The sequence below is a fragment of the Dama dama genome, chromosome 4 (genome assembly GCF_033118175.1).
Source record: "Dama dama isolate Ldn47 chromosome 4, ASM3311817v1, whole genome shotgun sequence".
In the NCBI taxonomy this organism is placed as follows: Eukaryota; Metazoa; Chordata; class Mammalia; order Artiodactyla; family Cervidae; genus Dama; species Dama dama.
This window is the reverse complement of record NC_083684.1, coordinates 65,370,733-65,442,821: the sequence shown is the minus strand read 5'-3', so window position 1 is coordinate 65,442,821 and position 72,089 is coordinate 65,370,733. Positions and strand designations below refer to the sequence as shown.

The following is a 72,089-nucleotide window of genomic DNA, read 5'->3' as shown; positions in this document are numbered from 1 at the left end:
GGTTTCTCACTAGTATGAACCCTCTGATGACCAGCAAGGTATTCATTATGGCTGAAGACTTTGTCACATATATCACATTTAAATAATTTCTTTCCTGTATGAATTTTCTGATGTTTCCTGAGGTGTGAGCGGGCAGTAAAGGCCTTGCCACACTCATCACATTTGTAAGGTTTCTCACCAGTATGAACTATCTGATGACTTACAAGGATTGACTTTACACGAAAGGCCTTGCCACACTCATCACATTTGTAAGGTTTCTCACCAGTATGTATTGTCTGATGCCTTAAAAGGATTGACTTTACACGAAAGGCCTTGCCACACTCATCACATTTGTAAGGTTTCTCTCCAGTATGAACTGTCTGATGACTTAAAAGGATTGACTTTACACGAAAGGCCTTGCCACACTCATCACATTTGTAAGGTTTCTCACCAGTATGAATTGTCTGATGCCCTAAAAGGACTGACTTTACACGAAAGGCCTTGCCACACTCATCACACTTGTAAGGTTTCTCTCCAGTATGAACTGTCTGATGACTTAAAAGGACTGACTTTACACGAAAGGCCTTGCCACACTCATCACATTTGTAAAGTTTCTCTGCAGTATGAAATCTCCTATGACTTATGATCTGTGAAGACTGACAAAAGTGCTTGCCACACTCATCACATTTGTAAGGTTTCTCTCCAGTATGAACCCTCTGATGACCAGCAAGGTGTGCATTTTCACTAAAGACTTTGTCAGACGTACCACCTTTAAATAATTTCTTTCTTGTATGAATTTTCTGATGTCTCTTGAGGTTTGAGCTGTCAGTAAAGGCCTTGCCGCACTCATCACATTTGTAAGGTTTCTCACCAGTATGAACTGTCTGATGCCTTAAAAGGCTTGACTTTACATGAAAGGCCTGGCCACACTCATCACACTTGTAAGGTTTCTCTCCAGTATGAATGGTCTGATGCCTTAAAAGGACTGACTTGAGATGAGAGGACTTGCCACACTCATCACATTTGTAAGGTCTCTCTCCAGTATGAAATCTCTTATGCCTTCTGAACTGTGAAGAGTGACTAAAGTGCTTGCCACACTCATTACATTTGTAAAGTTTCTCTCCAGTATGAACCCTCTGATGAACAGCAAGGTATGCATTTTGGCTGAAGACTTTGTCACATATATCACATTTAAATAATTTCTCTCCTGTATGAATTTTCTGATGTCTCCTGAGCTTTGAGCTGTCAGTAAAGCTTTTGCCACACTCATTACATTGGCAACTTCTCTTTCTTGCAGGGATATTCTGAGGCCTTACCAGGAATGAATTCTGACCAAAGATTTTACCACATACATCACATTTATGTAAGTTTGCTCTTGAGTGGATTATCTGATGTCTAGCAAGGGTGGAGCTATCATTAAAGGTTTTGCCACACTCATTACATTTGTAACATTTCACTTTAGAATGAATTTTCAAATGATGTGCAAGCTGTGAACTTTGATCAAACAATTTGTCACATACTTCACATTTATGTGATTCCTCTCTTACATGGATGGCCTGATGTTTAATGAGGCATGAGCCCTTAAGACAGGCTTTCCCACACTCATCACATTTGTAAGGTTTTACCCTGTGTGCTTTGAGGTCTTGTGTTATTACTGAAGGATTCATAACATCATCCCCATATATATTAGAAACACTGGTATGGAAACAAGGAGGACTTCTTTGAAGTGGTGAAAATGAGAAACTGTTGTTGACAGACCTCTCAACTTCATTATATTCAGAAGTTATCCCGCCAGTTTGAAGTATCTGCAGTTTATCCTGAAAGTTAAACCCAAGCCTGTTTCCAAAGGGCGTCATTCCTGCATCCTTTCTATCATGTGAATCTCTTCCATCAGGCACATTTCCATTAAGGCTTACAGGTGTTCCTTTGTAATTTCTTTTGTCATCTCTCCCCTGACACTCAAAGTCACACATATTTTCTTGACTTTCCCAAAGATGAAAATGTTTGATTTCATGGCTTTCAGGTCTTCGCAGCATCAACGTTTGGAATGGTTCTCGTTTATCACTGTTCACTTTGGGTTGTAAATGCTTGATCACATGTGTAGGAGAGATATCTACAAGATAAAAAGAACCATAGGTATCCTGCTCACCATGATTCAAAAATAAATGTTTCATGTAGAGTATCTATGACAGCAAAATACTTATACCAAGTTATGAAACACGACAATGATGACCTTAAGTCTTTAGAAACACTAAAGGAATAGAATTCTTAACTTAAGAAAGCATGATAACATAAATTCACCATTAAGGTAACCTAGTTTTAAAAACCATATGCCAAACGCACTCACACTGGACAATCTTATGCCCACTCTCAAAAACAGAGTATTTTTCTATGAGGACCTCTAGGAACATATCAATCGACAGTTGTCTCAAATTGAAAAGAAAAATATTACACTACCATTGTATTCTGCATACTTACTGTACATAAATAAATTCTAAACAATATATTATATATTGTAACAGTAAATAATCCAAAACCAAGCTTACCCAATTAATAATTAACTATTCATAATTGGTTGTTTACAATTGAAAAGAAATGAGAAAATGAAGAATATGACTAAAACAATTTTTTGGAAACAACATAGTTTTCTAAATCTGCTATAGATCTACGTACCCAAACAGAAAGGCATTTTACAATGTTAACAAGTAGTATGTGTCAGCTGTAGTGCAGAATACACACTAAAGGACCATCATCTGTAAATGACACATAAACTGAGATGTAAAATATTCACCAGTTTTCTAAGAGTCAAGAGCCAAAGCAATCCCTGCCTATGTTGTTGTTGTTCAGTCACTCAGTTTGTTTGAGTCTTTGCAACCCCAGGAACTGTACCCACTAGACTCCTCTGTCCATGGATTTCCCAGGCAAGAATAATGGAGTAGGTTGCCATTTCCTTCTCCATGGGATCTTCCTGACTCAGGGATCAAACCTGCATCTTCTGCATTAGCAGGTGAATTCTTTACCACTGAGCCACCAAGGAAGGCTAATCTCTAGCTGTGCACTGTTCTTAATTACCTGGTTAAATGGCACAAAAATATAATAAATAAAAAGTGAGTGCTTTGTATATTTATTGACTAGGGTCAGACACAGTATTGCTGAAAAATGTTGCAAGTGAAAAGCATACAAGGTATAATGTAGTTGAGGTTTGATAGAAAACAAAATTCTGTAAAGCAATTATCCTTCAATTAAAAAATAAAAATTTAAAAAGATATAATGTAGATAAAGATGCGACCAGATGACTACTAGACCTCATCAATGAACAGAGTAAACTTGCTGGCTACTAAATATACAGAAAAGTGCTGCATTTCTACACACTAATAATTATATATCAGAAAGTGAAATTAATGAAACAATGCCATTCACCATCTCATAGAAAAGAATAAAATTCTAAGGAATAAACCTACCTAAAAAGTCAAAAGAACTGTACTCATAAAACTGTAAGAAGCTGATGACTGATACCAAAGATGACACAAACAGATGGAAACATATACCATGTTCTTGGATTGAAAGAAGTAACACTGTCAAAATGACCATACTATCCAAGGCAATCTACATATTCAATGCAACCCTTAGCAAATTAATGATGACATATTTCAGAAAACAAAGAAAAACGTAATTTGTACCAAAACACAAAAGACTCTGATATCTAAAACAGTCTTGAAAAGGAAGAACAAAGCTGGAGGAATCATGTTCCTTGAGTTCAGACTATACTACAAACTTACAGTCATCAAAGTGAAAGTGAAGTTGCTCAGTCGTGTCTGACTCTTTGCAACCCCATAGACTGTAGACTACCAGGTTCCTCTGTCCATGGGACTTTCCAGGCAACAGTACTGAAGTGGGTTGCCATTTCCTTCTCTAGGAGATCTTCCTGACCCAGGGATTGAACCTGGGTCTCCTGCACTGTAGGCAGACGCTTTACCGTCTGAGCCACCAGGGAAGTGGTATGACAATGGCACAAAACAGAACACAGACTGCTGGAACAGGATAGAAAACCCAGAAATAAACCAATTTACTTACAGTCAGTTATTCCATAACAAAGGAGGAAAGAATATAGAATGAAGAAGTCTCTTTAATAAGTGATGCTGGGATAAATGGATAGTTACATGAAAAAGAATGAAATTACAACATTCTCTAACACCACATACAAAAATAAACTCAAAATGTATTAAACATCTAAATGCAAGACCAGATACTATTAAATTCATAGTGGAAAACAAATGCAAAACATTGACATAAATGTCAGCAAAGTTTCTTTTGGCTCTCTTAGAGTCATGGTAATAAAAGCAAAATCAAACAAATGAGATCTAATGAAATTTAAAACCTTTTTGCAAAGCAAAGGAAACCAAAAAGAGAACAAAAATACAACTTTTGGACTAGGAGACTATATATGCAAATGATGCTACCTATGAGGGATTTATTTCCAAAATATACAAACAGTTCATACAGCTTAATATCAAAACAAACAAACAAATACTGCAATCAAAAACTGGACAGAAGATCAAAACAGATATTTCTCCAAAGGAGACAAACAGATGGCCAAAAGTCACCTGAAACGATGTTCGACGCCTCTACTTATCAGAGAAATGCGAATCAAAATCAACTCTCACTGGTCAGAATGACCACCATCAAAAAGTCTACAAACAATAAATGGTTGAGAGGGTGTGGAGGAAAGAGAACCCTCCTACACTGTTGGAAGGAACATAAATTGGTACTGCCAATTTGGAGAATAGCATAGAGGTTCCATAAAGAACTAAAAATAGAGCTATCACATGAACCAGCAATTCTAATCCTGGGCATATATCCAGAAAGGATGAAAACTAACTCAAAATGATACATGCACCCCAATGTTTTTAGCAGCACTGTTTATACCAGACAAAACATGGCACCAACCTAAATATTCACTGACAGACAAAGGGATAAAGAATATGTGTTACATATATACAAGGGAATACTGTGAAGTGAAAGTAGCTCAGCCGTGTCCAACTCTTTAAGACCCCATGGCCTGCAGCCCACCAGACTCCCCTGTCCATGAAATTCTCCAGGCAAGAACACTGGAGTGGGTTGCCACCTCCACAGCATAAAACACAATGAACTAACGCCTTTTGCAGCAATATAGACTGAGGGAGTATTCTAAGTGAAATCAGACACAGAAAGACAAATATCATAGGATAGTATATCTTGAACTGAAATAAATGATATGAATGAACTTATTCACAAAATAAACTCACCAGCATAAAAAACAAACTTATGCTTACCAAAGGGGATAGTGCAGGACGGTGGCGGGGGCAGGAAAGAGAGAGATAAATTAGGAATCTGAATATATACAAACTAATATATATACAAAATAGATAAACAACAAGAACCTACGATATAGCTCAGAGAACTATATTAAGTATCTTGTAAATTGCCGTGTAACTGAAAAACAACACTGTAAATTAACTATACCTAAACAGTGGAGAAGGAAAAGGCAACCCACTCCAGTATTCTTGCCTGGAGAATCCCAGGGACAGACGAGCCTGCTGGGCTGCCGTCTATGGGGTCACACAGTCGGACAAGGCTGAAGCGACTTAGCACGCATGCATGCATGTACTGGAGACGGAAATGGAAACCCACTCCAGTGTTCTTGCTTGGAAAATCCCAGGGAGAGAGGAGCCTGGTGGGCTGCCATCTGTGGGGTCGAACAGAGTCACAAATGACTGACGCGACTTAGCAGCAGCAGCAGCAGCAGCATACCTAAAAAGAATGGTTAAAACAAAAACAAAAACACCTCTTGCGGAGATGTTCAAACGATGTTTCACAAGGGTGTAAAAACTACTAAATGGGGGAAGCAGTCTATGAAACAAGACATGTTGACAAAACTGAATACCCACCAGCAAAACAATTTACTTGGAACATTATCTTACACTAAAGACAAAAGTGAACTCAACATGGTTCAAAGACCTAAACTGAAGTCCCAAATGTATAAAACTCCTAGAAGTAAATGTGCAGGAAATGTTTCTGGAAACTGGACCCACAAATGATTTACCAGATATAACACCAAAAGCACAGGCCACAAAATAAAACCAGATATTAATAAAGTGAACTATATCAAAATTATAAACTACTGTCCATTAAAGTGCAGTGAGTTTGAAAACACAATCAACAGTAAAAGAGAAAATATGTGGAAATCATACATCTGATAGTAAATGAGTACAAAGAATACACAAAGAATTTTAAGAGGGACTGATCACCAGTTCCACTGTAGGGACCATTCCCCAATCAACCATCCAACGCATTGCAAATACAAAACAGAAACACTAAGAGTAGCAAAGAAATTTGAACTCAATGATAAAATAAAAAAATACTTACAATGCACAGAACAACAGTGCAGCCAATAGCCTCATAGATATGAGAATGTGAACTGGGACAAAGTTGTCCTGGGATAAATTCCCATACCATTTACAGAGGCTAAAATATATGGTCCTTGATACACATGAATAACACTGTCATCGTGCCCCTGACAGAGTCTCCAAAGCCAGAAAATAGCCTGGAAAGATGCATCAGGCTCTCGTGATACTTTCTCTCTCATCATCTTAGAATATACTGACCACTCTACTGGATAGCTTCAAGTGGTGACTTTGAACTGAGCAAGAAAATAACATTAAGAATAGTGTCTCCATCACAGTTTTCTGTTACCTAGTAAATCCACTCCACAGAGACTCACCAGAGGCGGCCAATTAAACATAGGTGGATTATCACAGCAAGGAAACCAGATAAAATTTCAGACCCTCAGGAATCTATTTCAAAGAAATTTAAGAAGTAAAATGATACAAAGAAAGGAGAATGTAACATTGGGCACAGCTGACATTCCCAGACTGGCTAGAGCAGCACAAGAGTAAAACTAATACAACAGGAAGGTCAGACATTACAGGATCTTGAGATGGGACCATGCGCTCGACCTACAGATGGCAAGCTAAGAGCCCGCAAGATTCACATATGCTCCCCTTGTAGGATCTAGCATCAAAAAGACGATCTCTCTACCCACTCTTCTTACATCTTCCTAAGTAACAAACACAGAGGATCCAATCCACCAGCTTGTCCTACTCCTCAACAGAAAAGACAGCCCTTTTGAGATACTACTTTTTCTTTATACATTGTATCTATGGCTATTTTTATATCACTCCCCACTGTCCAGAGTTTTCTCCCCTGCTCCAATGTGGAGATAATATTCAGATCAGAAACAGAAATTCTGGGACTCCCCTGGTGATCCAGTAGTTAAGACTCTGCACTTCGAATGCAGGGGGTGCAGGTTTGATCCTTAGTCAGGGAACTAAGATCCCACATGCAGAATGGTGCAGCCAAAAAAAGTAAACAATCAAGCAAAAACAAACAAAAAGAAATAGATATTCAGGGTTATCAGAAGAAAGAAATCTAAAGTGCTGTGCATTTTTTTAAACACTGAGTCAAAAGTCAAAAGGTAGAAAATAGGAAATCGGGGTTTTCGCGGTTTTTTTTTTTTTAACATGTGCCAGTGAGCTTTGTACATAATTAAGCTCTGGGACAACCTCAGATGTGACATGAAACGGACACAGCATCTGAAGAGGGTCAGTTCAACCTTGTCAAGCTGTGTCATGCCCAAGTCACCAGAACGCTCAGATGAAAGACATCAGGGCCTCCCAAGGGGCACACAGGGAAAATGCAGATACCCAACGGCAGCTCTGGAAGCAAGTCATCCTCACCCACAGACAGCAGGTTCCTGTAGGTCTCCAGCATCACATCCCTGTACAAGGCCCTCTGAGCAGGGTCCAGGAATTCCCACTCCTCCTGAGTGAATTCGATGGCCACATCCTCAGAGGTCAGTCGTTCCTGAAATGAAACCACATGTCACCAAAAGGGCCATGAAAAGTTCTCATTTTCATGCAAAAGAGAAAGGGTATTTAAGGGGTAAGGATTGACTTCATTGAAGCATCTATTCTAACAGATCCATGCAGGGGTATCTGGAGAAATCATGGATCTCTAATTTTAATTTCTTATGCTTTTTCATAAGACCTTATGAGATCCTCCCATTAATATGGATTTTTCATCATTCTTCAAAATCCATGAACTATATATAAATAAAACTCAACACTGTATTGGCTATACAGAAGTGTCAGATATTATGTTCTACCCAGTGAGTGCAATTCATTATGCAGATGAGGTACAGCATGAGTGGTGTCTTCAGAGATGATGAAGCCACAGCACTTTTAATGAAAAGGTCAAATTTTTCACTTACGACGGTAATAGCAGCAAGGACCAAAAGTGTTTGAAGGCTTCTTGTTACTCTAAATTACTGTAGTATTACTCTAAACATTAAATAAGTACTTTACTGGCAAGAACCTGTCATCAATATAATAGCTCATTGAAGAACGATCTGCTCCCACCTTACAGAAGAAAAACCGTGTCACAGACACACTGAGAAACTCGACTCAGATCAAGAAGGTTAGAAATGTTACACTAAGCACCTGAACTCAGAGACTTGGGCTCAGCAACTGAAGCTTAAGCATCTAACAGTTAAGTAATATGGAGAACATTAAAACTCCTTTGACAGAGGGCTCCTAAAGAAAACTTGAAAGAAGTCCAAGGTGAGCCTCCTCCCCGCCCCTCTGTCTTCTCTGCAGGGGCAGCAGTTCTCAGGACCGGAGACACTGACCGATGAGGGCCACGGCAGCTTGGCAGCCCCGGGTCCCCGGACCATCTCACTCATTCCTAGCCGCAGCTTCCAAACCAGCGCCATTTCAAGGGACTTTGACACAGAAGCCAAGTGCCCTGGAGTTGGGAGCTGCGAGAGCAGGGGAGGCTGGCTCCAGGGCTGAAAGTGGGACCGTGTTCAGGAGCTTCATCACTGTTATGCCAGGAACCCTTCTCTGAAACAGTAGCTCTTCTACGCCCTGGGCTTGGCCCTCTCAAAGGCCATGGGGCCCTTTTGCCTGATGGTGGTCTAGCTCATCTTCCTCACGACATGAAGGAGCTGCTTCCACCTCCCACAGTTCTTTCTCCTGTGTCTGCCTTGTGTGTTCCCTTTCCTGTAACTCCCCAGGCAGCCTGGGGACAGTGGTGGGCTCAGGGTTTGATAGAAGTAAAGCAAATAAATATTGTATTAATGTGAAAAAAAAAAAAGTCCAAGCTGAACAATGTGGAATGGCATGAAAGGTCATTATAGACGTGGATACAGAAACACAACTGTTAGCAACTTACTACTTAAAACACTAAGAGGATTGTTTAGAAAATTTCAAGGCCACAGATTATACTGATAACATAATTTCAACTGAAAAAAAAGGTAATATGTAGTTTTCAAATCATGATGTCTTCTATCTAAACCATAGACTTGCACATGCATGCATATATATCTATAAAAAATTAACTGAAATGAGAGGATTTGTCTCTTGACAGACTTTTTGGTCAATTGTATATCATCCTTTTATTCACATGTATTTCAGCATGTTTCAGATGGTAAAAATGTATCCCTTATACTCAGCTGAATTTGTCACCAGGATTCTATACTAGCCTACCAAAAGAAAACTGGTAAAAACATTTTAAAAAGATGTCAAGATACACAAAAGGGAAAGGACAGTCTCAACTGATGTGATTCCCAGATTTTACCAGCTATTGTGCATATTAATACCTGATTTTCATGGTCAGTTTCCTTACCCTGGTTGACAGAGCAGACAGCACATCCAGAGGGGCCCTAAGCAATCCGTGCTGCCCAACAGCACTGAGACCCCCGTCTCCAACCCGTGGGTGAGAAGCCCGGCCCAGGACGGTGCTCAGGGGAGCCTCCTCACAAGGGCCAGGTCACCAGGTCATGGGGAGATGGGATCTAAGTGGAGACGACAGGCCCTGTGGGAAGGCCCTGGCTGAGTGTACGTGTACAGGAGTCAGACAGGACACTCCAGAGTCAGACACGATTAGCGAGTCCAGAGAAGGGCATTTCAGGAAGGACAGACTGAATATGACCTCACCTGAGAAAGAGCCATGCCTGACTCCTTTTCTTTCCTCTTCCTCAACTTCAGGGCTTCCTCAGGGAACACAAGTTTTCAGAGGTCTATCATGAAAGTGAAAACATGCTGTTTAATGCTTAGAGTCAACACATCCCCTTCCTGAGCCCCAACCACACACACAGGGAAGCCCTCACCATGAGGAACAGACAGTCCCCTGTGCCCACTGTCTCAGGAGGGACTCAGGACAGTCAACTCCCCCAGAGAGACCAACACAGGACTTTCCCACACTTTCCCTGGGATCACACTCCCCTCCTGGTGAGGTCTCATGTACACAGGCAGGGGGCACCTCCGCTGACCAGGCAATCTCCTTCAGGTCACACCGAAGGCCCTGATCCATCCCCACTCAGAACACAGCACCCCCTCCTCAGCCCAGATCTCAGCCCTCAGGAATGAGAGGACTCAAGAGTCCTGATGCTCAGTGAGGGATCCAGACTGGAATGAACTGGGGCATCTTAAACATTCACAACCTGTGGACCAACACAAACTACCTGAATGGGAATCTCGGGTCAGAGGGTACAAGACATGGGTATGCAAAATGCCTCATCAATGAAACGTGAAGCCTGGACTGAGCACCATTCAGAGGAGAAAAGCACCCACCAAGTCTCCTTTCCTTTCCTAGCCTTACTAAGGTGTAACTAACAAAAATGCTATAAACGTACTGTGTACAAAGTGATCATATGATAGATTCATACACTGAATAATTGTTATAGTCAAGTAAGTTACACTTCCACCTATGAGTACACTGTATTATGTCTCTCTGGGAGAATTTCAAGTATATAGAAACACTACAGGCAGCATGCATTACCTCAGATCCCCAGAACTTACTTAGTTTACAACTGAAAATCTCTACTCTTTGACTAACAGTGCCCCATTTCCCCCTCTACCCAGCTCCTGGTAACAGCCTTATTACTCGATGGCTCTATGAGTTTGACATTCTAGTTTCCACATACAATATCTGTCCTTCTTCATCAGGCTTATTTAAGCTGGCATATTGTTTTCTAGGTTCATTCATTTTGGCATAAATGCAGGACCCTTGATTTTTATATTTATATATAGAGAAAAAATAGTTCGTGAATATACAGTATATAATAAATATTTCTATAACACACTTTTGTTACCTATTCTTTTGTCAAGAGACATCTGGCCTGTGTCTATGCCTTGGCTACTGCAAATCAAGTCACACTTTTGGGACTGAGGACATATCCCTGAAAAACTGATCGCTTTTCCTTTGCATATCTGTCAGAAATGGGTTTGACAGACTGTAGGCCTCTTCCATGTTAATTTCTTAAGGAACTTCCATTTTGTTTTCCAACATAGCAGTACCATTTACATTACCACCAAAAGTGCAGTTAAGATTCCGTGGTTTCTGTACTGTGCCTGTGTGGGTGCTTTTTTTGGGAGGGACAGTAGTGGATAACAGAGAACCCGGCACTGGCCTGGCAGCAAGAGAGTTGCAGCTGCATCTTCTAGAGGACAAACCTCCAGGCTGCAGATTACTGCGGCATTGCTGCCCTTGATTCTTGGAGCCATCTTCCCCTACGTCACAGGACTTTATCACTCTTCTCAGGTTGGGCCCAGAGATACCCACCGAGCAGGACCACCTTATAACAAGCACTGTGAGATCTTAACTTTAGTACTCCTAATTTCCCATCTCCTTCCTGCCCTGTTAGGTTTTGGATTTCTGCTTATCCTCAGCGCTCTGAAATCACAATCGCTGACACTGAGCACATGAACTCCTAGATGGCAAAGCTGCTGTCCACGATGGTGACTGGTCCCTGGATGGACAGAGCTTAGATCTGGGGGCTACAGAGGACTAAACACAGCAGACTAAACATGGGGATATCTTAGCCCACTGCTTGAGGACACCGGTTCTGTAGGGCTTTTCAGGACTTCCTATATTTCTTGGCTCTTCTTTTGAAGAAGCAAGTAGTCACATGGGGTAAAGGTCAATTACAGCTGAAATGTCCAGAACATGGGAAACATCTTCATCACCTGCCCTGTTCTCTTGGTCTTCCCTGAGGATTATTCAGCCCAACCCATAGTCCTGTCATCTAAAGACATTCCCAGTATCAGGTACTCCAACCACGCTGGGAAGAAGAGGAACACTATGAGCCCTAAAAAGAAGGGAACCAGGAAGGACTCAAAATAACCCATGAAGAAGGGCAAGAATCTCTGCTGATGGCAACTGATACAGAGGCAATAAACCTGGGTAACATGAGAGACTGTTAGGAGGGGATGGGGAACCTCTCTGAGCCTAGACTTGAAGGGAGACAAAGGGCCTGAGCCAGGGTGACTTGAAGGTGAGAAACTGCCATGTCAGACAGAAATGGTTTTGGTATTTGGAAACAGAGAAAAGGTAAATGAGAGCACGACAGGCTGAACCATGAGCAAAGGGTCAGCTCCCAGGAAGAGGCTGGAGACACTGACAGGGCCCTGAGTTTGACAGAAGGCTGTGGAGCCACAACGAGGAGTCAAGCTTTAGTTCCAGGAACAAATAAAGGCCAGCCGAGGTCTGAATGTCAGGACGTGAAAAAAATCTCCCTTCAGATTTAGCCTAATTCATAGAAGTCATCTCATTCGTAGCCTGTGATCCTGCCTCCATCCTACAGTTTTCCTTTTCGTTTTTCATTCAGGGAGGACTGAGATCTAATTAAAATTCTAATTACCACCAGACACTCCCTCCAAACCAGAACTGCCACACACAGACACACAGCCACTTTGGCTAATCATTTCAGGGGTCAGTGTTGCTCACGCTTCGAGTTTCCGGTCTAGTCTCTCATCTCCATGTTACAAGTGGGCTCCCTCAGGCCCAGAGAGAAGCCGTTTATGAGAAGGTCTGAGCTGAGTGAAGAGAACCGGGTATAACTGAATAATGAAACGGGAGGGGGAAGGGCAAGTGGGCCAGGTTTGTCCTTATTGCCCATCCCATTTAACACCAGGAACATCTGTCATGTATCTCAGCAAAAGAAGCTTTTCTTTCACGGTTGGGTTAAACTGATACCATGCAGGTAATTCTTTATTATAAGATTGCAGTAAAATATTTTAAAAATACAGAATTGCACATATCTATCCACTGGTACAAGAAACATTCTAAGAGGTCAGCTTAGAAATAGGATCTAAGCAATCTTTTTCATCATGAATAGAGAGGCTCTGTTGGAAGGTTCCAGGTCAATCCAGCCCATCCTTCCTCATTTGCACAGCAGTCAAAAAGGGACCCAGGTCAGCTACCTACGCGGGGTGAGGGGATGGGCTGACAGGAAAGGGGGGCCCTGCGGGGCACAAGGAGCGGCCGAGGAGATACGAGGACAGAGGGGCTGCGAGGGAAGGGGTCTCAGGAGCGGGGCGGGCTCTCCAGAATCCCAGGGCCGGGGAGAGGGCGCGGCCTCGCTGGGAGCAGGGGCGAGGGGCTCTGCCTCCAGCGGTCGAGAAGGCGACGCGGCGGGGAGGGGCGCAACTCCAACTCCTGAGAGGGCTTTACCTGGCGAGGCCAGAGGTAAAAAAGGGTTTTAAGCAGGAAAATGTCGCCAGAGTTGGTGTCCACGGGGACCGAGGGCCGAAACCGCCTCAGAAACACTTAAAACCCAAACGAAAAGATAACTGGGCCGTAACGGCAGCGGCAGCGATTATTCCGGGCCGAGCACCGGATGTCAGGGTTTTCAGGTCGCTGAGAATTCCCACACCCTGAGGACGAGTGAGCCGGCAGAAGGGGGCGGCAGGGGCGGGGGGGTGCTGTACAAACTTACCCTAGAAGGAACCTTAGGCGCCGCTCGGGGACCTCGGCTCCGCGCTCTCCAACTTCCGGGTCCGTGTGAAAGGGCTTTTGGTATTAGAGCCGCGGCTTCCGACGAGGGGCGGGGCGAGCATCTGCGTGCCACTGCTGGTGGGGGGAGCGGGGCGCGGACGGGGGCGGGCGCGGGGCCTGTTATCTTGACAGGATTAAGTTGCTGTCTGTAACACTGCTCAGGTAAAAGCTTCAAGTTATATCAGAAGCCAAGATACTTCCTCCTAAGACTAAAAGGGTTTATTCTCAATAAAAAGCTGTTTGTCACAGCATGTTGTGCTCAGATCCCGCTAGTGAGGCTGAAGCAATTAAGGGATCTGGGAACTTGGGCAGTTTTAAGAAACAAGAAAGGGACTAGTCTCTATATTACAAATACAAAACTCTCCCTGGGTGGAAATGGGCTATTCCCTACTGACACCCTACAAAACAGCAAACTCAGCATAGTACTGAGTTCAACAATCTCAGGGTCAGTACCTGGGTGTCTGAGATGGAGGACTTGAGGGATGTGATCATTTGGGTCACTAACCACAGCCTTAAAAAGAGCAAGACACTTTAAATGATTATAAACTGTGTTATTGTTTCTTTTATCCAACGTGTTTTAATTATTTCCCTTTCTAAACCCAACTCTTTAAACAGTGACATAAAGGGAGTTGTACAAGCAACTCTTACAATCGCAAATATCATTGTGTAAGTTTAAGCTACAGAGAAAAATTAACTGATATGTGTACTGTGAAACGATTATCACAATGCTTACCTAGCATCCATAATTTTGTATAGATAACCTAAAAAGAGAAAGCAAAACAGGAGAAAAAACATTTTTTTCTTTTGATGAGAACTGCATTATTCTTTACAATGCTCTATCCTATACTTTGGAGGAAGTGCTTTGTCGCCCAGGTGTGTCGGATTCCTTGTGACCCCATGGACCGCGGCCTGTCAGGCTCCTCTGTCCACGGGACTCTCCAGGCAAGAATACTTGAGTGGGTTGCCATGCCCTCCTCTAGGGGATCTTCACAACCCAGGGATTGAACGTAGGTCTTGTGCATTGCACGCGAATTCTTTACTGTCTGAGCCACCAGAGAAGCCCGACTGTCAAGAATCTTTCCCAAAAACTTGTTTAGGAAATTACACTAAACTAAATAATATCCATAATGTAATTTCAAATTGATCATATGTTCAGTATGAATATAATTAGACATTTTCACTTTCTATTTGCAAGTTGTGATATATTTTAGGTCTTTATTTTCTAAAGTGATGACAAATCTAGACAGCATATTAAAAAGGAGAGACATTACTTTGCCCACAAAGCTATGTATAGTAAAGTGACGGTTTTCCCAGTAGTCATGTATGGATATGAGAGCTGGACGATAAAGAAGGCTGAGTGGTAAAGAACTGATGCTTTTGAACTGTGGTGTTGGAGAAGACTCTGGAGAGTCCCTTGGACTGCAAGGAGATCAAACCAGTCAATCCTAAAGGAGATCAATCCTGAATATTCACTGGAAGGGTTGATGTTGAAGCTGAAGCTCCAATACTTTGGTCACCTGATGTGAAGAGCCGACTCATTAGAAGAGACCCTGATGCTGGGAAACATTGAAAGTGGGAGAAGGAGGGGACAACAGAGGATGAGATGGTTGAATGGCATCATCAACTCAATGGACATGAGGTTGAGCAAGCTCTGGGAGATGGTGAAGGACAAGGAAGTCTGGCATGCTGCCATCCATGGGGTTGCAAAGAGTCGGACATGACTGTGCAACTGAACAACAACGTTCTCTCAAATGTGGGTAACAAAGTCTGAAAAATACAGTCTTCCGAAGATTTGGGATTTATGGATGAACTCCATACCCCCATCAAATCATGGGATCTAATCAACATTTTCAGAACATTCAAAAATGGCAGATTACACGTTATTTTCAAAAACACATGTCAAAATATATCTATCTTAGCAATATCTGCTTAGATGCACTTCTGTAGCCAACTCCCACACTTAAGTTTGTTTCAGAGCAGGCTGTTTGATACGAAATCTCGTAGGCATTCTTTTCCTCACAGCTGAGTCAAAATACTCAGCATGATCAGAAGCTCCCATCACTATGACTTAGCACCTGGGATCTGTATCCAGTCCATCACAAAGACTCATAAACTGAGTTTTCATCGTGGCTAGGCTTCATGGTCAGAAACTGAACATTCTCATGATCAGATTGCTCAAGTTCTAATACCTGAACTCAATGTAAAGGTTTTCCCACACTTATTGCATTTGGGAGGTGTTGTTCCAGTATGTTCCCCAACTTGTGACCTTTGGGTAAAAGCCTTGCTACACACTTTAGCTCTGTGTGCTTTCTTTTCAAGATAAATATTCTGCCATCTAGTGATAAAGGAACAATAACATGAAGGTTTGCCATATCCCCTGCAATTTAAATCATGAAGTATTTGGTAAATCTAAGGCACAACCTAAAAGCTATTCAAACTTCAGTACATTAGTACTGTTTGGTGCAGTACAACTTGACTACTGGTGCAAGGGGCACCAATGAGAAAAGGTTGCTCACATTCCTGGCACTGGTGATGAACTCTTTTAGAATGAGTAGATTTTCAACGGCCTGACCACATTCAATATCATCTGCGCTCGATCCAGTGTGAATATTCTCATGAAGCATAAGATATGAACCACTGCTGAAAGCACTGCAACCTCAGTTGTATTTTCAAGGGCTCTCACCTCGGTACATCATCTGATGGCAAGTTAGGCTTGAAAGTACACTGAAGAATTTATCACACTCATTACATCTCTAATGTTTCTTTCCATTGGAAAAGACCCTGATGCTGGGAAAGATGGAAGTCAGACGGAAAAGAGGAGTGATCTGGACCGACCAAAACTAGGAGATTCAGAATGCCAGTCTCCAACCAAACACCAGCCACGTTTCTGTATTTTATGTACAGAATTTATAGCTCCTGCTCGACACAAGGAGAGAAAAGCCAGGGGCACAGTGAAGATCCAGCACAGCCAAAGATAAAACTTAAAAGTTATTAAAGAAGAGAGAGTATTTCCTGTAATGAGAACTACGTTCTTCTTTATAGAAACTGTTTCTGTTCCATGATTATGATGACATAGACTCAAATGCTTTTTAGAAAAACGTGTTTACATCATAATATACAAGTGAATACTTCCTCAACGTAATGGAACGTCAAACATTACTAGATGATCATTTGACAGTAACTAGGCAGATTTAATTTTTGTTTAAAAATTATATATCCTCTCTTTTCTTTGCTGTCTGTTTCCAAAAGCTCTGTCAGATGTGGACAACAAAGCAGACTAGAAAATAACATCTTGAGAAGAGATTCCAACTTATTTTCACCAGAATTATCACCAACTTTGCACTATTTATAAATATTTCTATGTGTATTAACTGACTGAACTCAAGTCCTAAAGGAACTTTCTTCATGTCTTTAGGGCAGCTACTGTGTTCCCTGTCATTGTCTTATGTGCATTTTCACATGACAAAAGTCTCAAAATAATCCACTGACTTATGTATTTGTTAGTGGAAGGCAGAGAAGAAATGTAAATTAAACTTTAAATCTCAGTCACAACATGTGGACAGAAAAAAGAACGCTAAGGAAAAACTTGAAAAAACAAAAGAAATAGGGTAGCATGATTTGAGAGAATCGCATTGAAACAGATCTATTACCATATGCAAAATAGATAGCCAGTGGGAGTCTGATATGTGACTGCATCCAGAGCCACTGCTCTGTGACAGCTTGGAGGGATAGCGTGGGGGAGGAGGGAGGGGACACACGAATGCCTATGGCCGATTCATGCTGAGGTATGGCAAACGCCATCACAATATTAAAAACTCTAACCAACAAATCATAGAAGAAATCAAAAAAGAAATTAAAATATGCATAGAAATGAATGAAAATGAAAACACAACAACCCAAAACCTATGGGAGACTATAAAAGCAGTGCTGAGGGGAAGGTTCATAGCATTACAGGCTTACCTCAAGAAACAAGAAAAAAGTCAAATATTAAAAACTCAACAAAAAGGAAATTCTACTATAGCTGACAAGGAACTATGGAGCACATTTATTAATTTTCTAATGTCCAGGGGAGCCTCCTCACAAGGGCCAGGTCACGGGTCATGGGGAGATGGGATCTAAGTGGAGATGACAGACCCTGAGGGAAGGCCCAGGTGTGTGTGCATGTACAGGTCAGACAGGACACTCCAGAGTCAGACACGATTAGCAAGTCCAGGGAAGGGCATTTCAGGAAGGCAGTGTGAGAACCCACTGAGAATATGACCTTCCTGAGAAACAGCCAGGCCTGACTCCTGTTCTTTCCTCTTCTGGGCTTCTTCGTCCATGAGTCTTCACACTTCTATCATGAAAGTGGAAAACATGCTGTTTAATGCTTAGGGTCAACACACCCCGTCCTCAGCCCCAACCACACACACAGGGACGCCCTCACCAGGAGGAACAGACAGTCCCCTGTGCCCACTGTCTCAGGAGGGACTCAGGACGGTCAATTCCGGCACAGAGAGACCAACACGGGACTTTCCCACACTTTCCTTGGATCACACTCCCCTCCTGGTGAGGCCTCATGCACACAGCAGCAGGGGCACCTCCGCTGACCCCAAGATCCCCCTCAGGTCACACAGCAGGCCCTGGTCCTGCCCCGCTCAGAGCACAGTGCCCTCCCCGCCCCCAGGGCCTGATCTCAGTCTCAGAAGTGGAGGCTAAGAGCCCTGGTGCTCAATGCAGGATCCAGATCGGAATCACCTGGGGCTCTGTGCACATTCCTGGGGCGAGGCCCCACACGAGATCCTGAGGAGTGTTTCTGTTGGGGGAGGGGTACAAGACATGGCTGGACTCCCAACACATATCTTTCAGTAACAGCATTGCAGGTGGATTCTTTACCAGCTGGGTTACATAGCTCAAAATAGGTTCCAACTCTGGAAGAGCATCACGTAAGGCCTCAGTCTGTTTATCTGTAGCTAGACCCAGAACCTCAGTGTTGCATACTTCAGCGTCTATTAAGTCTTTTATCTCAGTTATAGAGTTAATCTGTTTTTTTAGTTTTGTTCATATCTTTTGGTCATAAGGGTGACTTCCTTGTCCCTCAGGAAGCAGAGTGGAGCCTAATTTAACTAGTAAGTGCCTTGAGTTAAAAGAGAGGTGACAGGCACAGATATTGATGTGGAAGCAACTGGCCATTGTTGGAGCATTGAAGGGGGTTCCTGGAAAGCAGGCCCTGTGTCGGTGCTAATGTTCCCATTATGCATTTTTACGGTTGTTAAGGTTTCCAGCCCTTTGAGTTAAGGCGCAAAGGACTGCGCTGGTGTCTGAGGGATTCCATCTCAGCCCCCGCTTCAGTGACCCCCTGAGCTTCAGCACTAGTTACATGCACGGTGCTGTGAGCAGAGCCCCTTGTGACCTCGGGTCCCCTCAGGGTTGGGGAACCATCCAAGGCCGAGGGCCCAGGGATCTCAGGTGTCAGGGGCATTCCCTCCTCCAGCTCCCTGGCTGTCTGTAAATGGGCGAGTCCACCACCATCTCTCCTCCAGTGCCCTTCTGCCCACACGGGGTACCCTGGGTTGGTCTGGGTACCTGTGGGCCTTGTAGTCCACCATGGCCAGCTTGGCTTGCAAAGGCTGACTTCCCCTCCAGTGGTCTCTGAGTGGACAAAGATACAACCATCATTTCAGCCCTTTGTGTATTTCTCTGGGAGCGTTCAGCCTTTTCAACCATGTCCCTATTATCAAGAACTGAATAAGCCACTTGGACCAAATCGCTCATAGGGGTCTGAGGACCAGCAGTTGCTTTTTGAATCTCACTCCTGATGTCCGTGGCAGGGTGGGCTATGAAATGCATAGCCAAAAGGGCCTGTCCCTCGAGGGGGAAGGCATCCACACTCCTAGATATATATATATATATATATATATATATATATATATATATATATATATATACACACATATATGTATGTATATATGAAAGTGAAAGAGGACAGTGAAAAAGTTGGCTTAAAGCTCAATATTCAGAAAACTAAGATCATGGCATCTGGTCCCATCACTTCATGGGAAATAGATGGCGAAACAGTGGAAGCAGTGTCAGACTTTATTTTTTGGGGCTCCAAAATCACTGCACATGGAGATTGCAGTCATGAAATAAAAAGCTGCTTACTGCTTGGAAGGAAAGTTATGACCAACCTAGATAGCATATTAAAAAGCAGAGACATTACTTTGCCAATGGGCTATGTCTAGACACATGTAGCTGAATGGGCCTGTGTTTCATGGAACATTACACTCAAAGGATAAAGAACAAAGTTCGATCCAGCCTTAACCCCGGACCCCAGAGCGCTCCATCTACAGAGCCTAATGCAGGTACAAGCCCCGGGCCGTCCCTGCCCAGCTCTCTGCACCCTGCCCTGACTTCCCACTTGAGCCCTTGATGCTTGCCTTGCAGCTCCTCCAGGATGTGTGAGGAATGAACACTTCCATTTCACTTTCCCTTGCAGTCTTCTGTTGAGTTGCGACATAACGTCCAACACCGAGGACCTTGACTTAACAAATGTTAGTGTAACAAAGTCACAGTGGTATTAGACACATCTAACAAACATACAAACACATGAAGCAGAACTAAAGAGCTTCTTCATGAAGGTGAAAGAGTGACAAACTTGGCTTAAAACTCAACATTCAGAAAACTAAGATCATGGCATCTGGTCCCATCACTTCATGGCAAATAGATGGGGAAACAATGGAAATGGTGACAAGCTTTACTTTTTTGGGCTCCAAAATCACTGCAGATGGTGACTGCAGCCATGAAATTAAGAGACGCTTGCTCCTTGGAAGAAAAGTTATGACCAACCTAGACAGTATATAAAAAGCAGAGACATTACTTTGCCAACAAAGGGCCATCTAGTCAAAGCTTTGGTATTTCCAGTAGTCATGTATGGATGTGAGAGCTGGATATAAAGAAAGCTGAGAGCCAAAGAATGGATGCTTTGGAACTGTGGCGATGGAGGAGACTCTTGAGAGTCCCTTGGACTGCAAGACGATCCAACCAGTGCATCCTAAAGGAAGTCAGGCCTGAATATTCATTGGGAGGACTGACGCTGAAGCTGAAAGTCTAATACCTCGGCTACCTCATGCAAAGAATTGACTGATTAGAAAAGACCCTGACGCTGGGAATGACTGAAGGCGGGAGGAGAAGGGGACAACAGAGGATGAGATGGTTGGATGGCATCACCAACTCGATGGACATGAGTTTGAATAAGCTCCGGGAGTTTGTGATGGACAGGGAAGCCTGGAGTACTACAGTTCATGGGGTGGCAAAGAGTCAGACACGACTGAGAGGCTGAACTGACTAACTGAAGAAACGTACAAAGAAGATTTAGCAGCAACTTGACATGATTTCTATTAGACGAAAGGAAAGGAGGGAACACTTCCCAACTCAATTTATGAGGCCAGTATTACCGTGGGACAATATGAGACAAAGGTATCAGAAGAAAAGAAAAGATAAAGATAACTACCAACTAAATCCCACATGAAGAAGCAAACATTCTTAATAAACTATTAGCAAGAGAAATCATCAAGAGACAAAAAGAATTGCATGCCGTGATCCAATGGTGTATATGTGAGGGGTAGAGGCTATCTTGAATTTCAATCAATGTCATCCAGACTGCTGACAGACAAAAGAAGAAAAATCAAACTCTTATCAATTGATTCAGAAACTGCATTCAACAAAAGCCAACAACCACTTATAATATAAACTTCAGAAAACAAAGAAGAGTGGGAACCTCCCTCAACTCAAGAAAGAGCACCTGTAAAAGCACCATACTCAATGGTGAAAGACCAGATGCTTTTCCCCAGAGATTAGGAAGCAGACCAGTATGTCCACTCTCAGCACTACTATTGACATTGTTTTAGACATTCTAGCCAGTCAGTTAAGGGAGTAAAGTAAATAAAACCTGTAAGGACTTCCCTGGTGGTCCATCCAGGGGATAAGACTCTGTGCTCCCAATGCAGAGGGTCTGGTTTCGATCACTGGGCGGGGAACTAGAGTCCACATGCCACAATTAAGACTTCATGTGCTGCAAGGAAAAGATGCTACAAGGAAGACTGAAGATCCTAGATGCCACAACCAAAGCTCGACATAGCCAAATTAATAAATACAAATAAATGTTTTAACAAACAGTGGCAAAAGCTATATGGAGAGAAAAGCATGTTAAAATTGTACACCCATCAGGAGAAGGCACTCTGGTTGTGTAAGCTGAATAAGGCACTCCCCCTGCCCCAATACTGCCCACGTCCTCTTATCTAGAACATCTTGACTACTACTTTAAATGTCCAAGGGGAGTTTGCAAATGTGATCTAGTTAAAATCCGGAATGTAATATTGTCAGGAAGCATTTAAGAGTAAGATTCCTGTGTGCTCTTTCCTATCTCTCTTGAGCCCTCTGTTCTTTATCAGTCCCTGTCAGGGGCGAGTGGAACAGGTAAGCCTCTCCCAGGACAGAGATCAATGACATGGGATGCTTGCATAGGATTACCTTCATTAGATTTTCTATACAGGGATAAGTACCATCTTCCTTTTTATGAACCACATGGTAAAAGTGATTGTTTACGACTCTCTCTCTTTGATAAGGATCGCCTTATGTTTTGCAAGTCTGGAATTTTAATCTTTATCTTTGCTGAGAATAACCACACCATGTTGATTAAAACACTTTTGCTCCATCACAGCTTGGGTGTCCATGTCCTTCTTTCTCTCTATATCTGGCTGATTCCCTGCAACGTGAAAGCTGGCTGCATAACCCAGGGAATATTAGCCTCTTTTCTTCTTTCACTTTCTTATTGTCAACTCTGGACCGCCAGGTTCCAGTCCAATGAAAGACCAACATGTGGAGCCCAGAACAGGGCCTGGTACATGTGGCAGATTCGGGCAGAGTGACCTCAGAGGGCCAATTGAGGCTGGTAAGTACTAAGACATGGGTCAATTGGCTGAAAAGCCAGTTTTCATTCCAATCCCAAAGAAAGGCAATGCCAAAGAATGCTCAAACCACCACACAATTGCACTCATCTCACACGCTAGTAAAGTAATGCTCAAAATTTTCCAAGCCAGTCTTTAGCAATACGTGAACCGTGAACTTCCAGATGTTCAAGCTGGTTTTAGAAAAGGCTGAGGAACCAGAGATCAAATTGCCAATACCTGCTGGATGATGAAAAAAGCAAGAGAGTTCCAGAAAAACATCTATTTCTCCTTTATTGACTATGCCAAAGCCGTTGACTGTGTGGATCACGAAAAACTGTGGAAAATTCTGAAAGAGATGGGAATACGAGACCATCTACCCTGCCTCTTGTGAAACCTGTATGCAAGTCAGGAAGCAAAGGTTAGAACTGGACATGGAACAACAGACTGGTTCCAAATAGGAAAAGGAGTATGTCAAGGCTGTATATTGTCACCCTGCTTATTTAACTTATACGCAGAGTACATCATGAGAAACACTGTGCTGGAAGAAGCTCGAGCTGGAACCAAGATTGCCGGGAGAAATATCAATAACCTCAGATATGCAGATGACACCACCCTTATGGCAGAAAGTGAAGAGGAACTAAAGAGCCTCTTGATGACAGTGAAAGAGGAGAGTGAAAAATTGGCTCATAACTCAACATTCAGAAAACTAAGATCATGGCATCTGGTCCCATCATTTCATGGGAAATAGATGGGGAAACAGTGGAAATAGTGTCAGATTTTATTTTGGGGGGCTCCAAAATCACTGCAGATCGTGAGTGAAGCCATGAAATTAAAATACGCTTACTCCTTGGAAGGAAAGTTATGACCAACCTAGATAGCATATGAAAAAGCAGAGACATTACTTGGCCAACACGGGTCCGTCTAGTCAAGGCTATGGTTTTTCCAGTGGTCATGTATGGGAGTTGGACTGTGAAGAAAGCTGAGTGCCGAAGAATTGATGCTTCTGAACTGTAGTGTTGGAGAAGACTCTTGAGAGTCCCTTGGACTGCAAGGAGATCCAACCAGTCCATCCTAAAGGAGATCAGTCCTGGGTGTTCATTGGAAGGACTGATGCTGAAGCTGAAACTCCAGTACTTTGGCCACCTCATGCGAAGAGTTAACTCATTGGAAAATACCCTGATGCTGGGAGGGATTATGGGCAGGAGGAGAAGGGGATGAGATGGCTGAATGGCATCACCGACTCCACGGACATGAGTTTGAGTAAACTCCAGGAGTTGGTGATCGACAGGGAGGCGTGGCATGGTGCGATTCACGGGGTCGCAAAGAGTCGGACACGACTGAGCGACTGAACTGAACTGAACTAAAGGGACTTATAGATACACAATTGAAATGAAAACATATTGAGGAATCTTGTTCCCCTTGGAATTCTCCCATTTTTGTAATAAAAAAGAAATCTGGCAAATGGCATCTTTTAACAGATCTTCAAAAAATTAATAGAAAATGATTGTAAATATTGTTTAAATTGCCTAGAAATATAGGTAGGGCCATTGTCTGTTTTTATAGAACTAGGTGTTCCCATTATTGTAAAGCAAGTTAATAGGTGGGTTATAACATGTTGTGTAGTTTCACCTTGGGGAGGTGTGGCCTACAGAAAAGAAGAATTTGTATCGATGGAGATATGTAAGAAGGAAGAGGAAGAAAGTTCAGGGCAATGAGTTACATCCATTTGCGATAGTTCATTGGGTTGTAATCCTTGAGGATTGATACTTTGTGCAATGGGTGGAAGATGTAAGGGTCTACAAGGAGAGCAATTATTAATGATTTCTTTAGCATGTCGGTATGGAATTTTCCAAATTTGATGGAATGAGCTAGCATTATTGTGTAATAGAGCATGATGCTCTTCAGGAGTAGCAAAAGAGACAAGTTTATCAGCTTTTTCATTGCCATGAGCCATAGGGCCAGGAAGATAAGAATGTGTTTGAAGATGGGTAATATAAATGGGGGAAGTGCAGTTCTTCACAATAGATTGTAGTTCAAGAAAAAGTTGTTGGGTAATAGATTGATTAGAATTTATGGTCGAAGTTTCTATATTTCTTAATACAATTCAGGGGCAATGATTAATCCGGAGTCTTTCAAGCATTGTTGAGCTATGTCAAGCATCTCTTGAGTTTCTAAAACAGATGGAGCTGAAAACAATATATCATCCATATAATGAATAACAAGAAAATTAGGAACTTGTTTTCTCACAGGTTCAAGGACTTCGGCTACATAATATTGACACATGGTGGGAGAATTCATCATTCCTTGAGGCAAAACAGTCCACTGATACCGTTTATGAGGCCGGATATGATTAGGATAAGGAAGAGAGAAAGCAAATCTCTCTCGGTCTAGAGGGTGTAAAGGTATAGTTAAAAAAGCAATCTTGTAAGTCTATAATAATAATATGCTAGTTTTGAGGGAAAGTGGTAGGTGATGGAATTCCTGGTTGCAATGCACCCATAGGTATCATAGATGTATTAACTTTTCTAAGGTCTGTTAAAAGACGCCATTTGCCAATTTCTTATCACAAAAATGGGAGAAGTCCAAGGGGAATAAGAGTCCTCAGTATGTGTTCATTTCAATTGTGTATTGATAAGTTCTTTAGCAGCCTCTAATTTCTCTTTTGTAAGGGGCCATTGCTCTGTTCAAATAGGCTCGTCAATATTCCAAGTAATTTTAATAATTGCATTGTTTGTTAAGTGAATAGTGGCCCCAAAGAAAAATGTGGAAAATATATTTGAGTATGCCATTGCATAAGTAAATCTCTTCCTATTAAATTAAGGGGTGTATCTATCACATAAGGTTGTAATGTTGCAGGCTGGCCTCTTGGTCCCTCACATGGATATATTGGACACTTTGATAAACCTCTTGTACTTTGGTTTGAGAAACTCCTGCAATTTGGCAAGAAATTCTCTGTATAGGACAAGATTTGGGCCATAAATGTTTGGAAATAATAGTAATATAGGATCCAGTATCAAGAAGACCAGAAAATCTTTTGCCATTAATTTTGATGTTTATATTTGGTCATGCATATTCAGATACTATTGATGCCCATAAGGATTGTTTTTGATCTGTATTGGCAAATCCACCTGTCCGGATGTCATCAGAGGAGTTAATAGACATGTAAGGTAAAAGAAATAGTTGGGCAATTTTGTCCCCCTTTTTGAATTGCCATAGTATCTGAGATGACATCATAATTTGAATTTCTCCCTTATAATCTGAATGAATTATTCCAGGGTGAAGAGTAATTCCTTTAGAAGTCACACTAGATTGGCCAAGTAAAAGGCCAAAGGTTTGTGGGAGTAGAAAGAATATCCACCTCATTAGCTTAAGTGGGACCTTATATACTTCTCAACTAGCTGCTGAGAATAGATAAAAAGAATACCTCAATGTTGTAAGAGGTCTATTAGGCCCTTTCCCAAGACATACATCCTGAGATAACTTTGGTACAAGTTTAGCCAGGGAGAACAGGTTCCAGACAATGTCTCTATGCAAGATATACTGTTGCTCTATAATCAGGGGTACAAGTCTTGAGATATAGATTCCCAGGCAAGATTTGTTACAATTATAGTTATTAACATAGAGCCTCAGAAAAGTATTTCCATGAGTAAGACATTCTGCTGTGTAATCATTAGTTCTGGACCTAAAGAAAGGTCAGTTCTCAGGCAAGATACACTGTTGCACAAGGCTTCAGGAAAGCTTGAGTGAGAATGCTTGCCTCCTCCTTCCAGGGCCTTGGACTGCCTGCCTAAGCTTTAACTCTTTCATTTCCTCCTGCTTTTAGGAGAATATGGTTGCTGGGGAAAGGGGGGGAGAAATCGTTCTGTAACTTCTTCCTGCTGGGAAGGGGCATAGACCCTAAATTGTTGAGGCAACATATTCTCCTTACCCTCATATAGAGGGTCTCTGATCCAGGGGCCCTGAGTAATAGCTAGAGGAGGCAGTGGAAAGTGCAGGAGCCCTGAACAATCACTTGTAACTTAAATGCATAAGCCACTTAGATACAAGGTTCATGATATAGTTGCAGATATAAAAAGCAAACAGCAAGAACAAGATGACTACAATTATTACAGTCAAGATAGTTTTCCACCAAGGAGGGCTTTGTATTTGAGTTTCTACAGCATCACATTGCTGTACTGGTTAACATTTCAAAAGTAATTTGGTTTTGGGGAGTGTCAGCTCAAGCATTAGAATTGGCATGATCTCGGGCCACATCCTGAAACCACGTTGTCCACTTAAGATATTCTCCAAGTTTAGGAAGAGCCCCTATCAAAAGTTGCCAATCATAAGGAACAAAATTTCCAACAGAAGATGCCATAGTGTTTAAAAGTTCCTTCGTAAAAGGCAAATGAGGGCCGCACATAGTTACAGCTTTTTTCATTTGTTGCATGTGAGAAAAATCAATGCCTTCATATTGAGGTATTATTTGCCCTTGGGCTTTGGTATTTCTCAAAACAGGAAAAGCAGAGAAACCGTCGGCCTTAGAGATTCAAGACTGCAAAGCCAGTAACTCAGAAGGCCTACGTCGTGAAGGAGAATGAATGGATAGTATGTTTTCATAAATAAGAGTGCGTGCCAAAGGCTTACCACTGTCATCAAGAAAAGTATTGTCAGCCGTAGTGTCAAAAAGAGCCTCAGAAGAATCATTGTCAGGGTCTTCTTGTTCTTGAATTGAGGGGATTTTCAGTTTTGTGTCCTTAGCAAAAAGGAGAAGACGAAAACTTGGGGCAGGGCTGGTAGGAAAATTTTGAAATATTTTCACTTCAGTTCAGTTGCTCAGTCATGTCTGACTCTTTTTTACCCCATGAATTACACCACGCTAGGCCTCCCTGTCCATTACCAACTCCCGGAGTTTACTCAAGCTCATGTCCATCGAGTCACTGATGTCATCCAGCCATCTCATCCTCCGTCATCCACACCTCCTCCTGCCCCAAATCCCTTCTGGCATCAGGGTCTTTTCCAACTCTTCGCATGAGGTGGCCAAAGTACTGGAGTTTCAGCTTCAGCATCAGTCCTTCCAATGAACACCCAGGACTGATCTCCTTTAGGACGGACTGATTGGCTCTCCTTGCAGTCCAAGGGATTCTCAAGAGTCTTCTCCAACACCACAGTTCAGAAACATCAATTCTTTGGTGCTCAGCTTTCTTCACAGTCCAACTCTCACATCCATACATGACCACTGGAAAAACCATAGCCTTGACTAGACGGACCTGTGTTGGCCAAGTAATGTCTCTGCTTTTTCATATGCTATCTAGGTTGGTCATAACTTTCCTTCCAAGGAGTAAGCGTATTTTAATTTCATGGCTTCACTCACGATCTGCAGTGATTTTGGAGCCCCCCAAAATAAAATCTGACACTATTTCCCCATCTATTTCCCATGAAGTGCTGGGACCAGACGCCATGATCTTAGTTTTCTGAATGTTGAGCTTTAAGCCACCTTTTTCACTCTCCTCTTCCACTTTCATCAAGAGGCTTTTTAGTTCCTCTTCTCTTTGTTGTTCTAAGTGAGCCTTTTGTAAAGTTTCATCATCTAATTAATATTCATGTAACAAGTGTTCTGCCTGTTGTCAAATATCGGGGGGTAGGGGGGAGGCTAGAATAACCTTGAAATGTCAGAACCACAGATTGAATAAGAGCCCATAAGGGACAGAAATCTATTGGAATATTTTACTCCATCTTGAGGCTCATTCAACATTCTATTTTTTTTTTTTTTTTTTAACATTCTCTTTAATCTCGTTCCAAATTTCTAAATTGAAACTGCCTTCATCAGGGAACCAGGGATAATGTTCAACCACCGTTTGGAGACAAGCCTCTATTAGCTGACAGAAAACCGAAATTCCTTGCACTTTACATAGATGATGAAGTCAAGTAGAGAAGTGGTGGGTCTTTCCAGCCATTTGTCCCATATCCCCGCACTTACCGACCTCCGGAGGTCAACAGTCACTCCGTCCGCTTGCCAAGGGCCTCTCCAGGTCCCTGTTCGGGCGCAACTTGTTATGGTCTTTACAGACTGGGACGTGGGGACTGGAGTCGATGAAAACAAGGCAAAGAAAAGAAGGACAGGGGGGACCCAAGTCTCGAGTGAAACAAGGGTACTTTATTTACAGAAACGCATGTTTATATATCTTCAATAAAATGACTACTCAGCCATTAAGAATGAAATGCCATCAGTTGCAACAAAAAGGATAGTCCTGTAAGTAAACGGTCACTGAAGAGACTCACTGAAGGGAGTCACTGAAGGGAATCCAAGCAGGTGCCCTTTCCCATCATCTCAGTCCTGAGAACTGCATGCAGCTCTGCTCGTTCCTGTATTCCAGTTACTGATAAGGAACAGAGAGTCCTTGAGAAACGATGCACAAAGGAAGAAAATGCAACATATTGGATCCCTTAAAGTTGAACGTCCCCTGACACTTATCCAGAGCTGACTTTAGTAGATTCCTGTCAGGGAATGTTTAACAGGAGGATTCCTATGTGCTGTTTCTCATAAATCCTCTGTTCCGTATCAGTTTCTGTTCTCAGAAACCAGTGGAATGGTGCACCGCACCATTCTCATAGGATGAGACGGGCTTGAATCTCCTTCAGTAAACATTCTCCTTATGACTAAACCGCTTAGTCTCGATCCTCTTTCTTGAGATATGGATTGTCTCCTGAACTTGTGACCATTATTAATCCCTTGTTCCCTTGGTAACAGTTGCTATACGCTTGGATTTCTGATCTTTATCATCATTGAAAGAAATTTCTTCTACAACAACCTGTATATACTCACAGAAAGATCATTAAAGCACCGTTCCTCCATCAGAGCTTGCTTCCCCGTGCCTTTCTTTCTTTCTTTCACTTTCTTACCGTTGACTCTGGACCGCCAGGTTCCAGTCCATTAAAGGACCCCAGCAAGTGGAGCCCGAACTGGGACTCTGGTATACGCGGCATTTCGGACGGAGTGACTCAGGGCCTATTGTAGTCAGGACCTACTGAGGTTGGTAAGCATTAAGACACGGGTCAAACGGCTGGAAAGCCCCATCATTTCTCTACTTCACTTCACCATTTGTTTACAGCACAGGGACTTTTGGTTTCATGCCAGTGAATAGAGGCTTGCTTTAAAACAGTGGTTAAATGTAATCCTTGGTTCCCTGATAAAGGCAGTTCTGATTTAGAAATTTGGGACCAGGTCGAAGAAAATGTTGAACGAGCCCCCAGGCAGGGAAAAAATATTCCAGTTGATTTCTGGCCCCTTTGGGCTCTCATTAAAGCTGTAACTCTGCCATTTCAAGGTAAATTCTAGCCCTCCCAATATTCGACAACAGACAGAACACTTACTGTGTGAATATCAACTAGGTGATAAAACTTTACAGAAGGCCCAATTAAAACAACATACAATATTTCACAATTTTCCTACTAGCCCTGTCTCGGCTGCTCCAAATGCTCCTCCTCTGCCAGCAGGCACAGATCCAAGTCTCTCCTTTGTTAGAACCTAATGATTCTGACAACGACTCACCTAATACGTTTCTTGACACTAAAAACTGGCAATGCTTTTCTGGACAAAAATGATAAGTCCTGGGCACAGACTCATATTTCCAAAAAATCAGCAGTTACTCGCTCTCCTCCGCGACATACGCTCTCTGAATTACTGGCTTTGCGATCACAAGTTTCTGACGCCGATGGTTTTTCCGTCTTTCCAGTTTGAAGAAATCCTGATGCTCAAGGGCACATAGTACCTCAATATGATGGTATTCATCTTTTTTAGATGCAACAAATGAAAAAGGCTGTAACTATGTATGGCCCACATTCGCCTTTCACTGAAGAGCTTCTAAATGTTGTGACATCTTCTATTGGAAATGTTATTCCCTATGATTGAAGAACTTTAATAAAAGCTCTCCTTAAACCAGAATATCTTCAATGGACAATGCGGTTTCATGATATAGCCAGAAATCATGCTAACAAGAATGCTCGAGCTGGCACTCCCCAAAACCAAATTACTTTTGAAATGTTAACTGGCGCCAGACAATTTGATACCATAGAAGCTCAAATACAATGCCCTCCCTTATGGCATGAACAATTAAAAACAGTGGCCCTTGAAGCTTGGGATCTAATTACTCCTCAAAGAGAGCCTACAGGTAGCTACACTAAAATATTTCAAGGACCTAATGAAAGTTATGCTGATTTTTCAGCTAGATTAGAAACTGCTATTTCCCGTACTGTAATTGGAGAAGAAGCCAAAAAACAGCTAGAGAAATTACTTGCTTATGAGAATGCAAATTAGGAATGTCAAAGAGCTATCACTCCAATTTGTGAGACTGGGACAATTATTGATTATTTGAAGGCTTGTGGCACGCAATCTAGGATCAGAAACTCAAAAGATGCAAATGCTAGCTGAGACAATGGCTGCTGCCTTTAGAAAGGGAAATGAAGGATACTTTACATGTGGAGATAAAAAAGTTTTAAAGAGGGACTGCCCTAAGAGCTAATAAAAAAAACTTCCAAGAATCTGCTCTCTCTGCCCTAGTGGAATGCATTCAGCCAAAGATTGTAAATCTAAATTTGATATTGAGGGAAAAGCTATTCCAGGAAACGCCAAACAGGGGACCCCCCCCCCCCAGGTCCCCTACAACAAAAACCAGGGGCAAATTCTATCTTTTCCCTCAAACCCTCAACATCTGGCAGTGCTGCCATAGATATACCAGCCCTATATGATTTTTTTCCTTTACCCTCAAGCAGTCCCTTCTAGAGTATCTACCGGACTTTTTGGACCCCTGCCACCACAAACCTTTGGTCTTTCACTTGGCCAATCTAGTTTGACTTCTAAAGGAATTACTGTTCACCCTGGAATAATTGATTCAGATTATAAAGGAGAGATTCAAATTATGATGTCATCTCGGATTCTATGGCAATTCAAAAATGGGGACAAAATTGCTCAATTACTTCTTTTGCCTTAAATTTCCAAACATTCATGGCCCAAATCCTGGCCTATACAAAAAATCTCTTGCCAAATTGCAGGAATTTCTCAAACCAAGTATAAGATATTTATCAAAATGTTCAAATCTAGGCATATGAAGGACCAAAAGGCCTGCCTGCAACATTAAGACCTTATGTGATAGATGCACTGCTTAATCAAATAGGAAGGGACTTAGTTATGCAATGGCAAACTCAGATACACATTCCACATTTTTCCTAGGGGTCACTGCTCATTTAAAAAATAAAGCAATTATTAAAACAACTTGGAAGAATGATGAGCCTATTTGGACAGAACAATGGCCGCTTACGAAAGAAAAATTACAGGCTACTAAAGAACTTATAGACAGACACTTAGAATTAAAACATATTGAGGAATCTTACTCTCCTTGGAACTCTCCTATTTTTGTTATAAAAAAGAAATCTAACAAATGACATCTCTTAACAGACCTTAGAAAGGTTAATGCATCTATGAAACCTATGGGTGCACTACCACCAGGGATCCCATCACCTACTACTATTCCTCAGAAGTGGCACATTATTAGTACTGAGTTACAAGATCGCTTTTTGAATATACCTTTACACCCTTTAGACCGAGAGAGATTCACTTTCTCTCTCCCTTTTCCTAAACACATCGGTCCTCATAAGAGATTTCAATAGAATGTGTTACCTCAAGGTATGCTTAACAGTCCGACTATGTGTCAAAATTCTGTAGCCAAGGCTTTACATCCAATGGGACAGCAATTCCCTCATGCATATATCATTAATAATATACTGTAACTACACAAAGGAGAAATTACATTTTTGACACTGAATGCCCATGATATACTTTAGACTCCAGAAAAAACTGATTAAAATAAAATCTTTTTTGAAATTTCAAAACCAACTCTTCTTACACGTGCAGTTAGGAAAAGGTTAACTTGTTAAAATACATGTTTGGAGCTCCAATTCTGCCTGGGAAGCAAAAACAGGCCTAAGAAAAAACCTGAAGTTAACTGTTATCATGTCCTTGGGATACACAGCCACTCTGTCTGGGACTCCAGCCATAAGCAAATTGGTGGAACTAAAAAATATATATATATATGTATATATATATATATAAGATATTTTAAATTTCAAGGAGAAAGCTATATCTGTCTATCTAAAATTATCTATGTCTCAACATATGTCTCTGTTTTTGGATAACATGAAATTAATGAGTTCTATTTAAATTCAAGTTTACATGAACGGAAGAATATTCAGTATTAAAAATAATGCTCCTTTAAATATAAATGTAATTTAAATATAATTGCTTGCTAATCTAAGACACATCTTACATCATCAACATTATATAGTACTTTTATTGTGCCTAGATTTAAGGTAAACTAAATTTGTCAACAAGTTAACTCTTTATATATATCTATATATCTATATAAATATATAAATGAAAAGTTTTAGACAAACCCTATTAAAAAAAATTCTATTTTAAAAAGGTGTATCTAAAATAATCTCTTAGCATTGGGTAACTTAAATTCCTAAAATTGTACTAAACTAAATGATATAAGTTTATTCAATAGCTAGGTCATTTCCAAATAAAGTAAGATTTTAAAACATTAATTACTGAACACTAACTTCCTCTTACAAAAAGTTTTTCTTGCAGAAAAACTAAAGAGATTTTAGACTATTAATAAATATATATAAATATTTATATAATAAACAAAAAGATATCCACCAATGTATAAACTGCTAATATACAAGACACTTCATAGTTGCTAAAGAAAAGTAACATGTATGCTTTTGATAAAAAGAAGAAATGGCAAAGAAAATGATGAATACAAAAACATAAAAAAGGTTTATGACAAATGAAAGAGAATTTTATGGCAAATGGATGTAACTCATTGCCCTGAACTTTTTTCCTCTTCCTCCTTACATGTCTCGATTGATACAAATTCTTCTTTTATATGGGCCACACCTCTCCCAGGTGAAACTACACGACATGTTATAACCCACCTGTTAGCTTACATTGCAATAATGAGAACACCTAATTCTATAAAAACAGACAATGGCCCTGCCTATATTTCTAAGCAGTTCAAACAATTTTTACATCCATTCTCTATTAAACAGATTACAGACATCCCTTATAATCCACAAAAACAAGACATAAACAAATACATCACACACTGAAACTACAAATAAAAAACTAAATAAGGGGGAAAACACAGGAACACTTTTATCTTCCTTATCCAGCAGACTTTACTAGATTCCAACGCAATATATTCTTTAAGCCTGTAACTATTGTTAATATAGCTTTATTTGTTTTAAATTTTCTAAACTTACCGCAAGGTGCTATCTTGACAAGAGCAGAAGAACATTTTGAGGAACTGAAGGACTCTTCTCCTCCTCTGCCCATTTGGTACCAAGACAGGTTGAATAGACAATGGAAATCTGGGAAATGAATCTTACAGGGAAAGGGGTATGCTTGTATTTCCCCAGATGGATCCAATGAACTCACACGACTTCCTCTTCGGAACATCCGACCCAAGGGGGCCCCCTGGCCTTCAAGATAGAGCTCAGACAACAACCACCCCAGGAGGAAGAAATTCCAATATGGGCCATGGAGGCTCTAAAGATCTCCAGAAAGCGCCACCCTCGGTGGCATCAACCTTATGATCTCCCCTCTTGGGTACAAAGAAAAACCCTTACTAATCAAGCTGAAAATCTGACTTCTCAACAGAGAATGCCTCGGAGTCCTGAAAATATTTTTGTTGCCCGGCTTGCTTTCGCCTCCTCCCCCCAACTCGCCCCCCTGCTTGAGCTGAACTTATTAATCACACTTACTGGGCTTACAGACTCAACCCCCCTTTACTTCAGGTCATAGAATGGACGGAGAGAGGGCCAATCGTATTAACCAATGACTCCATACATATGCCTTCTCCCTGGAACCTTAAAGGGCCCTCACACCCTGAAGAGGGGAAACTAATTAATATCTCTCTAGGTTATGTAGTCCTTCCATTGTGTATGGGCCCAGCAAAATTATGCATAAACATTAGCCGAAAAACTTGGGCTTTTGCCCTGCCTCCAAAAGAGGACTTTAGGACGATGCTTAGATTATTTACTGCCATTTCTTTGTCTGTGAACCATGTTTATACCACTGAAACTTTAGGGAAAGAGTTCGGGAAAGAACAAAGAACAACACCATGCAAAGGGTTTACTAATAAGAACTTTAAATATGCTCTGGTTCGTTGGGACAAATGTCAGGCCAAATCAGGAAAATTAATGTCTGTGGCTAATCATACAATTGTCGACTGGGGACCCCATGGTATGTGGTTATCTAACTGCTCAGATGATATTAACAGCACTGTGTGTGATTATGCTACTCAAGTACCATAGGTTACTAACACTGCAATGGAACATCATCATGACAAAGGACTTCTTGGGTGGCTTGACGGTGGAATGCCACCCCCTCATCCTCCAATCGTCCTCGATAAACAGATTGGGCCTGAACAATGGGACATCTTGAAACTGGAAATGGGAGCTCTGAAGAACTTGGGACTTGGACTGGACATTTCACAGGGACCAATCGTAGTCATAGAAACTATTTCTTTCGTTATAATCAATCATATGTCATACAAGCTTGTGTTCCCCTTCCTTGTATTCTAGCTATAGGAAGTTTACAATTCAGTAAGACTTTACATTCTGTAACTTGTATAAATTGCAAATTATATACTTATCTCTTCTGTTTCCTTAAGAAATGAATCCCTTTTGATTCTTCGATCTTGACATAGTCTATGGTTACCAATCAATCTCCAGTGGCCCTGGGAAGAAGGTCCCATGGCTGGACTTGCTTCCTGGTTACTTACTAAACTGCTCCAGCGATCTAAACGATTCATCGGATGGCTGATTCTTGGCATTCTGGGATTAATAGCTATTTGCACCACTGCTGCCATCACTGGAGTTGCTTTACAAACCTCAGTTCAAACACATAACTTTATCCGAACTTGGACTAAAGATGCTCATATTATGTGGGCCACTCAGGCTCAGAGAGATGAGGATATTCAAGATGAAATACAGGAACTAAAAACAGCCATCAAATGGGTTGGAGATCAATCAATAGATGTACAAAAACAGGTGATGCTAAAATGTGATTGGAATTCTACTCAATTTTCTGTTACTCCTGTTCAAGTCAATAATAGTACCTACAACTGGGAACCAATCAAATTTCATTTACAAAACATACATGATAATTCCTCTCTAAATGTACAAGTATTACAAAAAGAAATCTTTGAAACCTTTTCTAAAAATCTGCCCTCTTCCACTAATTTGGAAACTTTAGCTGAACAACTAGCTGATCAATTATCTGGGCTAGAGGCACGCGGATAGTTTTAAAGCATTACTCACAGCATCAGGTCTGGAACTGTAATCTGGGTGATTGTCTTGACGATTGTATTTGTTGTTTACCATTGCCTTCATGCAAAAATTGTTAAAAGAAACGCAAATGGTCAGAACCCGTTTTAACAAATATTGTAAATAAATAAGGGGGAATTGTCAGTGAATGTTGAACAGGAGGATTCCTACGTGCTGTTTCTCCTAAATCCTGTTCCTTATCAGTTTCTGTTCTCAGAAACCAGTGGAACGGCATGCCGCTCCCAGGTCTGAAGTCATAGAATGAGACAGGTTTGAATCTCCTTCAGTAAACATTCTCCTTACGACAAAACTGCTCAGTCTCGATCCTCTTTCTTGAGATATGGATTGTCCCCTGACCTTGTGACCATTATTAATCCCTTGTTCCCTTGTTAAGGGTTGCTGTACCTTTGGCTTTCTGATCTTTATCATCATCGAAAGAAATTTCTTGTACAACAGCCTATATATACTCACAGAAAGATCATTAAAGCACCTTTGCTCCATCAGAGCTTGGGTCCCCGTGTCTTTCTTTCTCTCTCTCACTTTCACTTTCTTATTGTTGACTCCAGACCGCCAGATTCCGGTCCATTAAAGGACCCCAACAGCTACGCCGCTGCCGCTGTCACTATGGCCCATTACAAAGCCGCCAACTCGAAGCACGAGCAGTTCCGGAGGTACTTGGAGAAGTCGGGGGTGCTGGACACGCTGACCAAGGTATTGGTAGCCTTATATGAAGAACCAGAGAAACCTAATAGTGCTTTGGATTTTTTAAAGCATCACTTAGGAGCTGCTATCCCAGAAAATCCAGAACTAGAGCTGCTTCGCCTAGAATTGGCAGAAATGAAAGAGAAATATGAAGCTATTGTAGAAGAAAATAAAAAACTGAAAACAAAGCTTGCTCAGTATGAACCACCTCAGGAGGAGAAACGTGCTGAATAGGATTCATCTCAATTGAAAAGACACTGAAAAAAATGGTTTTGTATGACTCGAATAGTTTGTACAGTATATAATCTTTTCTGAACAGATGCTATAGCACTCTTTTAAATATGTTAAATTCACCTATCACACGTTAACTGTTATAAACACATATACTTAGAATCACCAATAAAAACTCAGTATAACTTTCTTTGGGTCTTACAAAAGCAGGAGAATCAAAAGTGCATCCTGAAAGAAAAAAAAAAAATCTATAAACACAGCCATCAGATTCATTACCTTAAAAGACATCTATCCGTCTGACTAGGAATGATGGTACTGGTTGTATTTTAGCCAAGGAAGTTTAGCACGGAGCTATTACTTGGTTTAGCTCAGGATTATGAGCACAGGTACAGTCATTCTTTAAAATGAAGATGACACTGTCGTTTTATATTCTCTGTAGGCAGCTGGAGAGATCTGTGTGATACACGATGCTATTTCATGAGGATCTGTCTCATGAATCTTCTGCTTTGTTTATACTAGGTGGAACGAATGACTCTTTGCCACCACTTTGCCTTAGATAACTGTGTGTGCCAGTGTGAACTCTGACACCACCTTTCCTTCTATGCAATCATGCCCTATCTGATAATGTTGCCTTGCTTTACTGTGCTTCCCTGGGTCCCAGTTGCACATTGGCCTTTCTGTGTTGTTTTTCAATTTCCTGTAATAGAAGTTGCCCTGACTGTAATTTATATAAACTTAAAGAGAATCACACTGTTCCCCCCCCCCTGCCTTAGTTGCTTAGCGGAACACAGAACAGAGGCAATATAAAATTCTGGGTTCACGCACAAGCCTGGATGACAAGGGGAATGAGCCATATATTGTGGAAAATTACAGTTTGTGGGTATAATTATATAGTGCTTTTTTCCCTCAAAGTATTTTTCTAGCTTTGAATTCATTTTTTCTTCATTATCCCTGTGAAGTAGGTAGGCAAGTGTGAGGGGAGGTGGGGTGCTGAATCGTTAGGCCAAAGACTGATATGAATACCAATTATTTACCAATTGTAGAACCTTGGGCACATTAGTTAATTACTCCAAGACTCACTTTCCTCATCTGTTAAATGAAAATAATATCTGTGCTGCCTACCTCACAGGGTTGTTGTGAGGGTCAAATGGAATGTATGTGAAAGATTTGTAAATGGTAAAGCACTATATTCTTGAAAAAAAAAAAAAAAGGACCCCAACAGATTGCAACACAATATATTCTTTTTTTTTTTTTTTTATTAGTTGGCGGCTAATTACTTCACAACATTTCAGTGGGTTTTGTCATACATTGATATGAATCAGCCACAGATTTACACGTATTCCCCATCCCAATCCCCCCTCCCACCTCCCTCTCCACCTGGTTCCTCTGGGTCTTCCCAGTGCACCAGGCCAGAGCACTTGTCTCATGCATCCCACCTGGGCTGGTGATCTGTTTCACCATAGATAGTATACATGCTGTTCTTTTGAAACATCCCACCCTCACCTTCTGCCACAGAGTTCAAAAGTCTGTTCTGTATTTCTGTGTCTCTTTTTCTGTTTTGCATATAGGATTATCGTTACCATCTTTTTAGATTCCATATATATGTGTTAGTATGCTGTAATGTTCTTTTATCTTTCTGGCTTACTTCACTCTGTATAATGGGCTCCAGTTTCATCCATCTCATTAGGACTGATTCAAATGAATTCTTTTTAACGGCTGAGTAATATTCCATGGTGTATATGTACCACAGCTTCCTTATCCATTCATCCAATGATGGGCATCTAGGTGCAACATAATATATTCTTTAATCCTACAACTATTGTTAATACAGCTTTATTTGTTTTAAATTTTTTAAACTTACCACAAGGGGATATTTTGATAAAAGCAGAAAAAGATTTTGAGGCATTGAAGGATACCTCCCTTCCTCTGCCCATCTGGTATCAAGGCGGGTTGACTCAACAATGGGAATCTGGAAAATTAATATTACAAGGAAAGGGGTATGCTTGTATTTCTCCAGATGGACCCAAAGAAATCAGCTGGCTCCCTCTTCGGAAGATCTGCCCCAGGGAAGCCACCGGCATTCAAGATAGAGAAGAAACAGCAAAATCACCAGAAGGAGTTTCCAGTAGAAGCCATGGCAACTTTATAAATTTCCAACAAATGCTGCATTTGAGGTAATTGAACTTATGACCTCCCCACTTGGGGACAGATAAAAACCCTTATTAATCAAGCTGAAAATCTGGTTTCTCAACAGGGAATGCCTCGGAATCCAGAAAATATTTTTGTCGCTATGCTTGCTTTTGCTTCCCCCGTTCAGGCTGACTTGATTAATCACACTTATTGGGCTTATATACCTAATCCCCCTTTATTGCAGGTTGTAGAACAGACAGATATAGGACCGGTTGTATCCACTAAAGACTCAGTACATACGCCTCCTCCTTGGAGTTTGGAGGGGCGCTCTCAGACTGAGGAAGAAGGAAGATTAATTAACATTTCTCTAGGCTATCAAGTCCTTCCTTCATGAATGGGCCCAGCAGAATTATGTATTAATGTTAGTCGACAAACGAGGGCTTTCATCCTGCCTCGAAAAAAGAACTTCCATACATTGTTTAGACTGTTTACTGCCCTATCCTCTTATGAGAACCATGTCAATACTACCAAAACTCTAGGAAAAGGACAAATTGGAAGGGATTGCCTTATAAGGATTTCAAATATCCTCCTGTTTATTGAGATACATGTCAAGCTAAAGCATGGAAATTAATGTTTGTGGCCAGTTACACCATTGTTGATTGGGGACCCTATGGTATGTGGCTATCTAACTGCTCAGATGATATCTTTTTTTTTAATCTCTTTTTTTTTTTTTTAGTTGGAGGCTAATTACTTCACAACATTTCAGTGGGTTTTGTCATACATTGTGCTCAGATGATATTAACAGTACTATGTGTGATTATGTTACTAAACTAACATGGAAGATTACCAACAGTTCAATGGAACACTTCCACGACAAAGGACTCCTTGGCTGGCTTTACAGCAGAATGGCACCTCCTCGCCCACAAAACAGCCTCACTAAACGAATTGGGCCTCAACAATGGGACATCTGGAAACTTGCTACAAACACTGAAAAATGTGGAACTTGGACTGGATATTTCACAGGGACCAGTCATAGTCATAGTAACTATTCCTTCCATTATAATCATTCATATTTTATACAAGCTTGTGTTCCCCTTCCTTTTGTTATAGCCATAGGAAACTTAAAATTTAATAAGACTTTATGTTCTGAGGCTTATATAGACTGCAAATTGTATGCTTGTCTTAATTTCTCTATTTCTCTAAAAAATCCCTTTTGATTCTTTGATCTTGATGTAGTCTGTGGTTGCCAGGAGATCGCCAATAGCCCTGGAAAGAGGGTCCAATGGCAAGACCTGCCTCCCAGTTACTCACTAAATTACTGCAACGAGATGGTTCATTCTTGGCATTTTGGGGTTGATAGCCATTGGCATCACTGCTGCTGTCACAGACATTGCTTTACAAACTTCAAATCAAACACAAAACTTTATTCAAAATTGGACTAAAGATGCTCATACTATATGAGTCACTCAGGTTCAGATAGACGAAAAACTTCAAGAAAAAATTCAGGAATTAAAAACAGCCATCCAATGGGCTGGAGATCAATTAATAGATTCACAAAAACAAGCATTATTAAATTGATTGGAATTCTACTCAATTTTGTATCACTCCTCTTCGGTTCAACCATAGTGCTTACAATTCGGAACAAATCAAATTTCATTTGTAAGATATACATGACAATGCTTCCTGACATGTACAATTGCTGCAAAAGGAAATCCTTGAAACCTTCTCTCAGAGTCTACCCTCTTCCAACAATTTGGAAACCTTAGCTGAACAGCTCGCTGCTCAATTATCTGGGCTAGACGCTCGAAGATGGTTTCAAGGCATTACACATAGTATTGCATCTGGAACTATTAACACTGATAATTATCCTGGTGATTACACTTGTAATAAACCAATGCCTTTAACTAAAATTGTTCAAACTAAACAAACTCAATTGGTCAGGGCCTTTTCCACAAAAAGTATCAACAGTCACCCCCAATCATGAAATAATAAAAAAGGGTGAACTGTCAGGGGACATTCAACTTTAAGGGATCCAATATGTTATTTTCTTCTTCTGTGGGCCATTTCTCAAGGACTCTCTATTCCTTATCAGTTCCTGGAAAACAGGAAAGAGCAGAGCTGCACGCAGTTCTCAGGACTGAGATCATGAGAAAGGGCACCTGCTTGGATTCCTTTCAGTGACTCCCTTCAGTGACCTTTTACTTATAGGTAATCTATTCAGTTATGCTCCTCTTACTCAGGATATGGAACGCTTTCTGGGCCTTTGAAGATTATTATTTGCTTGGCTTTGTTTCTGCTCAATTTTTTTACTGCCTTAAAGCTGCCTTGTATGAAGATACATAACCATGCGTTTCTGCAAATAAAGCACCCTTGTCTCACTCGAGACTTGGGTCCCCTGCGTCCCTCTTCTTGTTGACTCCAGTCCCCAGGTCCCAGTCTACAAAGACCGGGACAGCTCTGTCTTCAATTTTCATAAATAAGAGTAACTCTTCTTTAATCATACATACAACAGTTATTTCTATCCAATGGAGAACATGACCCTTTTCCTATGCATTGTTCCTAGCACACCATTGGTCCCTGGTCACTGTCCCTCTCCTCCTACGAAAAGCCCAGTCCTTTTAACATCTTGACTACTCTTCTCAAGTACAGTTCGTAGAATATTATGTTTTATAACAGGCTGGACTATGTATGGAAAGGCTTCCAGATCCTACTGACCATGATGAGTCATGTCTTAGGTTTACATTATTTTCTGCCCTCCCTGTTCCTAATTCACACACACTACTGAATTTCATAATTCAGGCTGTGTATTTTTCCAGAAAACACGGATCTGAATGAATCGTACCTAATGAAGTTGGCCCCTTCATCTCACTGATTCCTTCCCAGAGACCATCATGAAACACATGTAGCAAATGCGTTTGATCAATGTATTACCAAAGCCAAGCTCTTAGAGCTCACCATGCAACAGGCCAAAAAACTGAGAGATTACTTGTTGGGCAGGGAATATTGACTTTATTCAGAAAGCCAGGAGACCAAAAAGATGCTGGATTACTGTCCCAAAGAATCATCTTTGTGGAGTTAAAATTCGGGTTTCTTTTATACAAAAAGATCTCTATAGCTTCTCTTCAAATATGGACTTATTACAGTTGCTGACTACCTGAACTAAAGTCATCAGAGAATACATAAAGTGAAAAAGGTAAAGGATTTGCCACAACCACTGAGTCTGGGAAGTATGGCTCCATTATGTTCCTATCTTGTGACTTCTGGGTAAGATCCTTGCCACACACATTACATTGCTGTGTGTTTTCTACAGGATAAATACTCTGATACTACTGGCAAGATGTGAGCTGTGAGGATAGGGTTTTTTTTTCTCTCACATTTGTGAAACTGGTGAGGAATCTTTCTAGAATGAATTCATTTTCTAAAGACCTGACTAATAAACACATATATATCTGGCTTCTATCCAGTATGAATTTTCCCATGAAGCCTAAGATGTTGCCACACTCATGATATTTGTATGGTTTCTCAGTAGTATGAATTCTCTGGCCAACAGTAGGGTGTGAAGTTTGAACTTTGAATTTTGAAGACTTCTACCATATACCACATTCACATAAGTTTCTCTCTGGTATGGATTTTCTGATGTTTAGTGAGTGCTGAGACCTGAGTGAACGATTTTCCACACTCGAAACATTTGAAAGGTTTCTCTATATGTATTCTCCGATGACTTGTAAGGTGTGAATTTCGACTGAAGAACTTGCCACACTCATTACATCTATAAGGTCTCTCTCCAGTATGAATTCTCCAATGAAGGCGAAGATGTGGTTTTTGACCGAAGACTTTTCCACACTCATCACATTTGTAAGGTTTCTCACCAGTATGAACTGTCTGATGACTTAAAAGGGTTGACTTTATACGAAAGGCTTTGCCACACTCATCACATTTGTAAGGTTTTTCTCCAGTATGAACTGTCTGATGCCTTAAAAGGGTTGACTTTACATGAAAGGCCTTTCCACACTCATCACACTTGTAAGGTTTCTCTCCAGTATGAAATGTCTTATGACTTATGAACTGTGAAGGTTGACTAAAGTGCTTGCCACACTCATTATATTTGCAAGGTTTCTCTCCAGAATGAACCCGTTGATGACCAGCAAGGTGATCACTTCGGCTAAAGACTTTGTCACATATATCACATGTAAATAATTTCTTTCCTGTATGAATTTTCTCATGTCTCCTGAGGTGTGAGCTGGAAGTAAAGGTCTTGCCACACTCATCACATCTGTAAGGTTTCTCACCAGTATGCACTGTCTGATGACTTAAAAGGACTGACTTTACACGAAAAGCCTTGCCACACTCATCACATTTGTAAGGTTTCTCACCAGTATGAACTGTCTGATGATTTAAAAGGACTGACTTTACACAAAAAGCCTTGCCACACTCATCACATTTGTAAGGTTTCTCACCGGTATGAACTGTCTGATGCCTTAAAAGGACTGACTTCACACGAAAGGCCTTACCACACTCATCACAATTGTAAGGCTTCTCTCCAGTATGAACGGTCTGATGACTTAAAAGGACTGACTTTACACGATAGGTCTTTCCACACTCATCACATTTGTAAGGTCTCTCTCCAGTATGAAATCTCTTATGCCTTCTGAACTGTGAAGAGTGACTATAGTGCTTGCCACACACATTACATTTGTAAGGTTTCTCTCCAGTATGAACCCTCTGATGAACAGCAAGGTATGCATTTTGGCTGAAGACTTTGTCACATATATCACATTTAAATAATTTCTCTCCTGTATGAATTTTCTGATGTCTCCTGAGCTTTGAGCTGTCAGCAAAGGTTTTGCCACACTGATTACATTGGCAACTTCTCTTTCTTGCAGGGATAGTCCGATGACTTACAAGGAATGAATTCTGACCAAAGATTTTATCACATACATCACACTTATGTAAGTTTGCTCCTGAGTGGATTATCTGATGTCTAGCAAGGGTGGAGCTATCATTAAAGGTTTTGCCACACTCATTACATTTGTAACATTTCACTTCAGAATGAATTTTCAAATGATGTGCAAGCTGTGAACTTTGATCAAACAATTTGTCACATACTTCATATTTATGTGATTTCTCTCTTATATGGATGGCCTGATGTTTAATGAGGCATGAGCCCTTAAGACAGGCTTTCCCACACTCATCACATTTGTAAGGTTTTACCCTGTGTGCTTTGAGGTCTTGTGTTATTACTGAAGGATTCATAAAATCATCCCCATATATATTAGAAACACTGGTTTGGACACAAGGAGGACTTCTTTGAAGTGGTGAAAGTGACAAACTGTTGTTGACAGACCTCTCAACTTCGTTATATTCAGAAGTTATCCCACCAGTTTGAAGTATCTGCAGTTTATCCTGAAAGTTAAACCCAAGCCTGTTTCCAAAGAGCGTGATTCCTGCATCCTTTCTATCATGTGAATCTCTTCCATCAGGCACATTTCCATCAAGGCTTACAGGTGTTCCTTTGTAATTTCTTTTGTCATCTCTCCCCTGACACTCAAAGTCACACATATTTTCCTGAGTTTCCCAAAGATGAAAATGTTTGATTTCATAGCTTTCAGGTCTTCCCAGCATCAATGTTTGGAGTGGCTCTCGTTTATCACTGTTCACTTTGGGTTGTAAATGTGTAGGAGAGATATCTACAAGATAAAAAGAACCATAGGTATCCTGCTGACAATGATTCAAAACCAAATGTTTCATGTTCAACATCTATTACACCAAAAGTAATACTTACACCAAGTTATGAAACACAACAATGATGACCTTAAGTCTTTAGAAACACTAAAGGAATAGAATCCTTAACTTAAGAAAGCATGATAACATAAATTCACCATTAAGGTAACCTAGTTTTAAAAACCATATGCCAAACGCACTCACACTGGACAATCTTATGCCCACTCTCAAAAACAGAGTATTTTTCTATGAGGACCTCTAGGAACATATCAATTGACAGTTGTCTCAAATTGAAAAGAAAAATATTACACTACCATTGTATTCTGCATACTTACTGTACATAAATAAATTCTATACAATATATTATATATTGTAACAGTAAATAATCCAAAACCAAGCTTTCCCAATTAATAATTAACTATTCATAATTGGTTGTTTACAATTGAAAAGAAATGAGAAAATGAAGAATATGACTAAAACAATTTTTTGGAAACAACATAGTTTTCTAAATCTGCTATAGATCTACGTACCCAAACAGAAAGGCATTTTACAATGTTAACAAGTAGTATGTGTCAGCTGTAGTGCAGAATACACACTAAAGGACCATCATCTGTAAATGACACATAAACTGAGACGTAAAATATTCACCAGTTTTCTAACAGCCAAGAACCAAAGCAATCCCTGCCTATGTTGTTGTTGTTCAGTTGCTCAGTTGTGTTTGAGTCTTTGCAACCCCGGGGACTGTACCCACTGGACTCCTCTGTCCATGGGATTTCCCAGGCAAAAATAATGGTGTGGGTTGCCATTTCCTTCTCCATGGGATCTTCCTGACTCAGGGATCAAACCTGCATCTTCTGCATTAGCAGGTGAATTCTTTACCACTGAGCCACCAAGGAAGGCTAATCTCTAGCCGTGCACTCTTCTTAATTACCTGGTTTTTGGCACCAAAATGTAATAAATAAAAAGCGAGTGCTTTGTGTACTTATTGACTAGGGTCAAACACAATATTGCTAAAAAATGTTGCAAGTGAAAAGCATACAAGATATAATGTAGTTGAGGTTTGACAGAAAACAAAATTCTGTAATTATTCTTCCAATTAAAAAATAAAATTTTAAAAAGATATAATGTAGATAAAGTCATATCATAAAGAATATGACAGAATACAGATATTACCTTTTGTAAACAAAAGTAAATTTTGAGTATTTACTACAAAACATGCACTACTGTAAGCCAACGGACAGCACTCATTTGCTTTAAAAGGCTTCAGATAAATTAACATGTTTTCCTCTCATCAGAGCAGGAAACACACCTAATTGGCCCACAAAGTGGTAAGAGAACCAGGATATGAATCTGAACATACAGACTGGGAATACTTATTTGTAAACATGACTACCCACCGGAGGAGTAGATTAGAAAATATTAAAAAAACAACAACAACAAGGAACTTAGAAAGAAAATACCAAGGAAGATACAAGACAGAAGTAGTCTGTTTAACTATTATTCACCATCCCATCTCGAAATGGTTTGTGAGTCATCATGGATGCACAGAGTGATTGAGGTCATGTCCTGAGAAACTTGTTCAATAAATGACCAAAGATTATCTTTACAGTGAGAGCATGTAGAAGGTGGAGGGATTCGGTAGGTAAGAATAATGTTTCCATCCGTATCAAGGTACTATGTAAGGAATGGTCAGGACTAACAGAGGGCCTGCGTGGAGCATAGGGTACACAGGCTGATGTCAGATATCAGCTTGGGACTCCATGTCTTTGTGAAAATAACTGAGAGCACAAACTAATATACTGACCTGAAAAGAACAGAACTGGTTCAGGAAGTTTATGGGCATTGTACTATGGGTACGGGACAGAAACAAGAGGGATTTTAAGAGTGACTGTGATATATGGAGAAAGCAGGATAATACTATTTACAATGTAAGGTATCCAACTGTGAAATTTGTGAGTTACAATGGAATGCTTATATTCAAGAAAAACACACACAATATTCCAGGACATTGTGTAAGAATCTTATTAGCAGAAATCAGAAGGAACATCCAGGAAAAGGCTATCTAAACCTGGGTTCCTCTGCCAAGGAGGATTAACCTCTCTATTGGACATTTACTTCGTTTCTTCTTCCACACATGTTCATCTCAAGATCAAGGAGTATCAAAGAAAAGGAGGGATTGAAACTGACTCTGGAGGACCTTCCCAGTTACAAAAGCCTTTCTGAGCCTTTTGCGTTTGTAGAAAAAGACTTTATTCTCCTAGACTTTCCCTGAGTTCAAAAGAGTAGATTCAAACAGTTTCTGATACATAAAAGGATCATAAACCATGATCAAGTTGGATTTATAGCAGGGATGCAAGATTTCTCGATATCCACAAGTTATTCAGAATGATACACCACATTAACAGTTGAAGACTAAAAACCATATGATCATCAATAGATGCAGAAAAGATTGTGACAAAATTCAAGTGCCATTTATGATAAGAACCCTTCAGAAAGTCAGCACAGATGGACCCCACCTCAACATAATTAAGACTGTATATGTCAAACACACAGCTAACATCATACTCAACAGGGAAAAACTGAAAGCACTCCCCTTAACAACATGAATAAGACAAGAATGTTCACTATTTCCACTTGTATTAAACATATTTTTGAAGTCCTAGCCACAACAATCAGAAAAGAAAAAGAAATAAAAGGAATTGAAGTTTAGAAAAATAAAAAAGAAGTAAAACTGTCACCCTGATGCTACACACAGAAAATCCCGAAGATGCCACCAGATGACTACTAGACCTCATCAATGAACACAGTAAACTTCTTGGACACTAAATATATAGAAAACTGCTGCATTTCTATACACTGATAATGATAAATCAGAAAGTGAAATCAGTCAAACAATCCCATTCACCATCTCATAGAAAACATAAAATTCTAAGCAATAAACCTATCTAAAAAGTCAAAAGAACAGTACTCATAAAACTGTAAGAAGCTGATGACTGATACCAAAGATGACACAGACAGATGGAAATGTATACCATGTTCTTGGACTGAAAGAAGTAACACTGTCAAAATGACCATACTATCCAAGGCAATCTACATAGTCAATGCAACCCTTATCAAATTAACAATGACATATTACATAAAACAAAGAAAAATTTAATTTGCACCAAAATACAAAACACTCTGGTATCTAAAACGATCTTGAGAAGGAAGAACAGAGCTGGAGGAATGATGTTCCCTGACTCAGACTAAACCACAAACTTACAGTCATCACAGTAATATGATAACGGCACAAAACAGGACACAGATCAGTGGAACAGGATAGAAAACCCAGAAATAAACCAATTTACTTATAGTCAATTATTCTATAACAAAGGAGGAAAGAATATTGAACGAAGAAGTCTCTTTAATAAGTGATGCTGGGATAAATGGATAGTTACATGAAAAAGAATGAAATTACAACATTCTTTAACACCACATACAAAAATAAACTCAAAATGTATTAAACATCTAAATGCAAGACCAGATACTATTAAATTCATAGTGGAAAACAAATGCAAAACATTGACATAAATGTCAGCAGTTTTTTTGGATCTATCTCTTAGAGTCATGGTAATAAAAGCAAAATCAAACAAATGAGATCTAATGAAATTTAAAACCTTTTTGCAAAGCAAAGGAAACCAAAAAGAGAACAAAAATACAACTTTTGGACTAGAAGACTATATATGTAAATGATGCTACCTATACGGGATTTATTTCCAAATATACAAACAGTTCATACAGCTTAATATCAATACAAACAAACAAACAAACAAATAACCCAATCAAAAACTGGGCAGAAGATCAAAACAGATATTTCTCCAAAGGAGACAAACAGATGGCCAACAGTCACCTGAAACGATGTTCGACGCCTCTACTTATCAGAGAAATGCAAATCAAAATCACCTCACAGTGGTCACAATAACAACGATCAAAAAGTCTACAAACAATAAATGCTTGAGAGGGTGTGGAAGAAAGAGAACCCTCCTACACTGTTGGAAGGAACATAAATTGGTACTGCCACTTTGGAGAATAGCATGGAGGTTCCATAAAGAACTAAAAATAGAGCTATCACAGCAATTCCAATCCTGGGCATATATCCAGAAAGGATGAAAACTAATTCAAAATGATACATGCACCCCAATGTTTTTAGCAGCACTGTTTATACCAGACAAAACATGGCAGCAACCTAAATGTTCACTGACAGACAAAGGGATAAAGAATATGTATTACATATATACAAGGGAATACTGTGAAGTGAAAGTAGCTCTTTAAGACCCCATGGCCTGCAGCCCACCAGACTCCCCTGTCCATGAAATTCTCCAGGCAAGAACACTGGAGTGGGTTGCCACCTCCACAGCATAAAACACAATGAACTAACGCCTTTTGCAGCAATATAGACTGAGGGAGTATTCTAAGTGAAATCAGACAGAGAAAGACAAATATCATAGGAGAGTATATCTTTTTTTTTTTTTTTTTTGGATTTTTTTTTTTATTTTTTATTAGTTGGAGGCTAATTACTTCACAACATTTCAGTGGGTTTTGTCATACATTGATATGAATCAGCCATAGAGGATAGTATATCTTGAACTGAAATAAATGATATGAATGAACTTATTCACAAAATAAACTCACCAGCATAAAAAACAAACTTATGCTTACCAAAGGGGATAGTGCAGGATGGTGGCGGGGGCAGGAAAGAGAGAGATAAATTAGGAATCTGAATATATACAAACTAATATATATACAAAACAGATAAACAACAAGAACCTACGATATAGTTCAGGGAACTATATTAAGTATCTTGTAAATTGCCGTGTAACTGAAAAACAACACTGTAAATTAACTATACCTAAAAAGTGGGGAAGGAAATGGCAACCCGCTCCAGTGTTCTTGCCTGGAGAATCCCAGGGACAGAGGAGCCTGCTGGGCTGCCGTCTGTGACGTCGCACAGAGTCAGACACAACTGAAGCGACTTAGCATGCATGCATGCATGCATTGGAGAAGGAAATGGAAACCCACTCCAGGGTTCTTGCCTGGAGAATCCCAGGGACAGAGGAGCCTGGTGGGCTGCCATCTGTGGGGTCGCAGAGTCGGACACAACTGACTCGACTTCGCAGCAGCAGCAGCAGCATACCTAAAAAGAATGGTTAAAACAAAAACAAAAACAGAAACACCTCTTGCGGAGATGTTCAAACGATGTTTCACAAGGGTGTAAAAGCTACTAAATGGGGGAAGCAGTCTATGAAACAAGACATGTTGACAAAACTGAATACCCACCAGCAAAACAATTTACTTGGAACATTATCTCACACTAAAGACAAAAGTGAACTCAACATGGTTCAAAGACCTAAACCTAAGTCCCAAATGTATAAAACCCCTAGAAGTAAATGTGCAGGAAATGTTACTGGAAACTGGACCCAGAAATGATTTACCAGATATAACACCAAAAGCACAGGCCACAAAATAAAACCAGATATTAATAAAGTGAACTATATCAAAATTATAAACTACTGTCCATTAAAGTGCAGTGAGTTTGAAAACACAATCAACAGTAAAAGAGAAAATATGTGGAAATCATATATCTCATAGTAAATGAGTACAAAGAATATGCAAAGAATTTTAAGAGGGCCTGATCACCAGTTCCACTGTAGGGACCATTCCCCAATCAACCATCCAACGCATTGCAAATACAAAACAGAAACACTAAGAGTAGCAAAGAAATTTGAACTCAATGATAAAATAAAAAAATACTTACAATGTACAGAACAACAGTGCAGCCAATAGCCTCATAGATATGAGAATGTGAACTGGGACAAAGTTGTCCTGGGATAAATTCCCATACCATTTACAGAGGCTAAAATATATGGTCCTTGATATACATGAACAACAGAGTCATGGTGCCCTTGTCAGAGTCTCCAAAGAGAGAAAATAACCTGGAAAGATGCATCAGGCTCTCGTGATACTTTCTCTCTCATAATCCTGTAAGATACTGACTACTCTACTGGATAGCTTCAAGTGGTGACTTTGAACAGAGCAAGAAAATAATATTAATAGTGTCTCCATCACAGTTTTCTGTTACCTAGTAAATCCACTCCACAGAGACTCACCAGAGGCGGCCAATTAAACATAGGTGGATTATCACAGCAAGGAAACCAGATAAAATTTCAGACCCTCAGGAATATATTTCAAAGAAATTTAAGAAGTAAAATGATACAAAGTAAGCAGAATGTAACATTGGGAACAGTTGACAATCCCAGACTGGCTAGAGCAGTACAAGAGTAAAACTAATACAACAGGAAGGTCAGACATTACAGGATCTTGAGATGGGACCATGCGCTCGAGCTACAGATGGCAAGCTAAGAGCCCGCGAGATTCACATATGCTCCCCTTGTAGGATCTAGCATCAAAAAGACGATCTCTCTACCCACTCTTCTTACATCTTCCTAAGTAACAAACACAGAGGATCCAATCAACCAGCATGTCCCACTCCTAAAAAGAAAGAAACAGCCCTTTCGAGATACTTTTTCTTTATACATTGTATCTTTGGCTATTTTTACATCACTCTCCACTGTCCAGAGCTTTTCTCCTGCTCCAATGTGGAGATAATATTCAGCTCAGAAACAGAAATTCTGAGACTCCCTTGGTGATCCTGTGCTTAAGACTCTGCACTTCCAATGCAGGGGGTGCAGGTTTGATCCTTAGTCAGGGAACTAAGATCCCACATGCAGAATGGTGCAGCCAAAAAAAGTAAACAAATAAGCAAAACAACAAGAAATGGATATTCAGGGTAATCAGAAAAAAGAAATCTAAAGTGCTGTGCATTTTTCTAAACACTGAGCCAAAGGTCAAAGGTAGAAAATAGGAAATCGGGTTTTTTAGTGTTTTCTTTTAACATTTGCCAGTGAGCTTTGTACATAATTAAGCTCTGGGACAACCTCACATGTGACATGAGACAGATACAGCATCTGAAGAGGGTCACTTTAACCTTGTGAAGCTGTGTCATACCCGAGTCACCAGAACTCTCAGATGAAAGACATCAGGGCCTCCCAAGGGGCACACAGGGAAAATGCAGATACCCAAGGGCAGCTCTGGAAGCAAGTCATCCTCACCCACAGACAGCAGGTTCCTGTAGGTCTCCAGCATCACATCCCTGTACAAGGCCCTCTGAGCAGGGTCCAGGAATTCCCACTCCTCCTGCGTGAATTCAATGGCCACATCCTCAGAGGTTAGTTGCTCCTGTAATGAAACCAAGTGTCACCAAAAGGGCCATGAAAAGTTCTCATTTTCATGCAAAAAAGAAAGGGTAATAAGGGGTAAGAATGGACTTGGTTGAAGTATGTGTTCTAACAGATCCATGCAGGGGTATCTGGAGAAAATATGGATCTCTGATTTTAATTTCTTATGCTTTTTCATAAAACCTCATGCGATCCTCCAATTAATATGGATTTTTCATCATTGTTCAAAATCCATGAACTATATATAAATAAAACTCAACACTGTATTGGCTATACAGAAGTGTCAGATATTACATTCTACCCAGTGAGTGCAATTCATTATCTAGATGAGGTACACCATGAGTGGTGTCTTCAGAGATGATGAAGTCCACAGCACTTTTAAGGAAAAGGTCAAAATTTTCAGTTATGACGTTGAAAACAGCAGCAAGGAACAAAAGTGTCTGAAGGCTTCCTGTTGCTCTAAATTACTTTAGTATTACTCTAAACATTAAATAAGTACTTTACAGGAAAGAACCTGTCATCAGTATAATAGCTCATTGAAGAACGATCTGTTCCCACCTTACAGAAGAAAAACCGTGTCACAGACACGCTGAGAAACTCGACTCAGATCAAGAAGGTTAGAAATGTTACACGAAGCACCTGAACTCATAGACTTGGGCTCAGCAACTGAAGCTTAAGCATCTAACAGTTAAGTAATATGCAGAACATTAAAACTCCTTTGACAGAGGGCTCCTAAAGAAAACTTGAAAGAAGTCCAAGGTGAGCCTCCTCCCTGTCCCTCTGTCTTCTCTGCAGGGGCAGCAGCTCTCAGGCCTCGGGCCTTCATTCCCTGAAAATGGATGCCTGCGCCGAATTCGTCTCCACCCCCTCCCTGATCGGGAGAACCTCCCGCCTGCTGAGTGATCACTGTCCGCGGTGGTGAAGGACCGGAGACACTGACCGATGAGGGCCACGGCAGCGTGGCAGCCCCGGGTCCCCGGACCATCTCACTCATTCCTAGCCGCAGCTTCCAAACCAGTGCCATTTCAAGGGACTTTGACACAGAAGCCAAGTGCCCTGGAGCTGGAGGTGCCAGAGCAGGGGAGGCTGGGTCCAGGGCTGGAGGTGGGACCGTGGGCAGGAGCGTCATCACTGCTACCCAGGAACCCTTCTCTGAAACAGCAGCTCATCTGCGCCCTGGGCTTGGCCCTCTCAAAGGCCATGGGGCTCTTTGGCCTGATGGTGGTCTAGCTCATCTTCCTCACGACGTGAAGGAGCTGCTTCCACCTCCCACAGTTCTTTCTCCTGTGTCTGCCCTGTGTGTTCCCTTTCCTGTAACTCCCCAGGCAGCCTGGGGACAGTGGTGCGCTCAGGGTTTGACAGAAGGAAAGCAAATAAATATTGTATTAATGTGAAAAAAAAAAAGTCCAAGGTGAACAATGTGGAATGGCATGAAGGTCATTATAGACGTGGATACAGAAACACAACTGTTAGCAACTTACTACTTAAAACACTAACAGGATTGTTTAGTAAATTTCAAGGTCACAGATTATACTGATAACATAATTTCAACTGAACAAAAAGGTAATATGCAGTTTTTAAATCATGATGTCTTCTATCTAAACCACAGACTTGCACATGCATGCATATATATCTATAAAAAATTAACTGAAAGGAGAGGATTTGTCTCTTGATGAATTTTGGACAATTTTATATCATCCTTTTATTCACATGTATTTCAGCATCTTTCAGAAGATAAAAATGTATACTTTGTACTCAATTTAGTTTGTCAACAGGATTCTAGAAAACTGGTAAAAACATTTTAAGAAAAGAATACTTGAACTCAATTCATAATAAAATTACCATATACAAAAATACAAATACAATTTTATTCATTTAAATTTACATAGCAAGGTACTAATAGAAGCCAAAGACTTTCTTTCCTTTTTTTTCCATTAATAAAACAGTGATTTGAAATTAGAAGAGTCATTAGATTATGATGAAAAAAAATTATCACAAGAGTAAAGTAAAAAAACTTCTTGGAGAATAAAAATCATGACACAAAGAATATGGAAAAAAAACATAGTTATTAAGCAAGACTATCTCAAGAAACATCAGGATGGGAAGGAAACATTCAATACATTCCTTCTGAAATTACAGTGGCATGAAAGGAGCTGTCCAGGGTGCCTGTCTTTCACCAGGATAGGATGCGCATGAGCAGGGGCCACTAGAAGAAGTAACAGGAGGAAAAACACAGGGCAAGAGACACAGAGTTTGTCAGAGAGTTGAAACAGGTAGTACTCACTAACCTAAGGACATGGAAAGCTGAAAAGGGAAAGGATGGGAAAACACAGTCCATCCTAAGGAGAGCAGGGGAGACTTATATCAGACAAAATAAACTGAAGAAAAAACAAGTGCAATGAGATAAATATTGTATCATGATAAAATGGTCAATTTACCAAAAAGCTGGAACAAGTAAATATATATATACATCTAACATTAGATATCTCAGAAAAATGAAGCAAACATTAAGGGAAAGGAAGACAGAAATAGTGGCACAGGAATAGTACAAGATTTCAACGCTCCAGTTGAACAGGCATGTACAGATCACAGGGCCCAGCAAAAGTATGAAAACACATGCATCTCAAGGACACATAAAACATTCTCTATGAGAGACCACATGTTAGCTCAAAATTAACAAGTTTAAGAGACTGATACTATAAAAGTGTCTTCCCTAACAACAATGAAATAAACACAAGTAAAAAAGAAAATTCCCTAAATGTGGACATTAAACAACTTACTCTTACACTACCAATGGGTCTAAGAAAATATCACATGGAAAATCTTAAATAGATGGATAAAAACGAAAAGACAACAGTACAAAATTTATAACACACAAAGAAGACTACTAAAAGGAAAGTCTGACTGTTAAATGCTTACAGTAGAAAAGAGAAAAGATCTTAAATCTGAAATCTATTTTTAGACCTCCAGGAAGCAGAAAATGGGAAACAAACTAAAAAGAGGTTTAGCAGAAGGAAATAGGTAAATAACGAAGATTAAACCAGAGATAAACTAGAAAATAGAAAAACATAAACATCAACAAACTAAGAGTTGATGTTTTGAAAAAACTGGATAGGAAAACCCCCACCTAGACTAAGGAAAAGAGAAAAAAAGATTCGAACAACTAAAAACAGATATGAAACAGGAGTGATTAGAACTGAGGTCAAAGAAAGTTTCTAAAGATAAGGAAGTACTATGACCAATATTGTCTATAAATGACAGAATATAGGAGATATTGGCAAATTCTGAGAAACATACAAACTATTTCACTTATTAAGAAATTAAAAAATGGAGACTACTGAAACTGAAAGTGTTAGCCACTCAGTCGGTTCTGACACTTTGTGACCTCATGGACTGTAGCCCACAAGGCTCCTCTGTCCATGGAATTTCTCCAGACAACAATACTGGACCATTCCTTTCTCCAGGGAATCTTCCAACCCAGGGATAGAACCTGGGTCTCCTGCACTGCAGGCAGATTCTTTATGATTTGAGTCACTAGGGAAGCCCATTGTAACTAGAGAGATTTAAAAAGTAGTCACAAACATCTAAGACAAATACAGGACCAAATTCTACCAAACATTTACAAAAGAATTACCACTAATCCTGCTAATTCTATGGAGCAAGCATGATTCTAATAGTTTGCTGATCTCCCAAAGACACAAGAAAGGAAAACTAGAAACCAATACCCCTGACGAATACTCATGCAAAATTAAAATACTTGCAAACCAACTTGAACACGTATTAAAAAGATCTGGAGAAACAGACAGAGAGAACAGACGGAGGGGGGAGGGGAGGAAGGAGAGGGTGAGATGTATGGAGAGAGTAACTTGGAAACTTACATTACCATATGTAGAGAGCCAATGGGAATTTGCTGAATGACTAACGGAGCTCCAACAGGGGCTCTCTAACAACCTACAGGGGCGGGATAGGGCGGAAGATGGGAGGGAGGGGACATATGTATACCTGTGGCTGATTCATGTTGGTATTTGGCAGAAAACAACAACCTCTGTAAAGCAATTATCCTTCACTTAAAATAATTTAAATAAGTAAATAAAAAGATCTGACACCATGACCAAGTGGATTTTATTCACATAAGGGGAGAAGTCAACATACAAAAATCAATTAATATGACACAATACATTAACAGAATAAAGGGGAAAAAAACAGGATCATCTCCATGCAGAAAACACAATTTGACAAAAATCTGACAACCTTTCAAGATGGAACACTCAACAAGCTACAAACAATAAATTATAGCAACATCAACATAAGAAATGCCATTATGAAAAGAGCACAGCAATGGGGAAAGAATGAAAGCTTTTCCTCTGAGGTCCAGATGGCAAGGATGTACACTCTGCACTACAGTTCAACATAAGCAAATTGAAAAAGAAGTAAATTTATCTTCTTTCCCAAAAGACAAAGTTTCATAGGTAAAGAACATAAAGATTACAAAAGAAACATGCTATATCAAAAAAGATTCTTTAATAACCACACAAAGAATCAATCAACCAATTAACTCATTATCAAAACTGCCATGGCAATCTATGTAGAAGCAGAATAAAATATGGTGAAAGTCACAGAACTATTCAAAGAGCAAACAGCAAAACTCTTGAAGAAGGAAGATGGAGGTCTTTCCATTTCAAAACCTCTTACAAGGTAATCAAGGTGATGTGGTGCTGGTATAAAAACAGACAAATAAGCCAACTGAACAGAACACAGTACTCAGAAATAATTCTTTGTGTATATGTAAGGTATATTCACAAGGATGTCAAGATACACAAAAGGGAAAGGACAGTCTCAATTGATCTGATTTCCAGATTTTACCAGCTATTGTGCATATTAATACCTGATTTTCATGGGCAGTTTCCTTACCCTGGTTGACAGAGCAGACAGCACATCCAGAGGGGCCCTAAGCAATCCCTGCTGCCCAACAGCACTGAGACCCCGTCTCCAACCCGTGGGTGAGAAACCCGGCCCAGGACGGTGCCCAGGGGAGCCTCCTCACAAGGGCCAGGTCACCGGGTCATGGGGACATGGGATCTAAGTGGAGACGACAGGCCCTGTGGGAAGGCCTCAGGTGAGTGTGCGTGTACAGGAGTCAGACAGGACACTCCAGAGTCAGACACGATTAGCGAGTCCAGAGAAGGGCATTTCAGGAAGGACAGGCTGAATATGACCTCACCTGAGAAAGAGCCATGCCTGACTCCTTTTCTTTCCTCTTCCTCAACTTCAGGGCTTCCTCAGGCAACACAAGTCTTCAGAGGTCTATCATGAAAGTGAAAACATGCTGTTTAATGCTTAGAGTCAACACATCCCCTTCCTGAGCCCCAACCACACACACAGGGAAGCCCTCACCATGAGGGACAGACAGTCCCCTGTGGCCACTGTCTCAGGAGGGACGCAGGACAGTCAACTCCCACAGAGAGACCAACACAGGACTTTCCCACACGTTCCCTGGGATCACACTCCCCTCCTGGTGAGGACTCAGCACACAGCAGCTGGGGGCACCTCCGCTGACCAGGCATTCTCCTTCAGGTCACACCGAAGGCCCTGATCCATCCCCACTCAGAACAGAGCACCCCCTCCTCAGCCCAGATCTCAGCCTTCAGGAATGAGAGGACTCACAGTCCTGATGCTCAGTGAGGGATCCAGACTGGAATGAACTGGGGCATCTTAAACATTCTCGTGCTGTGGACCAACACAAACTACCTGAATGGGAATCTCGGGTCAGAGGGTACAAGACATGGGTAAGCAAAATGCCTCATCAATGAAATGTGAAGCCTGGACTGAGCACCATTCAGAGGAGAAAAGCACCGCAACTCTCTTTTTCTTTCCCAGCCTTACTCAGGTGTAACTAACAAAAATGCTAGAAATGTACTGTGTACAAAGTGATCATGTGAGAGATTCATACACTGAATAATTATTATAGTCAAGTAAGTTACAGTTCCACCAATGAGTACACTGTATTATTTCTCTCTGGGAGAATTTCAAGTATATAGAAACACTACAGGCAGCATGCATTACCTCAGATCCCCAGAACTTACTTAGTTTACAACTGAAAATCTCTGTTCTTTGACTAACACTGCCCCATTTCCCCCTCCACCCAGCTCCTGGTAACAGCCTTATTACTCGATGGCTCTATGAGTTTGACAATTCTAGTTTCCACATACAGCATCTGTCCTCCTTTGTCAGGCTTATTTAACTTGGCATAATGTTCTCTAGGTTCATTCATTTTGGCATAAATACAGGACCCTTGATTTTTATATTTATATATAGAGAAAAAATAGTTCATGAACATACAGTATTTAATAAATATGTCTACACCACACTTTTGTTACCTATTCTTTTGTTAAGAGACATCTGGCCTGTGTCTATGCCTTGGCTACTGCAAATTGTCACACTCATGAGACTGCAGACATATCCCTGAAAAACTGATCGCTTTTCCCTTGAATATCTGTCAGAAATGGGTTTGACAGACTGTAGGCCTCTTCTATGTTAATTTCTTAAGGAACTTCCATGTTCTGTTCCAACACAGCAGTACCATTTACATTACCACCAACAGTGCAGTTAAGATTCTGTGTTTTCTGTACTGTGCCTCCATGTTTACTTATTTTGGGAGGGACAGTAGTGGATAACAGAGAACCTAGCACTGGCCTAGCAGCAAGAAAGTTGCAGCTGCATCTTCTAAAGGATGAGCCTCAGGGCTGCAGATCCGTGTGGCATCCCTGTCCTCTGATTCTCGGAGCCATCTTCCCCTGCGTCACAGGACTTTATGACTCTTCTCAGGTTCGGCCCAGACAGCCCTACCGAGCAGGACCACCTTATAACAAGCATTCTGCGATCTTAACCTTAGTACTCCTAATTCCCCAGCCAGACTCTAACAAACTTACAAACTTTCATGGTCTCCAACAGAGTGTCCACAGAACCCATAATGAGCCTCGAACCCTCTTGTACAAACACAAAGCATTCCAAGCCCTGCTAACTCATGCATGAGACAAAATACAAAAGAGGGCACCCAAGGATCCACAAACACAAGACAACATATTTTCATTTACAGTGAGTGAGCCAGGTCAAACATTGAAATCTTCAAAGACTATGAAAAAGAGGGATGATTCCAATGATGCACAGGGCCCAGTGAGACCTCGGCATCTTCCAAGGAAACACTCCAGATTCTCCTGGCATCTTTCCAAATGCACATCAAACTTTCTTCACCGGCAACCCCAAGTACACAATGACACTAAAGTTGATACAAAACAATGACCTGAGATGTTCCCTGTTACTCTACAGTGCCTGCCTGCTAAAGAGCCAACAAAAGCCAGGGAGTGGAGTGGATGATGGGGGCACCTGCTAGAACCAGCCCAAGCCCAAGGCTCCCACCCTCCTGCATGCACAGGTGTCTGTCGGATCAGCCCAGGCCACAGTTCTAACAGTGGAAAAGACTTCTCTGGGCCCAATTCCACATCTTTCACTGCTGCTCACGTGTGGTCACGCATTGTCCAATCAAACCTGTGCAGGCAAATGTCAGCCTCAGCATTGCTGTCCCAGGGAATATGAGCCAAAGCATTTAACACCTCAAACCATTCCATGCAGGATCTCCAACAAACCCACTTCCAGGTTCTCCAGCCTGAACTGAGACATTCCTTTCCAACAGATCCACACACCCCTTGTCCCTGTAACTACACCTGGGATGGGTGCACACTCCATTCACTGGCCTCACCTTGATGCCCCCAAGTGCTGACACAAGCCTCCTGCAGACCCCAGCAGGCTCCCTCCGCTTTCCCCATTTGTCTACCTCTCCTCCCTGCATGACTGGACTAAGCAAGACTAAAGTGCATAGGGGTTTCTTGGCAAAGGGGATCACAAGAGGAGTGCACGCCAGCTACCACCCAAAGGACACTCACATTCAGGAGGAAAATCAAGAAACTGGCCCTCCTGGGAAAGTCGGCCACCACCTGGGAACATTATGGAGTCCAGCTGCAAAGGGATTTGAGATGAGGAAGTCTCAATTCAAGGGTCTCCAGGTCTCACCATCTCCTATTCTCTCCATCCACATCTACTTGGAAGATATTCTAGCTCTTGGTGGGGAGGGGGAGGGGGCAGCGTCTCCCTGCCCCATTAGGTTTTGGATTTCTGCTCATTCTCAGCACTCTGAAATCACAATCGCTGACACTGAGCACATGAACTCCTAGATGGCAACGCTGCTGTCCACGATGGTGACTGGTCCCTGGATGGACAGAGCTTAGATCTGGGGGCTGCCACAGACTAAACACAGCAGACGAAACATGGGGATATCTTAGCCCAATACTTGAGGACACCAGTTCTGTAGGGCTTTTCAAGACTTCCTATATTTCTTGGCTCTTCTTTTGAGTAATTAAGTAGTCACATGGGGTAAAGGTCAATTACAGCTGAAATGTCCAGAACATGGGAAACATCTTCATCACCTGCCCTGTTCTCTTGGTCTTCCCTGAGGATTATTCAGCCCAACCCATAGTCCTGTCATCTAAAGCCCAGTATCAGGTACTCCAACCACGCTGGGAAGAAGAGGAACACTATGAGCCCTAAAAAAAGGGGAACCAGGAAGGACTCAAAATAACCCATGAAGAAGGGCCAGAATCTCTGCTGATGGCAACTGATACAGAGGCACTAAACCTGGGGAACATGAGAGAGACAGTTAGGAGCGGATGGGGAACCTCTCTGAGCCTAGACTTGAAGGGAGACAAAGGGCCTGAGCCAGGGTGACGTGAAGGTGAGAAACTCCGATGTCAGACAGAAACGGTTTTGGTATTTGGAAACAGAGAAAAGGCAAATGAGAGCACGACAGGCTTAACCATGAGCAGAGTCAGCTCCCAGGATGAGGCTAGAGACACTGACAGGGCCCTGAGTTTGACAGAGGGCTGTGGAGCCACAGCGAGGAGTCAAGCTTCTGACCCGAGAACAAATGAAAGCCAGTGGAGGTCTGAACGTCCGGAGGTGAAAAAAATCTCCCTTCAGATTAAGCCTTATTCATAGAAGTCATCTCATTCGTAGCCTGTGATCCTGCCTCCATCCTACAGTTATCCTTTTCGTTTTTCATTCAGGGAGGACTGGGATCTATTTAAAATGCTAGTTCCCACCAGACACTCCCTCCAAACCAGAACTGCCACACACAGACACACAGCCACTTTGGCTAATCATTTCAGGGGTCAGTGCTTCTCACGCTCAGAGTTTCCGGTCTAGTCTCTCATCTCCATGTTACAAGTGGGCTCCTGCAGGTCCAGAGAGAAGCTGTTTATGAGGTCTGAGCTGAGCGAAGAGAACCGGGTATAACTGAATAATGAAACGGGAGGGGGAAGGGCAAGTGGGCCAGGTTTGTCCTTATTGCCCATCCCATTTAACACCAGGAACATCTGTCATGTATCTCAGCAAAAGAAGCTTTTCTTTCACGGTTGGGTTAAACTGATACCATGCAGGTAATTCTTTATTATAAGATTGCAGTAAAATATTTTAAAAATACAGAATTGCACATATCTATCCACTGGTACAAGAAACATTCTAAGAGGTCAGCTTAGAAATAGGATCTAAGCAATCTTTTTCATCATGAATAGAGAGGCTCTGTTGGAAGGTTCCAGGTCAATCCAGCCCATCCTTCCTCATTTGCACAGCAGTCAAAAAGGGACCCAGGTCAGCTACCTACGCGGGGTGAGGGGATGGGCTGACAGGAAAGGGGGGCCCTGCGGGGCACAAGGAGCGGCCGAGGAGATACGAGGACAGAGGGGCTGCGAGGGAAGGGGTCTCAGGAGCGGGGCGGGCTCTCCAGAATCCCAGGGCCGGGGAGAGGGCGCGCGGCCTCGCTGGGAGCAGGGGCGAGGGGCTCTGCCTCCAGCGGTCGAGAAGGCGACGCGGCGGGGAGGGGCGCAACTCCAACTCCTGAGAGAGCTTTACCTGGCGAGGCCAGAGGTAAAAAAGGGTTTTAAGCAGGAATATGTCGCCAGAGTTGGTGTCCACGGGGACCGAGGGCCGAAAGCGCCTCAGAAACACTTAAAACCCAAACGAAAAGATAACTGGGCCGCGACGGCAGCGGCAGCGTTTATTCGGGGCCGAACACAAGGTGCCAGGGTTTTCAGGTCGCTGAGAATTCCCACACGCTTAGGACGAGTGATCCGGCGTGGGGCGCGGGAGGGGGGGGGGGTGCTGTACAAACTTACCCTGGAAGGAACGCCTTCCTTACGCCTAAGGAAGGAACATTAGGCGCCGCTCGGGGACCTCGGCTTGAGGAAGGAACATTAGGCGCCGCTGGGGGACCTCGGCTCCGCGCGCTCCAACTTCCGGGTCCGTGTGAAAGGGCTTTCAGTATTACGGCCGCGGCTTCCGACGAGGGGCGGGGGGAGCGGCCGGGTGCGCACTGGTCGTGGGAGGGGCGGGACGCCGAGGGGGCGGGGCCTGTTACCTTGACAAGATTAAGTTGCAGTCCATAACACTGCTCAGGTAAAAGCTTCAAGTTATGTCAGAAGCCAAGATCCTCCCTCTTAAGACTAAAAGGGTTTATTCTCAATAAAAAGCTGTTTGTCACAGCATGTGCTCAGATCCCGCTAGTGAGGCTGAAGCAATTCAGGGATCTGGGAACTTGGGCAGTTTTAAGAAACAAGAATGGGACTAGTCTCCATATTACAAATACAAAACTCTCCCTGGGTAGAAATGGGCTATTCCCTACTGACACCCTACAAAACAGCAAACTCAGCATAGTGCTGAGTTCAACAAAATCAGAGTCAGTACCTGGGTGTCTGAGATGGAGGACTTGAGGGATGTGATCATTTGGGTCACTAACCACAGCCTTAAAAAGAGCAAGACACTTTAAATGATTATAAACTGTGTTATTGTTTCTTTTATCCAACGTGTTTTAATTATTTCCCTTTCTAAACCCAAATCTTTAAACAGTGACATAAAGGGAGTTGTACAAGCAACTCTTACAATGGCAAATATCATTGTGTAAGTTTAAGCTACAGAGAAAAATTAACTGATATGTATACTGTGAAACGATTATCACAATGCTTACCTAGCATCCATAATTTTGTATAGATAACCTAAAAAGAGAAAGCAAAACAGGAGGAAAAAAACATTTTTTTCTTTTGATGAGAACTGCATTATTCTTTACAATGCTCTATCCTATACTTTGGAGGAAGTGCTTTGTCGCCCAGGTGTGTCGGATTCCTTGTGACCCCATGGACCGCGGCCTGTCAGGCTCCTCTGTCCATGGGACTCTTCAGGCAAGAATACTTGAGTGGGTTGCCATGCCCTCCTCTAGGGGATCTTCACAACCCAGGGATTGAACGTAGGTCTTGTGCATTGCACGCGAATTCTTTGCTGTCTGAGCCACCAGGGAAGCCCGACTGTCAAGTATCTTTCCCAAAAACTTGTTTAGGAAATTACACTAAACTAAATAATATCCATAATGTAATTTCAAATTGATCATGTGTTCAGTATGAACATAATTAGAAATTTTCACTTTCTATTTGCAAGTTGTAATATATTTTAGGTCTTTATTTTCCAAAGCTGTGACAAATCTAGAGAGCATATTAAAAAGGAGAGACATTACTTTGCCCAAAGGTCTGTATAGTAAAGCGACGGTTTTTCCAGTAGTCATGTATGGATATGAGACCTGGACCATAAAGAAGGCTGAGTGGTAAAGAACTGATGCTTTTGAACTGCGGTGTTGGAGAAGACTCTGGAGAGTCCCTTGGACTGCAAGGAGATCAAACCAGTCAATCCTAAAGGAGATCAATCCTGAATATTCACTGGAAGGGTTGATGTTGAAGCTGAAGCTCCAATACTTTGATCACCTGATGTGAAGAGCTGACTCATTAAAAAAGACCCTGATGCTGGGAAAGATTGAAAGTGGGAGAAGGAAGGGACAACAGAGGATGAGATGGTTGAATAGCATCATCATCTCAATGGACATGAGGTTGAGCAAGCTCTGGGAGATGATGAAGGACAGGGAAGCCTGGCATACTGCCATCCATGGGGTTGCAAAGAGTCGGACATGACTGTACAACTGAACAACAACATTCTCTCAAATGTGGGTAACAAAGTCTGAAAAATACAGTCTTCCGAAGATTTGGGATTTATGGATGAACTCCATACTCCCATCAAATCATGGGATCAAATCAACATTTTCAGAATATTTAAAAATGGCAGATTACACTAATTTTCAAAAACACATGTCAAAATAGCAATATCTTCTTAGATACACTTCTAGTAGCCAACTCCCACACTTAGGTTTGTTTCAGAGCAGGCTGTTTGATATGAAATCTCGTAGGCATTCTTTTCCTCACAGCTGAGTCAAAATCCTCAGCATGATCAGAAGCTCCCATCACTAGGACTTGGCACTTGGGATCTGTATCCAGTCCATCCCAAAGACTCTCATAAACTGAGCTTTCATCATGGCTAGGCTCCACGGTCAGAAACTGAACATTCTCATGATCAGATTGCTCAAGTCCTAATACCTGAACTCAATGTAAAGGTTTTCCCACAGTTACTGCATTTGGGATGTGTGGCTCCAGTATGTTCCCCAACTTGTGATCTTTGGGTAAAAGTCTTGCGACACATTTTACATCTGTGTGCTTTCTCTTCACGATAAATATTCTGCCATCTAGTGATAAAGGAACAATAACATGAAGCTTTGCCATATCCCCTGCAATTTAAATCATGAAGTATTTGGTAAATCTAAGGCACAACCTAAAAGCTATTCAAACTTCAGTACATTAGTACTGTTTGGTGCAGTACAACTTGACTACTGGTGCAAGGGGCACCAATGAGAAAAGGTTGCTCACATTCCTGGCACTGGTGATGAACTCTTTTAGAATAAGTAGATTTTCAACGGCCTGACCACATTCAGTATCATCTGCGCTCGATCCAGTGTGAATATTCTCATGAAGCATAAGATATGAACCACTGCCGAAAGCACTGCAACCTCAATTGTATTTTCAAGGGCTCTCACCTCGGTACATCATCTGATGGCAAGTTAGGCTTGAAAGTACACTGAAGAATTTATCACACTCATCACATCTCTAATGTTTCTTTCCATTGGAAAAGACCCTGATGCTGGGAAAGATGGAAGGCAGGCGGAAAAGAGGATGAGATGGTTGCATGTCATCACGGACTCAATGGACAGGAGTTTGAGCAAGTCCTGGAGATGGTGAAGGGAAGGGATCCCTGCCTGCTGCAGTCCATAGGGTTGCCAAGAGTCCGAGAGGACTGAGCGACTTGACGGCGACCCACTCCAGTATTCTTGCCTGGGAAATCCCACGGACACAGGAGCCTGGCAGGCTACAGTCTGTGGGGAGCTCAAAGACATCTGACTGAGCACTGCGAACATTTTATATTTCTCTTTGATTCTAATGCTCATACAACTAACCAGCATCACTGAAAATAACCTCCTGAAATGAATAGTAGTCAATTTACTACCATGGTCATATAAAACAGAAAAGGACAGTAATACGCCTCTCTAACACTCAAGAACGAACTCCAGCTCCAGCACCAGTCCCAAAGCTGAAATTCTGAACTAGTTCCTGAACACGTGATTTGATACTTATAAAATTATCAAGTGCCATGTCAAAATTAAAATGACCTTTTCCTTATAAATTACTACGTATTTCGTGCACTGTATGTGTTACCTCAGGATCTTACCTCGAGAGGAAATGAGACGCTGGGTTTCTCACACCAACGACTGAATTTATTTTGGCTAGAGGAAGGGGTCGGGGAATAGGGAGGTGCGAAGTGACTGGAGACCACGGATAGGGAGGAGAGGGGACCCACGGGCGCAGCTTAACAACAAAAACAAAAACAAACAACTACCTCAGGTTCCCAATGGTCGGCCGCACCTACCAAGTCTCGGCTTCGGGAATTTGCTGCAGAATGGCTTGCATCTAAGCGGAGACTGAAACTCCTCAGCCACTGGTACCAGAACAGGGAGGGGCGGGGCGTAGGACACACGCCTGCGCCTGGGCGTGTGAGGGGCGGGGCCGAGCGGACACCTGCTGTGTTCTTCCTATGGGTCCCAGGTATCTTGTCAGGGTTTAGAAGTACCTGAGGGTATTCCCCGTCTTGTGTTGCATCATTGATTCTAATAACTGTAACAGTTTTAAAGTAAAAACTTAAAATTCTGTGGGATAATTGCGTTGGAATTATCCTCTTAACATGATTCCTGCTGATGAGGCTGAAGCACTTCAGTCTGGGAACTGAAACCTGGTGTGGTCGCTGGGTGTGGTGTGGGGAGGGGTGGGTGGGGGTTGATGTGCGGTGGTGGCTGGACCCAGAAATATTCCTGTAATTAGAATTAATTTAAGAAGTTTAAGTAAACAAGAACTGGCTTTGTGTAGGGATGACAAGCTGGAATGTGAAACACACAGCTCTTAGTAACACCTCATAGTAACTCCTGTAAGAAGAAAACTATCTTGACATTCCACTTCTTCAAAGATCAAGCTTATTAGTCACTGCAGCGGCCCAACGACAATGCACCCTGAGGGGAATGCAGGCTGGAGAAAAACAGGTACCGTTCTGAGCTTCAGACATAGTAGCCTTGGTAAATCAGCAACAGCCTCTTGGGCCCATCCTCCTCCTCAGGAAGTCCAGGTAAGTTTAGGGGAGTCTCTCCTGGTTTTCACATCTCCCAGTTATGGGGTGATGACCCCAAATTTTATTTGGCAGGGTATTAATGGTTAAAAGACACAGGAGGATCCTGGCTGAAAGACAGTGGGATTTGCTCAGTTGAAAGCCACTCACTGACACTTCCCTGGTGGTCCAGTGATAAAGAATCCATCATCCCATTCCTGGGACACAGGTTTGATCCCTGGTCTGGGAGGATACCATGTGCCTTGGAGCAACTATGCCCGAGCAACACAAGTACTGAGCGGGTGCTCTAAAGCTTGTGCTCTGCAACAAGAGTAGCTACAGCAGTGAGAAGCCAGCGCAGCAATCAGTGGTTCCTGCTTGCTGCAACTAGAGAAAGCCCACGTGCAGCAAAAAAGGCTCAGCACAGCCGAAAGAAAAAAAAGACATTGAGTGATCTGGGCAGACCAAAACAAGGAGATTCAGAATGCCAGTCTCCAACCAAACACCAGCCACGTTTCTGTATTTTATGTACAGAATTTATAGCTCCTCGTCACCACAAGGAGAGAAAAGCCAGGGGCACTGTGAAGACCCAGCACAGCCAAAGATAAAACTTAAGTTATTAAAGAAGAGAGAAAATATTTCCTGTAATGAGAACTACGTTCTTCTTTATAGAAACTGTTTCTGTTCCATGCTTAGGATGACATAGACTCAAATGCTTTTGAGAAAAACGTGTTTACGTCATAATATACAAGTGAATACTTCCTCAACGTAATGGAATGTCAAAAATTACTAGATGTTCATTTGACGGTAATTAGGCAGTTTTTATTTTTTTAAGAACTATATATCCTCTCTTTTCTTTGCTGTCTGTTTCCAAAAGCTCTGTCACATGTGAACAACAAAGGAGACTAGAAAATAACATCTTGAGAAGACATTCCAACTTATTTTCACCAAAATTATCACCAACTTTGCACTATTTATAAATATTTCTATGTGTATTAACTGACTGAACTCAAGTCCTGAAGGAACTTTCTTCATGTTTATAGGGCAGCTACTGTGTTCCCTGTCATTGTCTTATGTGCATTTTCACATGACAAAAGTCTCAAAATAATCCACTGACTTATGTATTTGTTAGTGGAAGGCAGAGAAGAAATGTAAATTAAACTTTAAATCTCAGTCACAACATGTGGACAGAAAAAAGAACGTTAAGGAAAAACTTGAAAAAACAAAAGAAATAGGGTAGCATGATTTGAGAGAATCGCATTGAAACATATCTATTGCCATATGCAAAATAGATAGCCAGTGGGAGTCTGATATGTGACTGCATCCAGAGCCACTGCTCTGTGACAGCTTGGAGGGATAGCGTGGGGGAGGAGGGAGGGGACACACGAATGCCTATGGCCGATTCATGCTGAGGTATGGCAAACGCCATCACAATATTAAAAACTCAACAAAAAGGAAATTCTACTATAGCTGACAAGGAACTATGGAGCACACTTATTAATTTTCTAATGTTACATCAACATTTTCATATCCTTTGGAAAACTGGACTTCTATTTAGTATTTATTAATATTAAATATTTCCAAACATTACTGTTCACTAGGCTAGTGTAAAAATGTCTTAGGCAACAGATAGTAAATAGTAATTTTTCTGTTTAGTAAAACAGGTAAATAGTAATTTACTACCATCCTCAACAACCATATAGGACAATGGAACACATCTGTATGGCAGGAAAAGGAATGTAACATTCATAGCATGAGTAAACATTCAGTGTTCTGTTAAACAGTCTCACTGTGGTTTTTCTGATGTTTGACTACTGATACCTTTAGACTTTAAAACCAACTGCTTTCTATGATGCCTATCTGGGCAGGCTGAGAAATTCCCATCAGGTTGGAAGTCTATAGTGCTCCGACTAGAAAGCTTCATCAGTTAACAAACATTCTCATAACACATCATCTCTCCCAGTATCACGACCAAACTTTGGGTTTGGTTTCGGTGCTTTCAGTGACTTCAAAGTAACAAGAACAAAAATGCTGGGGATCGAATGTATGAAATTTCCAGTTTATCAAACAAACAAAAAATGCCACCATGTAGTGTGCATTCCCAATTATTTCTGGGACTTCCCTGGTGACTCAGTGAGAAGGACTCGGCCTGCCAATGCAGGAGACGAGGGGTCAATGCCTGGTCCAGAAATTCCCACCTGCTGTGGAGCCACTAAGCCCCTGAGCCACAACTGTTCAGCCAGTAATAAATAAGTAATCAAAAAGAAATTACCTCAGAATTCTCCAAGGTCAAAAAGAGATACCATGTTTAACCTTAGTTCTGAAGTTTATTTCCTAATATTTTACATGGTTATTTTCCTATTTTCACTTCATGTAAATCAGGTGCATACTATTGGTTTTATTTGGGAACAAAAGAGGACATTGGGAAATATCATATGGGAACATCCATAAACACGGGAGTAGGTTTTAGGGGGCCAGAGTCTATAAAAGCTCCACTATGGACAGAGTATGGAGAGAATAACTCAAGTGCAAATTATTAGTCTACAACCTCCAAATTAACTATTCTTTGATTTCACCATGCAAAGAAACTCTAATAGATTCTTTCAACCTTGAGAGCCTTTGGGGCATTACTAGTTATGTTATGAAGAACTGAAATGGAGAAAACTGTGTTGTTTGAAGAAAAACGATTGTTGTGAATAAAGAAATACTGGTTATACGAATACAGGTAACTCCTTCAGAATACTGATTTTTCACAGGACATTCCTGGTGGTCACAGGAATTCCAGGTTAAGAATCTGCCTTGCCACAAAGGGGACTCAGTCTTTGTTCAATCCTTGGTTGGGGATATAAGATCCCACACGCAGCAGAGCAACTAAGCCCAGGTACCGCAAAGGCAGAGCCGGCATCCTCCAGCGCCCCCAGGGCCACGGTGAGAGGTCCTGCTTGATGCAAAACAGATCTCGTGATCCACAACTAAGGCCCATTAGAGTCAAATAAATAAGTATTTTAATAAAATATACTCATTCTGCTTCCTTTGGGTATATAATCAGAAGTGAGGCTCTGAGATCCTTGCATGTTCTCTTTTTAATATTTGATGATCCTCCATACTGTTTACATTCCCACCAACCATTCACAAGAATTCCTGTTTATCTGCACTATGCAAGTATGTGGCACATGCATGTGATTTGGAAAGACATGGAGAGAACCCCCTGCACTGGCAGCAAGAAATAGCAGGTGCATCATCTCCAGAATAAGGCTTTGTACTACAGATTGCTATGGAGCTGATGGTCCTCGGAGTCTGCGAATAATCCGTCCCTGTGCCTGTGAGCTAAGTCGCTTCAGTCATGTCTGACTCTGCGATCCTATGGACTGTAGTCCACCAGACTCCTCTGCCCATGGAGTAGGTTGCCATGCCCTCCTCCCAACTCAAGGATCAAACTGAGCTTCTTATGTCTCCTGCATTGGCAGGTGATTCTTTATCACTAGCACCACCTGGGGAGCCCGATCCTTCCTTACATCGTGAGATATCACAGCCCCTCCCTAATGAAAGCCCTCTGCCATCAAAGTTTAGCACCATTTTCCTTCTAGGTTGAAAGACCCTTATGAAATTTCATCTGGTTCAACATACTCTCCACACATTCAGTAATAATCCATCCATCGTGCTACGCAATCCCCAGAAAGATTCCAAGGTTTAACAACTCATGCATTTATGATGAAATAGTACACATGAAGGCGCCCAAGGAGCAAACCAGATTCAAGACAGCTTTTATCAGTCACAGTGACCTCAGCCAGCCCAAAAGCTGTCATCTCCAAAGTCTAATAATAAAAAGCAGATGTGTAGGCTGATGCACATGCCCCAGTGAGACTTCAACATCTTCCAAAGATACACTCCAAGGTCTTTTTTCCCTTCCAAATGCACCGGAAACCTTCTTCATTACAACTGAAAATAACAGAAAATACTAAAAGTAAGCAACAAAATCATCTCCGGGATTTTACCAACAGTTATTCTACAGGTTGCATAATGATTTTTGCTCCTCCAAAAGACATCACAAAATCCACTCCATGGAGTCGATGCTGTGGGGAACCGTCTGGATCCCACCTCCAGGACCAATGCACCCCTCCCTCCCTGTGGGTTCAGTTCAGGCCTTGATTCTAACACACTGCAGGGTAACAGTCCTCTTCCCAATTCCACTTTCTTCCTTCTTCCACAGGTGTGATCATGACTTTCCCAATCAACCAACGCATGCAAACCTCAGTCTCAGCATCTGTGTCCAGGGTAACTGAACTAGGACACTATGGCATGCCCACCCTTCCAGGCAACCCACAGTTAGCCATGAGCCCACGTCCAGGTCCTCCAGTCAAAGCTGAGACCACCCTTGTCAACAGTTCCACACAATGTGATCCCACAACTGTTGCCATGAAGAGCCAACTGTGATTCCAAGTTGGAACGGTTTCTTTGCCTTGCTTCTCACTGCTGTGGTTGTTGTAATCATCCATAATGGCTGGCCTCAGAGGACCCTACCTCTTGGCCTGACTGTTCAACTAAAGTGCCTTTGGTGAGCTCACAGGGAGATACTCTGACCTCCCAACCTGTGAATGGTTGCAGGACAGAAGAGATGAACACAGAAGGCTGGCTGTCCCTGAGATGTACTGCAAGACAGATGGCCCTTTTGACCTTACTTCCCCACTGCCTCTCCCTCTCCATCCTCCCTTCTGACTTTATTTCCTCACTGCTTCTTTCTCTACTTTCATAAAAGAATCTGACATCCAGACACCAACAAGATGTCTATTTTGAAATATTAGTTAGCCATCTTCTTAGTCAGCTGGTTTTCAAAATGAAGTCCCATTGTTTGCCTCAAGAAGTCGTCTCCCCGGAGCACTGGCCTCTCTCGCAGGAAGCAGAGTGAGCTTGAACTGGGTAACACCACTGTGCTTGCAACACACACATACACCATTCAGAGGGCTCATCCAGAGGCCGAAACTTGCCTCCTCTCACACCTCTCCTAGACCCTTGATAGCTTCCTCTCCACTTATCCACATTTTGTCACCACTTTTCTGTGCCTGTTTAGCCCTGTTGACCAACAGGGCTAAACATCAGAGACCAGTGGGCCTGCGCATCACAGAGAAACACACAAGCCTTAAATGCAAGGGCACTGGGTGCTCAGTATGGAGACCAAGAAACTGGCCCTCCTGGGAGAACATGCCAGGAACTGGGGATATCACAAAGTTTTAAAGGTCCTTGAGATTTGGCTCAATTG

General features: G+C 41.5%; 3 protein-coding genes, 1 non-coding gene and 2 pseudogenes across 6 annotated transcripts in view; 3 read left to right on the top strand and 3 right to left on the bottom strand.

Moving 5' to 3' along the window:
* The window catches only part of LOC133054770 (zinc finger protein 665-like), a 16,878-nt gene extending 2,938 nt beyond the window's left edge, over positions 1–13,940 (bottom strand). The window contains exons 1-4 of the mRNA XM_061140077.1: positions 13,796–13,940; positions 10,014–10,096; positions 7,755–7,881; positions 1–2,092 (exon numbers count right to left, since the gene is read on the bottom strand). The exon at positions 1–2,092 is cut by the window's left edge and continues 2,938 nt beyond it. Of these exons, the coding sequence (XP_060996060.1) occupies positions 1–2,092; positions 7,755–7,881; positions 10,014–10,028 (2,234 nt within the window). The 5' untranslated portion in view covers positions 10,029–10,096; positions 13,796–13,940. The remainder of the gene's footprint in view (positions 2,093–7,754; positions 7,882–10,013; positions 10,097–13,795) is intronic.
* On the bottom strand, positions 3,901–3,973 carry TRNAC-ACA (transfer RNA cysteine (anticodon ACA)). Its single transcript has one exon. It is a non-coding gene; the product is annotated as a tRNA-Cys (tRNA).
* Positions 8,707–8,996, top strand: LOC133052390 (ATP synthase F(0) complex subunit C2, mitochondrial-like; annotated as a pseudogene).
* Positions 13,941–36,723: 22,783 nt separating the features above from the next.
* Positions 36,724–37,271, top strand: LOC133054775 (c-Myc-binding protein-like). The gene has a single exon (XM_061140083.1). It carries the CDS (start codon positions 36,774–36,776, stop codon positions 37,083–37,085), a length of 312 nt encoding a protein of 103 aa, XP_060996066.1. The 5' UTR covers positions 36,724–36,773; the 3' UTR covers positions 37,086–37,271.
* A 1,106-nt stretch (positions 37,272–38,377) lies between these two features.
* LOC133054772 (zinc finger protein 665-like) lies at positions 38,378–62,566 on the bottom strand. 3 transcript variants are annotated; one of them, XR_009692509.1, is made up of 5 exons: positions 62,431–62,566; positions 57,429–57,511; positions 52,082–52,208; positions 38,944–44,899; positions 38,382–38,863 (listed from the first exon to the last, which is right to left on the bottom strand). XR_009692509.1 is itself a non-coding variant. In XM_061140080.1 (4 exons), exons 2-4 carry the CDS (start codon positions 57,441–57,443, stop codon positions 42,816–42,818), a joined length of 2,226 nt encoding a protein of 741 aa, XP_060996063.1. In that variant the 5' UTR covers positions 57,444–57,511; positions 62,431–62,566; the 3' UTR covers positions 38,385–42,815. The 3 variants fall into 3 exon arrangements, 2 of the variants coding, with proteins under 2 accessions (XP_060996064.1, XP_060996063.1); XM_061140080.1 differs by having other exon boundaries at positions 38,385–44,899; XM_061140081.1 differs by lacking the exons at positions 57,429–57,511; positions 62,431–62,566 and adding an exon at positions 49,992–50,106 and having other exon boundaries at positions 38,378–44,899; positions 52,082–52,211.
* On the top strand, positions 53,043–53,437 carry LOC133052382 (ATP synthase F(0) complex subunit C2, mitochondrial-like; annotated as a pseudogene).
* Positions 62,567–72,089: the final 9,523 nt, after the last annotated feature.

What these genes read in the sequence shown, in the direction of transcription:
- LOC133054775 (XM_061140083.1), top strand. Translation starts at nt 36,774, where the DNA reads ATGGCCCATTACAAAGCCGCCAACTCGAAGCACGAGCAGTTCCGGAGG.
- LOC133054772 (XM_061140080.1), bottom strand. An exon ending in CAGGAACCTGCTGTCTGTGG is followed by an intron (nt 44,900 to 52,081) that starts GTGAGGATGACT and finishes TTTATCTTGTAG; the next exon opens with ATATCTCTCCTACACATTTA.